Here is a 72,089-nt window from a genome sequence, read left to right on the forward strand (position 1 = left end):
CTTTCTTAAAATACAGCTCTGAGGGGTGGAGACAAGATGGCAGCATGAAGTCAGGAATTGTTGGAAACTCATTCCTCAAAAAAACTCCAAAAGCTGTCAAATTATGACTCTAGTCAAAATTTAGAGGGGGCAGAACCCACAGAAAGACTGAGTGACACAATTTCCCAGTCCAAGACAACATAGAAGTTCCACAGAAAAGGTCTATTTCACCAGGACTGGGAATTTGGAAAGAGCCACAGTGCAACCACAGCTAGGCTCACAGCTGGGCCAGAACAAGCCAGCTCCAGTCTTCCAGGAAGAGCCTATGTGGCACCTGGGGCCTTTGGGGGTGCCTAGGTCCTTGACAGAGGGATTGGTTTCTAGACGTTTTGGCCCAGGGATCACCTGGGACAGCCTAAAGGGGTGGTGAGAGAACTCTGCCACACCAGAGTGAACATGGAGCAGAGCACCAACCTAAGAGCAGCTCTGTGGTGAGAACCTGCAGCAGGAATTGGAGAAGCCACCCATTCTATAGATGGAAGGGGTATGGGAGAGATTTCAGAGGTCTCCTTGCTCTCCCTGGAGCAGGACTCAGCTGTTTGCCCACCTCAGATCCAGTGTACAGTCTGAACCTCCATATTACCATAGAGGAGCAGGGAGCCTCCTCACAGCTCCAGGGCAGGGTGGGTGGGGGGAGATCTGTGGTCATCCACATACCAGAGCACAGGCAAGAGAACAATCACAACTGAAATCCCCCCCAAAACTTTGGAAGTGCAGTAAAACAGTCATAGGCTGAGGAAATGAGCAAATAACAGAAAAAGAAGAATCTGACCATAGAAGATTACTTTGGTCCCATGGAGGACCAAAATACATAATCAGAAGATGACAAAGTCAAAGCTTCTGTATTTGAAACCTCCAAGAGAAATAGAAAATGGGCTCAGGATATGGATGAGCTCAAAAAAGACTTAGAAAAGCAATTAAGGGAGGTAGAGGAAAAATTGGGAGGAGAAATGAGAGTGATGCAGATAAATCATGAAAACCAAGTCAGCAGCTTGGTGAAAGAAATACAAAAAAAATACTGAAGAAAATAAAATGGTAAAAACCAGTTTAGGACAAATGAAAAAAGCAACACAAATGGCAAATGAGGAACAGAATGCCTTAAAAAAACAGAACTGGCTAGCTGGAAAAGGAGATAAGAAAGCTCTCTGAAGACAATAACTCCTATAAATGTAGAATTGAACTAAAGGAAGCTGATGACTTTGCAAGAACCCAGGAAGAAATAAAACTATACCAAAAGAATAAAAAATTAGAAGAAAATATGAAATATCTCATTGGAAAAACAACTGACTTTGAAAACAGATCCAGAAGTTGTAATTTAAAAATTATTGGGCTACCTGAAAGCCATGACCAGGAAAAGAGCCTAGACTTCATTTTTCAAGAAATAATACAATAAAATTGCCCTGAGATCCTAGAAGCAGAGGATAAAATAGAAATTGAGGGAATTCACCAATCACCTCCTGAAAGAGATCCCAAAAGAAAAATTTCCAGGAATATTATAGCCAAATCCCCAAACTCCCAAGTCAAAGAGAAAATACTAAAAGCTGCCAGAAACAAACAATTCAACTACTGTGGTGCTACAGTCAGGATTGCACAGGATCTGGCAGCATCTACAGTAATGGCTCATAGGGATTGGAATATGATATTCCAGAAGGCAAAAGACCTTGGTTTACAATCAAGAATCAACTACTCAGCAAAACTGAACATCCTCTTTCAGGGGAAAAGATGGACTTTCAATGAAACAGGGGGACTTTCAAACTTTCCTATTGAGCCGACCAGAGCTGAACAGAAAGTTTGATCTCCAAGTACAGGACTCAGGTGAGCCATAAGGGGAGTGGAGAAGAAGGACTAATTATGAGGAACTTAAAAATGTTGAACTGCTTGCATTTCTTTATGAGAATAAGATACTGATAACTCATATGAACTTTCTCATTTATAAGAGCAGTTAGAAGGAGCATTTATAGGCAAGGAACAGGAGGGAGCTGAATATAATAGTATAATATAGTAAAAAGATGGAGTCAATGGTGATAAAGGAAAATATTGGGAGAAAGAGAAAGGAGAGAAGCTAAGATATTTCACATAAGAATCAAGATAACGTTTTTTCAATGGAGTGAGGGGGAATGATTGAGCCTTCATTCTCATCAGAAATATCTCAGAGAGGAAATAACATGTACACTTGATAAGGTATAGAAATCTTTCTTACCCTAGAGAAAAATGAGAGGAAAGGGATGAGATAAGGGGGAATGGGGGAGGGAAGGGGGTGTAGGTGATATAAAAGAGAGAAGATTGTGGGAGAAGATACTTAGATACAACATGCTTCTGAGCAGGGACAGGATGAAAGGAGTGAGAAGGTAGAATAAATGAGAGTGGGGAGGAATAGAGTGGAGATAATTACAGCTAGTAATAGAAAATGTGGGAAAATAGTGAAGCAACTTCCCTGGTGGACTTATGATAAAGAAGGCAACTCATCCCAGAGACAGTCATTGGAATCTGAACACAGACTGAAGTACACTTTTCTTTCTCTCTCTCTATTCTTGAGGTTTCTCTATCTTTTGGGGGGGGTATGTTTACTCTCACAACAAGATTATTATAATAATACAAAAATAAATAAACAAAAAAGAGAAAAAAAATAAAATAGGGCTCTGCTTCAAGGGTGAAAGGCACACTGTCCCAAAGCTTCAGGGGTTTTGTACAGCTTGTTTTCAGAGTCTATTTCTAGAGATCAATAGGTTTTCAGTTCTTCCAAGGTGGTATGATCTTCCAAATGGTTTATGAGCAACCACAAGAACTCTTTTCTGCCCTGGAACTGTTGGGAGGGTCCTTGATCCACTATGCCTGCAGGTTCTGGTGTGCTAGTCCTTCTTATCCTAAGACTGGCACCCAGACTATGACCCAGATTTGACTATGGGCAAAACAGCATAGTCCTGTCTCAGTGCTAGCTAGCAAAGATTACCTCTGTAATCTTCTGACCAGTTGTGTTAACCCCTTACCATTTAGGGGGCTGAGAACTGCAGAAGTAGCAGTTACTGCTGATGATTCCATGACCCCTGAGGCTGGCCCCTGGTTTACCATGGTCTGCTATTGGTTGGTGAAGCCCACACTAGACCCTTCCTTGATCTGGTGAAACAGATTTTCCTGACAACCTTCTGAGTTGTCTTGGACTGGAAAAGTGTTTCCCTCAGTCTTTTTGTGGGTTCTGACACTCTATATTTTGCTTGGAGTCATTATTTAGAGGTATTTTCGAGGGATATGGAACTCAGGTGAATTTCACCTTTACCCTGTCATTCTGGCCCTCCTTTAGTCTATATTTTTTCCTCCTTACAATGCCTCTGTCTTTCTTTGGGAATCATGCTAACTCCTGGTATCCTACTTAGGAAATCAGGTTCATTTCCCTAAACACATTAACTTAGAGAAGCTAGGTGACACAGTGGATGGAGTACTTGGTCAGAAATGAGGAAAACCTGAGTTCAAATATGGTCTTAGACACTGTGTGATCCTAGTTAAGTCACTTAATCTCAATTTACTTCAGTTTCCTCTTATGTAAAATGAGGATAATAATACATCTAATTCTCAATGTTATTATGAGGAACAAATGAGATAATTTGAAAAGTATTTAATGCAGTGATTGGCATATGTAATAAATGCTATATAAATGTTAGCCATTGTTAGCTATAAGTTATTATTATTATTACTTTTTACTTCCTTCTATAAAATTTTATTTTTTAAAGATCAAGTATCTAGAGCTAGATGGAACTTCAGAGTCCATCTGGTCCAATTCTATCATCTTAAAGATGAGAAAACCGTGGCCTAGAAAAGCTAAGTAATTTACAAACAGTCACATAGATAAATAACAATCAAAATGATGATTTGAATGTGATTTCATTTCAGGTTCTCTGAATCCATAGTGAGTGAAAGTTCTTTCCACTGAACTAAGCTTCCTTTTCTGCTTCCAAGTGGAAGTTCATTGTTATTATCATCTGTATCTAATCAACCAATCCGCATCTGTGACTTAATGGTTGTACTGAGTGAAGGTTTAATGTGTTATTCTCTCCAGGGACATTTACATTTTTAAACAGAGGACAAAATCTTAAACCAAAGCAGTTTTGAGGTATCATCAGGTTTAAAAAGGAGATAGTTGAGAAAAGGAATCTTTTCTGGAGTCTTTTCAAATCATACTATTATACTTTTAAATCATTCTAATATAAATCCATTCCAGCTTTAGAATTTTTTTTTTATGACCACCTATTCTGCCAACCCTGATTCCTTCCAAAAAAATTTAAAAATTTGAGGGTGTCATGGATATTTTCCTGGCAAACTTCATTGTGGGGAGTGACCCTAGGCTAATTGTTGTACTGAGACAGAATTTTTGGAAAAAAATGATTGCAAATATCTTAAAGTATTAAAATGAACCATGATACATGGGACATAAGAACTAAATTTTTCTAGTCAAGGAATTCTTAAATGTTTTTGTGTCATGGGTATCTTAGGCAAAATGGTGAAGTCTATGGACCCCTTCTCAGAAAAATGCATAAATAATGCAAAAAATATAGAAAAATATATGGGATTGCAAAGGAAATAAATTATATTGAAATATAATTATCAAAAAAAATTAGAAACTCCAGGTCTAGAACTCCCATACTAGAGGCAACTAGGTGGATAGAGCACTGGCCCTGGAGTCAGAAGGACCTGAGTTCAAATCTCAGACACTTAATAATTACCTAGCTGTGTGACCTTAGGCAAGTCACTTAACCCCATTGCCTTGCAAAAACTAAAAAAGTCTACCTCCCTAAATGACATTGAGAAAACAGGATCAGAAAGGTCAATTCAATTTAATTTAAATTTGACAAGTATTTCTTTAGTTCCTTCTATGTTCTATAAAAGAGATAACCTTTGAGTTTGGAGAAAACATATGTTTTCCATATAAAGGAACTTCTGAGATCAAGATAATAGAACTGTGGACTTTGTACTTTACTTCCTTGCCTACTGCAACAATGAGATGAATAAGAATAATTTTATTGTAAAAGGGATCTCCATGGTAATCAAGATTTCCTGTCAACACAAAAATTCTGATAATACTAACCTCAGAGAAATGCATTTCCCATTGGAGCAAATTTGACATTTAGCTACATCAGTGTATAGAGCACTGGTTGTGGAGCCAGGAGGGTCTAAGTTCAAATCTGGCTTCCTAGTCTGACTAGCTATGTGTGCCTGCACATGTCACTTAGCACTGTTTGCCTCAGTTTCCTCATTTATAAAAAGAGCTAAAGAGGGAATGGAAAACCATAAGACCACAGTTCCTGTCAAATACTAGTCAATTAATAAATGTTTATTTCCTTCCCCCACCCATAGGGGTATGGTCAAAGCTTTTTTGGTAAGAAAATCCATAACCCAAGACTATTTCAGTTCTTTATAGATTAGACCAATAAATAGACTCAGCCAAGCCACAAAACCCTTAGTTCAAGTCCATCTTTTGAACTCTTTTACTCCTATTCCAAGATGGCCTGAAAAAAAAGCCGTTAAATTAGCAAATTCTTCTTAATCTTGTAATGGGTCTAACTTCATTTAATTATTTGTTCTTTAGTGTCTTTAGTCTTTTCTTCTTCCTTGGTTTCTTCTTTTCAGCCTACAAATACACTCAGGTCACTGTTACATAATAGTTTTGGTTTTGCCTTTTGGTCCACAAAGTTTAAAATATTTGCTATTTGGCCCTTTACAGGAAAAGTTTGCTAAATCTTTGATTAGATAATCTACAAGTTCCTTTATAAACTCTAAATTAAGGATTTAAAAATTCTATAATTAGAAAATTTTATTATGCCCAATGACTTGGACATATTTAAGTTCTTAGAATTTGGAAATTTTACTTATCTTCTGATAAGGAAGAAACTTCTGCTAAATATAGTATAGGACTTAGGATAGGACCAAAAGGAAAACCCATAAAAGAAAAAAGAACATAGGAAAGAAGGGGGTTCTAGCTGTGAGGCTCTTTCCCTAATTGCTCCACGGTAATTAGGTGTTACCTTTTGAAATCTGATACTGACCACACAACCAGTTCTCTTAATGTTCTTTAAAAAATTGTATGAAGCAGATTAATAGCATGGACTCTAAACAATATTCTTTTCTACCTTTAATAATCAGAGGGGTATTGGTTTTTTATGTAGAGCATTATGAATGAGATCTTTGCTTCAAAATTCCTTCTAAAATTTCACTTTATTCTTAGAAAGGAAAGGAATTTGAATGCTATCATTTTGACCACTCAAGGATCCAAATAATTACACCTATCCTTTTGATAGAGTAGATTATAAACTGGCAGCGATTTCTTGTTGGCAAAAGAGATTGAGTCCTAAAACACTTTTTCAAATTTACAAATAAAGAAGAGAAATCAAAAGAGATGAAGTACAACCTGTGAAATGACATACTGTAACTAGCTTTACAGTTTGTTAAATATGCTTAGCCAGCTTTGTGGGACATTGGCAAACTGGGATCATAAAGTGATTACAAAAAAGTACATAAGAAGTGAAGAAAAATTATGGTTTTTGTACATGCTTTCTTTACAGAGGTAGGAGATAAAGTATCATGGGTTCAGATTTGATAATAGCCAATCACAACTTCATGAAACTTGCATAAAAAAAAATTAGGTTTATTATTACCTCTAATACATACTAGTTATATGACCCAGGGGGGGAAAACTGCTTAACTTACTGGTGGTCTAGGCAACTTGCAGAGAAGTTTTGGACTTAAGGAGTAGAGGGAGTCCTCTGATCTAGGATTTCTCTATTCCAATGAAATGATAGGTGAAGTACCTATCTGTACCAGAGGTTTAGAATTCACTTTTCTGTCAAGATCACCACAAATATCTATGTTACCCACCTTCTCAAACATGAGTTCCCCAGAATAGCTAGCCTAGGTTCGAGGAACTCCATTGTTCTATAGCCACTTAAAATATTAACTCAGCAATACCTACTTATTTGCTTACTTTTTCTTGTCAGTGAGAGGATTCAATTTAATTCAAAGCAAAAGTTTTTAATGCTATGTAGCTATAAGAATATTTTCAATGCAGTATCAGTTCCATAAATGTAGGGTCCATTACCCTCCAAATACATGTGCAATCAGTACAAAAGATGAACGGGCATAGGTGTCATTCAAAAAGTGTCAATATTTGGGAAACTGATGAAGAGAGGAAATTCATACCCTTGATACTATTTACATTTATTCTGTTATCTGGTGACATTACTGAACTACTCTCTCTGTAGGCTCCTAACTATTCATGGTGTCTCTGCTTGGCACATTACTCAACTTTGTAAACTATATCAACTCTTTTCCTGGCTATTTGTGGCAGGAAAAAAAATCAGTATTTGAAATCTTCCACAAATCTCCCAATACTGGTAGATATATAGTTTTGACCCATTGTTACCACAAATTGAACCTTTAGGGTAAAAGTGGCCATTTAATATTTTTATTTGGTAGATTAAACTGATTAGTGTAAGGTGGAACTATTGAAACCTTTGGTTGATGACAAGTGAATCTTGGAACTCATTCTTGAACAGATTGACAAACCTTTTGCCAGGAAGAATCACAAATATTTAACTGAATGCCTAGGGTCTTCTCTTCTTTTTTTCAGGTTAGCTTTGGAGCCTAAATTGTTCTTTGAATATTGGTAACAAATGTGCATGCACTGTCAAACAAAACAAATTTTTACATTGACTATGCTCAAAAAAAGATATCCACCTATGTATAGCTTAACCAGTCACTTCTCTGTTAGGAAGTGTGTAGCACTAAAAATTATTAGTCTTCTGGAGTTGTATTTGGTCATTACATTTATGCAAACTCTTAAGTCTTTCAAATTTTTGTATTCTTGCAATGTTGTTGCTATAGTATTAATTTTTCTCCTAGTTCATCTCATTTCACTAATATTTTACCTATTTTCTTATTACAAAGAGGAACAATTTTTGACATTTGCTTTTTTAAAATTTGAGTTCCAAATTCTCCATCCCTCCTTCCCTCATTGAGAAGGCAATCTGATATAGGTTATACATGTATGTTATGCAAATCATATTTTTGCATTAGTTATATTGTGAAAGAAAACAGATTTTACAAAATCTAAGAAAAATAAAGTAAAATTTGTGTGTCCATCTGAAATCAGACTCCAACAGGTTTTTTCCTTGGAGGTGGATGGAATTTTTCATTAAAAGTTCTCTAGAATTGCCTTAGATTAAAATAGCTAAGTTATTTGCTTATGAACAAATATTGTTGTATGTATTCTCCTGCTCCTACTCACTTTGCATCAGTTCATGTAAGCCATCTAAGTTTTTTGAAAACATTTTTCTTGTCATTTTCTTATAGCATAATAGTATTCTATTCTATCATAATTATATACCAATAAATGATATTCCTTCAATTTCTAAATCTCTGCCACCACAAAAATAGTTACTTAAAATTTTTTTGTACCAATAGATCCTTTTTTCTTTCCTTTTTTAAAAATTTCTTTGGGATACAGATCTATTAGTGGCATTGCTGGGTCAAAGGGTATGTACAGTTTCATAATTCTTTGCACATAGTTCTAAATTGTTTTGCAGAATGATAGAATCAGTTTACAACTTTGCCAACTGCATTAGTGTGTCAATTTTCCCATATTCCCTCTAACATTCGTCATTTTCTTTCTTTGTAAGGTGGTACCTCAGAGTTGTTTTATTTGTATTTCTCTAATAAATAGTGATTTAGATATTTTTTCATATGAATGCAGGTAGCCTTGATTACTTTGTCTGAAAACTTCCTGTTTATATCCTTTGATCATTTATCAATTGGGAAATGAAACATCCCACTTCTTTTTCCTGTTTATCATTCTTTCATTCTCCTTTCAACCTATTTCAACAACAAAACTATTTTGTTTCAAAGCAATGTCTCCCCCAATTCTCTCTCTTAGGTCTCCTCCTATTTGCCTATCTCCACCCCCCCCATTTTTCTGAGGGTAAGATGAATTTTTATATCCAACAGAGTATTATTATTATTCCTTCTTTGATTCAGTTCTGATGAGGACAAGGTTCAAGCATTACCTGACAGCCATCCATCTTTTCCTCCATTGTAAAAGTTCTTTTACCCCTTTTTTATATGATGTAATATATACCACTTTCTACTTCTTCCTCCCCCTTTCTCCTAGTGCATTCCTTTTTCATACCTTTATTTTATTTTTTGTAATATCCCATCATAGTCATACCCATGCCTTCCATGTATACCCCTTCTAATTTCCCTAAAAATTCTTAAGTTCTTAGGAGTTACAGGGATCATCTTCCCATGTAGTTCCCTTTGAGTTCCATGTAGGAATGTAGACAATTTAACCTTATTGAATCCCTTATAATTTCTCTTTCCTGTTTACCTTTTGATATTTCTCTTGAGTCTTGTATTGGAAAGGTCATATTTCATCAGGAATGCTTGAAAGTCCTCTGTTTTATTAAATATTCATTCCCCTACCACCAAAAAAAGGATTATACTCAGTTTCACTGGCTACGAGATTTTCGGTAATAAGCTAACCAGAATGTCATATTCAAAGTGCTCTGATAATTTGACTTGGCAACTATTAAATCTTGTGTTGTCCTAACTGTAACTCCAACATAGTTTGTTTTCTGACTACTTGTGATATTTTCTTCTTGACCTGGGAGTTCTGGAATTTGATTATACTATTCTTTGGATTTGTTTGAATTTTTTCAATTTCTGATTTAATAAAGTAAATAGTATACTATTCCTTGGATTGCTGGATTTTTTCAATTTCTAACTTTTGGATCAAGGCAGTTTTCCTAGATAATTTCTTGAAATGAATTTTTTTCTTTTGATCATGGCTATCAGCCAGTCTAATAATTCTTAACTTATTTTCTCCTTGAATCTATTCTCCAGGTTATTTGTTTTTTCAATGACTTATTTCACATTTTTTCTGTTTTTTTTCTTTCTTTTCATTTTGTTTGTTTGTTGATATCTCATGGAGTATTCAATTCTAAGTTTTAAGAAATTATTTTCTTTAGTGAACTTTTGCATCTTTTTTTATTTAGCCAATTCTGTTTTTTTTTTTAGTGTTTTTCTTCTTTGGATTTTTTTAAACCTTTCACCATATGATCTATGGTTTTTGAAGGTGTTATATCCTTCAGTATTTTTTGTGTATTATTTACCAAGATGTTGATACTTTTTTCATTATTTTCTTTCATTACTCTCATTTCTTTACTCATTTTTTTCTTCTACCTCTTTATTTGATTTTTAAAATCTTTTTTGAGAGAAAGGGGAAAGAAAGGGGAGGGGATGGATATAGGAGGCCAAACACACTGAAGGGTGGTATTCAGAAACAAAATACTGGGGAATATGGATAAAAGGGGGGAATGGGAAAAATACAAACAGAGGGAAGATAGCATGGAGGGCAATAAAGAGTTAGTAATTATAACTTTGAATGTGAATGGGATGAACTCTCCCTTAAAATGTAAGTGAATAGCAGAGTGGATTAAAAACCAGAATCCTACAATATGCTGCTTACAAGAAAGTCATTTGAAGCAGAGAGATACATATAGCGTAAAGGTAAAAGGTTGGAGAAAAATATATTTTGCTTCAGCTGAAGTGAAAAAAGCAGGGGTAGCAATACTTATCTCAGACAAAACAGCTGCAAAAATAGATGGCATTAAAAGAGATAAGGAAGGAAACTATATCCCCCTAGAAGGTACCATAGACAATAAAGTGAATTCAATACTGAATAGATATGCACCCAATGGGATAGCATCCAAATACTTAGAGGAGAAGTTGAAAGAGCTACAGGAAGACATAGACAACAAAACTCTACTAGTGGGAGACTTCAACCTCCTACTCTCAGATCTAGATATAAATCGAATCATAAAATAAACAAGAAAGAAGTTAAGGAGGTAAATAGATTGTTAGAAAACCTAGATATGACAGACAGAGGAAATTGAATGGGTATAGAAAGGAATATACTTTTTTTTTCCGCAGTACATGACACATATACAAAAATTGACCATGTACTAGGGCATAAAAACCTAATGATCAACTGCAGAACGGCAGAAATAGTGACTACATCTTCCTCAGATCACAATGCAATAAAAATCATATGCAATAATGTTTTATCCTAGATAATGACAATAATGAAACAACACACCAAAACCTATGGGATTCACTCAAAGCAGCTGTCAGGGAATATATTATATCTTTAAATGCTTACATGAATAAATTAGAGAAAGAGGAAATCAATGCACTCAATATACAACTAAAAAAATCAAAGAACAAATTAAAAATCACCAATTAAATACCAAATGAGAAATTCTAAAAATTAACAGAAAAAGTAATAAATCAAAGGCAAAAAACTATTGAATTAATAAATAAAATCAAAATTTGGTTTTATGAAAAAGCCAATAAAATTGATAAGCCTCTGGTCAATTTGATTAAAAAAAGAAAGAAGAAAACCAAATTGCTAGTATCATAAATGAATCACCACCAGTAAGTAGGAAATTAAAGTAATAATTTGGAATTATTTTGCCCAACTCTATGCCAATAAATTTGACAATCTAAGTGAGATAGACAAATATTTACAAAAATATAAGTTGCCCAGGTTAAATGAAGAGGAGATTAAATACATAAACAACCCTATCTCAGAAAAGTAAATTCAACAAGCCATCATTGAACTCCCTAAGAAAAATGTCTCCAGGGCCTGATGGATTTGCAAGTGAATTCTACCAAACATTTAAGGAACAATTGGTTCCAATTCTATATAAACTCTTTGGAAAAATAGAGGAAGATGGAACTCTGCCTAACTCTTTCTATGAAACCAATATATGATACTTAAACCAAGAAGAATTAAAACAGAGAAAGAAAATTATAGACCTAGCTCCCTGATAGATTACAAGTTATCACTAGGATAATAGATTTTGACCAAGTAGGATTCATTCCAGGAATGCAGGGTTGGTTCAATATTAGGGAAACTGTTAGTATAATCAATTATATCACCAACAAACCTATCAGAAAATTATATGATCATATCAATAGATGCTGAAAAAGCTTTTGACAAAATACAGCACCCATTCCTACTTAAAATACTAGAGATTATAAGAATAAATGGACTGTTTAGAGCTAGTTCTGGGGGTCCATAAGTTTTCAGGAGAAATATGACCACAAGCTCCTGAATGTGCTCTGCTCTTTTGCACCCTGCAATTGTGACCAGTCACTGTCTGGAGTTGGTGCTCCTACTCACTCTTGGACTGAACCAGAGCTCTGTATGAGCAATGTAACAGAGTTGTGCTAACAGTGCCACTAAAAAGTCCCTATAATTTCCTTCTGACAAGTTGTCTGACCCCTTTACTGTCAGTGGGTTGAGAGTTCCAAGAGCCATCATCAATTTAATTCTGTTCAAAGCTTGCATGGGTGTGGCCTGCATTGGACTGTCCTTTATTCTCATACCAGTTAGACAGACCTTTCCTACTGAGCTTCTAAGGTTTGTCGGGCTAGAAAATTGTTTCACCCAGACTTTTTGTTGACTATGTGTTTAAGCAAGTTTCTTCCTTTATTCTGCCTTGTTAGATCTACCCCTCCTCACTTCATTTACAGTAACTCAGAGTGAGGTTCAAGGAATACCTACTCCCTACACATCTTCATTTATATACACTTTTACTGGGGCATTCTAAGTGACAAGTTCCATTCTCCCATTGCTTCTTTGTTAAACCCTAGTAAATCTTATTTTTTGGTATTCCTTTCTTTTTTAAGTTCATCAAAACATAACAAAAATAGGGGCTGCTAGGTGGCACAGGGGATAGAGCACTGGCCCTGGAGTCAGGAGTACCTGAGTACAAATCTGGCCTCAGACACTTAATAATTACCTAGCTATGTGGCCTTGGGCAAGCCACTTAACCCCATTGCCTTGCCAAAAAAAAAAAATCACTCCTAGGTCTTCATTTTATTCAAATGCCTTTTGTGACTATTATTGACATCACAATTATAAGAAAATGCTTGTAAAATCCCAACATTCCAATTAGATTAAGCATTTCATCCTTAAAAAAGAACGTCTCACACCAGTATACTAAGATAAGGTCAAAGTGGGTACCTAATTAACACATAAAGGATGATATTATAAGCAAATCAGAAGAGCATGAAATAATTTATCTGTAAGATTTATGGACAAGGGTAGAATTTAGGATCAAAGAAGACCATTACAAAACATAAAATAGATAATTTGATTATATAAAATTGAAAAATTTTTGCATAAATAAAACCAATACAACCAAAATTATAGGAAAAGCAGAAAGCTGAGGAAAAATTTTGCATTAAATATTTCTGATAAAGTTCTAATTTTTCAAATATATGGGAAACAGAATCAAATTTATAAAATTTCAAGTGTCACTTCCCAATTGATAAATGATCAAAGGTTATGAACAGCCAATTTTCAAACAAAGAATTTAAATTTATCTATACTCATATGAAAAAATGCTCTACATCACTATTGATTAGAGAAATGCAAATTAAAACAACTCTAAGGCACCACTTTACTCCTCTCAATTTGTCTAATATGATAAAAATGGAAAGTGTTGGATTTTGGAGGGTATGTGCAAAAACTGGGACACTAATGCATTACTGATGAAGTTGTGAAATGATCCAGCCATTCCTAAGAGTAATTTGGAACTACGCCCAAAGGGCTATAAAACTGTGCATACCTTTCCATTCAATAATGTCACTGCTAGGCCTATATTCCAAAGAATCCAAAAAAAAGGGAAAAGAACCTATTTATCTAAAAATATTTATTGCAGCTCTTCTTGTGGTAGCTAAGAATTGAAAACCAAAAGGATACCTATTAATTTGGGAATAGCTAAATTAGTAATGGTATATGAGTATAATGGAATATTATTGTGTTAAGAGAAATGGCAAGCAGGATGATTTCAGAAAAATCTAGAAAGACTTATATGAACAGAACATTACATACAGTAATAACAATATTTTATGATGATCAACTGTGAATCACTTAGCTATTCTTAACTACCTACTTACAGAGAAAGAATTGATATTACTAGAATACAGACTGCCACATGCTATTTTTCATTTTCTTTGAATTTTTTCTTTTATTTGAATCTTCTTGTATAAATTGGCTAATATGGAAATGCTCTACATAATTACAATTGTATATCCTATATCTGATTACTTACTAACTCAGGAAGGGAGAAGAATAAAATTTGGAACTCAAAACTTTAAATAAAAATGTAAAAAATAATCTTTCCTAATTATGTTATGTTTGTTTTTACCTCCCCCCACCCTTTTTTTTTTAGGTTTTTTTGCAAGGCAAATGGGGTTAAGTGGCTTGCCCAAGGCCACACAGCCAGGTAATTATTGTCTGAGATCAGATTTGAACCCAGGTACTCCTGACTCCAAGGCCGATGCTTTATCCACTATGCCACCTAGTTGCCCCTACCCCCACCTTTTGTATTGAAAAGTTTCTACTCAACTACAATCTTTTCACCAGGGATTCTTTGAAGTCTTCTATTTCATTCAGGATCTGTCCCCATTCTTTTCTCCTTCCACCTTCCTCCCCAACCCCATGCTTATACTCATTTTTTGTTGGATGAATATTATCTGTATATCTATAGATTTTTGCCTTTTTGAATATAGAATTCCATACTCTCTACTTCTTCAAAGTGGTGGTAGCTAAATCTTCTGGTCTGGAAGCACTGGATTTTGACTGTAATATTCCTGGGAATATTAATTTTGGCATTTAAGAGATGACTATTGTGTTCTCAACTGATTTCAATGATGTGGGAGTTTCTTTTGTGATTTCATGAAATGCAATGATCTAGCATTTTTCTTTTGGTCATGGTACAGTAATTCTTGAATTATCCCTCCTTTATCCATTTTCTAGATTGCTTGTCTTTAACATGAGATACTTTACATTATATATTATATATATATATATATTAAAAATCTTTTGACTTTGTTTTAATATTTCTTATTGGCACATGGAGTCACTACGATATAGTACATTCTAATTTTCAAGGTGTCAGGTATTTGGTATGATTTTGTACTGCCTGTGCTAAACTGGATAGATGACTTAGTTTCTCTTTCAATTTCTGAATTGATCACTACTCAATCTTTCAGTCTTCTTAGACCTTTGTTGAAGTTGTGGGAGAAACTGAACTGTACCACTTTTTTCTACTCTGTCTTGATTTGCCTTGTTTCATTTTCAAGGGATAAATTTTCTTTTAAAGTTTTTAGTTTCTAGTTATGACAAAGGGTGATAATCTGCATTTTGTCACAGTAATAATATTTTTTGATTCTGAGTTGTTTTAAGATAGTTAGATATAGGATCATAAAAAGAATAAAAGTTAGCAAATAGTTTACAATTTAAAAACATATTACTTAAATTCAATTTCCACTACTTGTAAGGTGCCCTGCCCTTCCTTCATCCCTTGTTTTCCTCCTGTTTACTGATATAGATGATTTCTTGCAACCACTTTTGATGTGAAAAATTAATTTTATTTTTCTTTTTGTAATTTTTAAAAATTTAAACTTAAAAACCAAAAACAAAATGTGAAAAGAAAAAGAAGCCATATATATATGTATATAGCAGACCATAAGAGAGAATTAAATGTAAAATGTAAAATTGCCATTTCAATAAACATATAGTAAATCTTACACATTATTATCAAGACTGCCTAGCTTTCCTTTGTTTCCTTGTGGATTTTTCTTTTGTTCTCTGTTGTGTACTTTTTATTTTATTTTTTCCCTTCCTCCTTCCATCACCCTAAAGAAAACTAGGGCATAGATACCTATAAACACACACATACATACACATATACACTCACATTTATATAAAAATACATATTGTAAGACCATACTATACTTGTTTCCTCCTATTATCTTCCTTCATAAGTCCAAGTTTTTCAAAGGTTTTCTAAATCAGTCATCTCATTATTTCCTATACCACAGCAATATTTCTTTTTTTTTGACAAAAGAATTGCTGACTTTAATTTCTTATTTAAATATAGTGATTTTTTAACAAGAGTAAACTATAAAACTTTACACTGAAGAAATTTTACAGAAATGTAAACATGCATATTTCTCTACCCTATAGTAAAGCAGCAATGAAAATAAACTCTAGGCACAAGGTTTTAAAAATTGTAATAATCACAGAACCAGACAACTTTAAGTTAACTTGTTAAAATGAACTCAAGACAAAAGTGATGATGGGGAAATGGCAATGGCAAGTGATGATCCTTCATTCTACTGGTCTTTTACTTCAACCTACATACACCTGAGTTTCCAAAATTCCACCTACTGTACTACATTGGAATAATTCCATTTTTACTATAATCTAATATACATCCAAATGAGAATATTTCTTTCAAAACAACACATAAATACATTACACACACACACACACACACACACACACACCCTCTAATGAATCTGTTATCTTAATCAAGGAAACAGGGATTGTGGAGTCTTAAGTTTTCCCACCACCAAAGACAAGCAAATATAAAGACCACACACACAGACAAACATGAGATTGTTATAGACAAAAGACAAATAAAGAATAAGTAGTCTTGATTTCAGCTAAAAATCTCAAGTTTACTAGTATCCAAACTCATGATTTTAGATGTCAAGTTTAAGTACTGTATAACAACTATTTCCAAGAGACAGGGATTTGAGATTCTGACTCTCCACTATGACCACCAGAGGATGGGAGAAAAATAACAAATAGAAGAAAATTTGAAAAATTCCCTAAGATGCTTCAAAACATTGAAAAATATTCATGGCTCCCATGTCCAAGGTGTCATTCAGAGTGTGTATATTCTTGGGATGTCTTCCCCGCCATATTTTCCTACCAGTCAATCATATTTGAATAACTAACCATAGCGTTACGTGCAAATAATGCATTTTACACAATCCTTTTTGATAATTAGCAAATGAAAATCTTGACTTGGAGATGTTAGAATCAAGGTTTTGCCTACTTCCTTTAGCATTTGTTTAAATTTTATTTAAAATTTCAAAGCTTACACAGGAAACCTTAGTTCAAATGATGGAAATCTGGCTCAAAGAATTGGGCAAGTTAATAATAGCAGTGAAATATTTAAATATTCCTTATTTACAGCAACAATATAAGCTTATAATGGAACTCTAATGTCAACACTACCAGCAGCTTATAAATAAATTATTAATTCATTATAAATAAATTCTTATACTCCATTAAATTTAATCTAAAAGCCTGAGACTTGGGTAAGAACCAAAAAGTACTTAAAGGTCACAAGGCAATGAGGTCTATTAATCCCCCTTACTTGAATTCCCAGCTTTCTTTGGACAATTGTAAATGAAAAGTAATTCCCCTCCCACTGCCCTACTCCTATGGAACTATGGCTCCATTTAATTGTATACTTTTGAACTTTTCCCATGCCTTATATCCCCATCTCTAGATTCAAATTCTCCCTCTACTTTACAGCTGGTGTTGAAGGGAGTGGTAGAGGTGAAAAGTGGGGCATAAATCAGGGAGGCAATAGGTCAGAAATTAATTTAAAATCTAAATGCTTGGCAAACATAAGCAAAAAATTTTTCTTGGGTTGAGAAATAGCATTCTAATTATAGGCAAGGGGAAATTATTCCTTTAAACTGTATGGAAACCTATTGCATGTACACTTAATTATAACTTAGGATTGCTGTCCTAGAACAATTAGTTATCTTTTCATTTTGTAAATTTTAAGTATTTTGCAGAAAACAAGACATATTTTGTCTTGCTTCCAGCTACATAAATTTACACCCTGTAATTTAGACAATTGTATAAAAGTATTGGGGAGGGGGGTGAGCTCCAAACCAAGGAGAGCTATGATACCCCCATTTGATACTTTCAAACTCCTCCTAGGATATGTATTTAAAATTCACTTCTAATTCATGTTACATTCAGTAGTTTTTTCCTCTAACCTCTACTACTTATATCCATTCCTGTTATTTCTTTTTTTAAAACCTGTTCCTTTTAAAATTCACTGAATCAATTAAGTTCAACAAAAGAACATGGGCTCATGGTTTTTCCCTTATCAACTCAGTCTTCCAATCTCCAATTTCATCTAGTCACTGCATCTGCACGTAGGGCTCTTCTGTCCTGAACTGAGCCAACTTTGACTGGCCCAAATTCAAATGAGGAAATGGATAGTTGTTAACTTTCAGTCTAGGTACAAAGCTTCACTGTTTCTGATTGCTCCATGAACACCGATCATTGGTTTTGTTACATACCTAAACTCTGCACACAGTAGGTGTTCAATAAATATTTGATAAATTAAACACAGGGAGGCATCATGGTACAAGAGAGTAAGTGCTGGAGCCTTGGGCTTTCCACCCACTTCTGTTATTAACTAGCTGGGTGCTTCTGTCTTTCTAAACCTCCCCACTTGGACTGGATCATATATAATGTTCTCATCTTTGAAAATCTATGCACAATTGTCTCTACTGGTCTATCAGGTCAGGTCTAGTCTAATTACTCAAGAAAGGCTATAACCTTCAACTCCATGTGAGTCAATAATTAGAAAAGGCTTTAACACAGTTTGGGAGTGGTGCTACCCCCCCCCCCCAAGTCAAATAATTTGCTTTGGCAATAAAGATGACCCATCCAAATGAGTGACTGCCAAGGAAGTCTATCACTCAAACTTCGAATAATCAAGACCCCCTTCCCAAACTGTTCCGGTTTTCCATCTCCAACATCAACCAAGAAAACAACAATATTCTCCTAGTTATTTAATCTACAGACCTAGGTAAAACTTTTAAAACTATATTCACATAATATATACACGAGCACTCCTGCTTGGGCTCAGTGACAGACCTAAACCCCTAGTGCTCTCCTCAGTGGTGGGCTCTCAGCTCGTGTTCTGCTGCCTCCACATGTTCTCCTACCAAAGAGACCAAGTAGGAAGTTCCAATGCTGGTCATCACTGTCATGGCCAGACTCACTCAATTGGAGGTCATTTCGTAAGGTGTTCATGATCGGGTTATTTCCTGGGGGCCGGCTGGTGCCATTGGCCACCGGGGTTTCTGTGACTGAACTGCTGCTGAGGAGGTTGGGAGGAGGAGGCCCCATTCACTGCAGGAGCTGTCAGAGGAGCTCTCAGAGTCTGAAGAGCTGCTCCCGCTGCTGCTGCTCATCTGTTCAATCATCTCAACTTCTCTTCTCTCTTAATGTCATCCAACTGAGGTTCTGGTGAAGGATTCTCTTTCACAGGAGAGGTCCAACTGGTGGTTTCATTGGAGCTCTACATGGTACAGGAGGTGGAGGTGCCGGAGCTGGGGGCTGTTCCATCTGTGCCTGGATTTTGCTGAGTCCCTCAGCTCTTGTCTTCTTGACCTGAATGCTGCTACTGAGTTTTTCCAGCACATATTCACCTGTGTCATGATTAATGATGAGAACGCAGTCTTTCTGACAGGGTCTTTTGCTTCCTTTGAACATAATCATTGGAGGTGTTGATCCGGGGATGTGACCTCATCTCCGCGGGAGCCCCCGGCAATATTCAACCCTATCTGAGAGTTTGCTTATGAAAGTTCCTGACTTCCCCAATTTTCTGCATTCCTCTCATTCTTGGCTACATAGGTTTTATTTATGCAATAAAAGTTTAATTTAAATAATAAAAATTAATCTTTTTACATTTCAACAATGCTCTCACCTCATAATATAGTTTTAGGTTTGCTACTTTATAGCAGCTAGGTGGCACAGTGGATAGGCCCTGGAGTCAGGAGGGCCTGAGTTCAAATTTGACCTCAGACAAGTAATAATTACCTAGCTGTGTGACCTTGGGCAAGTCATTTAAACCCATTGCCTTGCCAAAAAAAAAAATTATTTGTTCCTGTCTAACATTTTCTGAATTGCCTCCTATTGTTCAATGTAACTTCATCTTTAAATGTAAATTGACTAAGATAATGTGAAGGGAGATTGTCATTTTACATTACAAAGACCATGGTCTGATTTTATTTGTGCCTACCAACAAGTGTGTGAGTGTAAAACAGAGGATTTAGCCTCAACCTGATCAAAACCTGAGATTAGATCAGGTCTGCCCCACCTAGGTCTGAGGATCTGTGTGGGCATACTCAAGGAGATTACTATTTCCTCCTCTGTGCTCATTAGTATAAAATAGGGATAAATGTATCAATTAGATTGTGTCCTCAGCCTGTGACTGGCATAAGGTGGGGGGGAGGAATAAGTCTTTCAAAGTGCATATAAAACCTAGCATTTCTGGGATTTAGGGGCCCCCCTCCCCTTGAGAGAGTTGGCTCTTTTACTAAAACATCTTAATTAAAGCCATTTTAATCCCTTTGGACTAAGTATTTATGATCTATTTATAACAATTACTATCTCTGCTTTTTTAACATGCTAAATTCTGCTTCTTTATTTTATTTTTGTGTGTATCTCTCATTTATGTTTCCTGAAAGCAACATGTAATTTTAATCTGCTCTCCGTATCTGTTTTATGAGTAATTCATCTCATTCACTTTCTGAGCTACAATTGTACATTTTCCTCCTTCCTGTTTTTTCCCCACTAACCTTTTCACCCCGTTGGCCCTATCCCTCTTCATTCTGCTGCTTTATTTCTACCCTCTACTTTGTCCTCCTATTCCTTAATTTTTCAAACTTGCTAAATTGTCCTTTATCTTCCCCCCCATCCCCTTCTCTCTTATTTCTTTCTGAACATAGAAAACTTTTAAACACTTCTAGATACATATGGTGTTCTCTCTTTAACCTATTCCCAATGACAGTAGACTTCCATCACTACCCTACCATCCCCCTTATTAGCTTCTCCTGAATCTGTTTTTCCTTTTATCCCTCCTTGAATAAGATAATCACTCCTTTTTATCTTTCCCCAGTTTTCATTATTTTAGAAATCTCCATCATACTCAGCTCAAAACACACCTTTCTTTCAAACTACCCAAATAATGATGATAATTATAAGAGTACTGTGTGGGACAATTGCCACTCAAATACATTTCCAGATCTCTCAATGTATGAAGAGAAAGCTTTATTGTTTCTTGAAGAATGGGCCACAATCAATTACAGACATTGAGGCAAAAGCAAAAGGCCCAAGAATCACATTTATCTCAATTCCTGCCCCCCCCCCCCCATTAATGAGGAATGTGGTTTTTACAATCTAGACTGACAAACTAATCTAGGGAAAAGAGAATAAAATTCAAATCAAAACAAGATTATCTCTTCAACCCCAGGGATTGAATGGTCATCTGGATTTCCAACAGATACGGTGGGGTCACAGATGACTCTTCACCATTATCCCAGAAGGTGCTTTGTGAAGGGAGGAGGGACACATAGTTAACTATTCTCCAATCTATAATATCCTACTGAAGAAATCTCAGACTTTATTCCACTCAGTACTGATAATATTTTCACATTAAATGAAGTAAAATCAGACATTATTGAGTCCTTTGTAAATTTTCTCTTGAATGTTATATGTTGAATTTTCTTTTAAGTTCTGGCATTTTTGTCACAAAAACCAGAAAGCCTTAAATGACTATTTTTTTTTATTTGGGATTATATTTGCTGAGTTACTTTTGGTCACTGAAAGGTCAAAATCCATGGTTAAAAAGGAAGATAGCACTATAAATGGAAGTTTATTGAAGGAAGGAATGGTGGAGGGTCTGAGCAGACTCCAGCTGCAGGTAGTGAGAGCAAGTCTTTTTATAGGGTACTGGATTTAGGGGGCAGGGTGGTATGGTTTCTATAGGGATTGGTAGTAGTTAGAAGATCTCCATGTTTTGTTTGGGAGGGTCAACAAGATAAAATTGGTGATTCTATGGAGGTTAGGACTTGGGTCCTCAGGAAAGGATAATATGGACAAGAATTAAACTCAGGCCTGGATCCAACAGTCATAACCCCAGCTTTTTTGTTCTACAGAATATAATATTCCACCTCTGATCCTTCAACATAGTAGCTGCTAGGTCCTATATAATCCTTTTTGTGGCTCTATGTTATCTTATTTTTCTAGTTCCAGTATTTTCCCCTTCCTTGTAAGTTTTCCTCCTGGAATCTCTTTCAGGTGGGATTGGTGATATTTTTCCCATTTCAGCTTTGCCTTTTTGTTCTAGAACTTTCTCAATTTTCCTTGATAATTTCTCTTGATATTATATGAAGATTCTTTTTTTTATCATAACTTTCAAATATTTTGACTATTCTTTATTATTTCTTCTTGATTTGTTCTTAAAATTAGTTGTTCTGATGAGATGCATCACTTTCTCTATTTTTTTCATTCTTTTGATTTTCTTTTTGCATTTCTTGGTGTCATAGAATATCATTAGATTTCCCCCTTGCCTAATTCTAGTTTTAAAGGAATTATTTTCTCCCTTAAGCTTTTGATTTTCTGCTTCTAGCTGGTTGAATTTCTTTTCATAATTTTCTTGGATTGCTCTTATTTTCTTAATTTTTTACTTGTTCTCTTATTTGATTTTTAAAGTCCTTTTAAAGTTCTTCCAGGAACTCTTTTTGTGCTTGGGATCATTTGATCTTTCTTGTACAAAAAGTGATGACTTTTTAAAAATTCCATTATTGAATCCAAATATTCTCTATCCCCTTAATCACTATCTATTCTTAGGGGTGGCTAGATAGCTAGGTGGCACAGTGCATAGAGCACTGGTCCTGGAGTCAGGAGTATCTGAGTTCAAATCCAGCCTCAGATACTTGATAATTGCTTAGCTATGTGACCTTGGGCAAGTCACTTGATCCATTGCCTTGCAGGAAAAAAAAATCTATCTATTCTTTTTCCTTTGATAACTCAGATTTATTTATTTACTTTTGTTTTATTTTGTTTTTCAAGTCGCAATCCCAAAGTATGGAAAGAAATACCCCAAAATTCAGTTCCTTCTTCTCTGTTATTTTCTGAAGTCTGTTGTAGTGCCCAATCTAGTACCCTTTTCTTAACTTCTGTTATTGTTCTTGTCTGCCCTTAGTTCTTGAAGAAAAGGAAAGTGATGTCTTAACTTGCAAGCAAATTGGATTTAAGTGAGGGAGGGCCATATAAAGTCACCGGCCTCACTTTATCCTCTGTAGCTGAGTTCAGTGGGAAGATATATTATTAGGATGACTGGAGGTGGCCCCAGGTGCAATGGGAAACCTTGGTCTTTTTAAGCCAAAGTCTTTCTCAGATATCAGATGACTGAGGCAACACCAATTCAGTAATTAAACTAGGTAATAAATGTGGTAAAGAATGGTTTCTTTTACCTGATCAAAAAAAAAATCAATGTTGGAAGGCAAGACTCTCAGGATTTCTGGTCAAAAAAACAGAAACAATTGCTATTTACGTTCATTCTTAGCCATCAGGGACCAAGTGAGTCCCTGACCAATAATGACCAAGTGGGAATGGGATGGGGTGGGTTGGAACTTATCTGTCAATGAGAGCCAAAGTGAATTGAGTTTAAAGCTTGGTCTTTAAGAAAGAAATCTGGTCCAGGAAACCTCCAGATATCTAGCAAGTTTTCAGAGATCAAAATTTACATTCCTTTGGGTCGAGCACCTATAGGTAAGAGTGCAAAACCCTGTATCTAGAGCCCCCAGTCACACTGTTCTGGACATCATCTTGCTCCAAGAATTCCCTCCAGTGACTGAAAACTACAGTTGTCTTCTCTGCCCTGGAATTGAAATAAGGGTCTTTGCTCTTCTGTAAGTACCCACAGCCAACAGGGTCCTTGTCCCTTGTTACTGTACTCATCAGGTGTATACTAAATTCTTCCTTCAGTCATAGCCCAGGATGTGTCTGGTCAACATAGTTTGCTAGATTTTTCTCAATAATGGCAGGTCCTTCAATCTGCTCAACTCACAGAATCCTAATACTATCTTTGGAGATGAAAGTGATGACAGTGAAATTCGTGGTAAGAGCATAATGATGAGAGTTCTTGAAAGTGAAAAACTCATCACTACCTCTGAAGTTGGAAAACTCAGGATTTTTATTTCAGAAACCTGCAAAGTTCACAGATCAAACTTTTTCCTAGAGAGATAATAAGCTGCTTGAGGATTGGTTAGATAACAAAGGTCTAGGTGAGAGTGCCTGAGGAAAAGCAAGAAAGGAAAACCACCATTAGAGCTGGTTGGGCCTAGACTCCAGGGAGTTTTATAATCTTGCCCACTTTCTTGTGCAAGGGAGACCCAGGAAAAGACAGACAAAGGGGGATCCTATCCCTGCTATGTGGTTGAGGTCAGGTACCCATGCTGAAAGGTTGGAAGTTGGAGAAGGGATAGAAGAATGAGCTGAGGTTGTTCTTATTTGGCAAATTTACATTTAACAATGGAGTTACATTGAACAATAGGAGGAAATTTACATTTGATCACAGTCCATGTAGCAGATGGAGCCCTCAGACAGGCACAAATAACATTTCCTTAATATTAAAAACTAGACAGATATTTTTCTCCTTCTGCATATTATCCCCAAAAAGACAATTCGGGGCTCTGAATTCTTTCAGAGATTAGGACATAATTTTCTTTTTCTGGAACTAAGGTGGGGGGGGGGGCAATTGCTCTTGCCCTGCCTATCATTTCAACTGAGACAGCATCTTCTAAAATTTGTTGACAGTGAAGCTATCATTTGAAATGCACAGAGGCTGGGAGAGACAAATATCAGAAATGTAATGAGCAAATTAAGAGGACAAAAATCATAATCTATGATCCTAAGCCAGTGTAAGAGTATAGATTCCAAAACAACATGCATTCATTAATGATTACCACATAAAGTTGAGTTGTAACCAAAACTCTAGAATAACCTAAACAAATACATTGGATAATCATTCTAGAACACCGCAAGCTGATTTGCAATAATTTTTTTTTTCAATTTTAGCCATGTTTAGAATGAACAAAAATCTCTAGATGAAGAGTGAAACTCTCTCTCTCTCTCTCTCTCTCTGTCTCTCTCTCTCTCTCTCTGGTTTTTGCAAAGTAAATGGGGTTAAGTGGCTTGCCCAAGGCCACACAACTAGGTAATTATTAAGTGTTTGAGACCTGACTTGAACTCAAGTAGTCCTGACTCCAGGGCCTGTGCTCTATTCACTGCTCCACCTAGCTGCCCCTTCTCTTTCTTTTAAAAACAGTTTTACAAAAATCTTCATAACAGCCTTGTTTTTGGGTCCATCAATTGGGGAATGACTGAACAAATTGTGGTACATATATGTGATGGAACACTATTGTTCTATTAGAAACCAGGAAGGATAGGAATTCAGGGAAGTCTGAAAGGATTTGCATGAATTGATGCTGAGCTAGATGAGCAGAACCAGAAAAACATTGTACACCATAAGAAGATGGAGTTGATGATCAACTTTAATGGACTTGCTCATTCCATTAGAGCAACAATCAGGAAAAATTCTGGAGTATCTGGGATGAAGAATAGCATCTGTATCCAGCAAAGTACACAGAGAAAGCATCCAGAGAAAGAATTGTAGAGTTTGAACAAAGACCAAAAACTATTACCTCTTATTAAAAAAAAAACCACATAATCTTATTATGTAATTTTGCTATTCCTTTTATTTTATTTTTTTTCCCTTACGGATATGATTTTTCTCTCAACACATTCAACTCAGATAAATGTATACCATAGAAACAATGTAAATAAAGACTAACAGCCTGCCCTCTGTGGAGGGAGGGGGAGGGAAGGGAAATTAAGGGAAAAATTGTAAAATTCAAAAATAAATAAATAAAAAAAGTTTTAAAATAGACCAAAGGCCAATGTTCTAAATAACTACTCATGCTGATATTCCTTTTCCCTAAAGAAACTTTATGTAATGAAGAATCATATCCTGATGTCATAGTTCTTAAGGAAAAAATCAAGCCTAAATATTTGCTGGCTGTTAAGGATTTAGAGAATGGGAGATCCAATGGCTCATTCTTATACTAGGTTAATGACCACCTGGCATGATTACAGTAATTTGCAATGAAGAGCATGCAAGGACATAAAAGGATGTGTTCTCTTATACATTTAGATGTCTATTCCAGGCAGAGGTCATATAGATAATCCAATGCAAAGAGCCAGGCTACAAATGTGGCCAGGTGAGGCATTCTTTTAAGGGAATCCTGTCTCAGCTGATGCTAATGGCTGTTCCCTCAAAGACCACTCCACTTGCAGTATTAAGCTTTGAACCCTGTAGGGCTAGTGGCTTCATTGGCATATTGTTGTCTTTTTGTTTAAAATACTGGATGACACACAGACCAATTAGCAATATATATTGTAATATAGCAATTTTCTATAATCAGAGCTTCAGGGGCCTTGAGTTCTAAAGGAATCAGAGTCTACCATGCTGTGGTTATGATCAATAAAAGCAAATAGAGCCAGAGAAAAATTATAACTGTCAATTGTTGTACATACACCTAAGTACTGTGCTGTAAAGGAAATATAGATAAAACTTGGAATGTAAAAATACAATGGTCCTAAATCACATTTAGGACTGGAGTTTTATAAAAACAACCCTTTACAATAAACCAGTTTAGTCATTAACCTTGTTTAAAATAGATAAATACAAATCATTGCATTCAGAATTCTTTCAAACCATTAGAACATCTTAGGTGACTTTCAATTTCCAGTGCGTGTTATGAGTTCCAAATGTAACAAAACAGCAGTTGGACAACCAGATTTCCAAGTAGAGTAACATATGAATTATTAGATTTTGCTAAACGCAATCTTTTCATTATTACTTTATACATAAAGCTAGATATAATAGCAAGTTCAGAAAATTGTTTAGAAAATTCAGGGATGCCAGAGAGGGGCCATGATCTTTGATACTTCTTGTTGTTATCTCTGTTAAGTAATCAATTATGAATTCCAGGCTTCAACATTTTTATAGTAATGCTAAATAACTTATATTTTCACAAACAATAACCAATTAACTGTAGGTTCAATACCTCTAAACCTTAAATAAAGGTGAAGGGAAATTAAGGCAGTTAAAAAAGTTAATGACATAACTGATAAAGACTATTAACCTTCTGCCTTATCTAATTCCCCTCCTGAGGGTTACACAATATTAAGTTGTCCAATTATTCTTCAGAATCATCACACTTTTACAATACTATCTGATTGATTTTTATCTCTATCAGGACTCTTAAAATAAGAGCAATAACAACTAAGTGACTTATGCCAGGCACTTTACAATCATGTAGAGATGAAACAATAAGCCACCCACCCAGTTCAGTTAACAAAAATTTTAAAAGGCTACATTTTCCCCACTTCCTCTTATTTTCAAATAACAGATGTTTGGTAAGTTAGTCTAGTCATGTTTATATATACATATATTCCCTTTTAAAAATACTAGGTGGATGAAAAAAGTTTCACAAACTTTCAATTCAAAAGGACCTTGAGAAATTGTTGACAATGTATATTCTTTAGCCTTCTAAAACTCACATAGCAAACCTTTACAATCTGAGAGTAAAGGACTAAATCATTAAATGATTTCATTCATCAATTCATTAATTTTGTTAGCTACCAAGAACACAATTTTAAATTCCCAAAACGTTAGCTTGAATCAATTCTTAGACAAAAGATTTAGATTATCTTGAACAGAGTATACAGACATTATAACATACCACTCACATCTCCAAAACTTCACCCATGAGAATACTCAAAATCCTAGAGTCTCATTAAGTAAAAAATAGGTTGGGCACAATTATTATAAATATTAGTTTAGCATTGCAATTAATTAGCTTAAAGATGAAAATATTTCACAAAAGTATTTATCACAAAGTTTCCAAATACCACTTTCTCTTGGTTAAAGTAAGATTTTTCACACCAACACCTATACTTTCAAGTGTAATTTTTTTCCTTTCTCTCTTTCCATATTCTCTCTTAGATCTTTGTTATTTAACCTGTCCTCACTCAGCTTACTGTCTCTGTAAGAAAAAACTTAATCTGTGAACTTTGTAGGCATATGAAATAAAAATCCTGAGTTTGCCCAACTTCAGGGCTAGTGGTGAGTTTTTCACTTTCAAGAATTCTCATCTTTATGATGACTCTACCAATTTACCTGTAATCAAAAGTTTCTCAGGCTGAGGCTATTGCCCCCAGCTTGTTTATTGATTCTGCAGAATTGGCCTAGAGGTGTTTGTAGTTCACATAGGTCAAACCTCTGTCCCTGGCGGTTGGGTCTTTCCTAGAGAATTCTCAAATTGTTTTAGGAGGACTGCTGCCATCTTTTCAGAATTCTCTCATAAAATCAATTTTCAAAGGACAAAATTTTATTCTACATTTTTTAAAATTCCAGGGTTGATAGGTGTTATTAATGGTTCATCATTATAAACACTTAGTCCAGAGTGCTTAAAATGACTTGTATTAATACATCTTTGCAAAGAAGGACCTCCTCTTAAGGAAAGGGAGCCCCCAAATTAAGACAGTGCTGAGTCTTATACGTAGTTTGGAAGGCTTGTTTCTCTCCCTTCATGCCTATCATTGGCCAGGGTCACAATCTAATTGATACATACGCCCCCCCCCCCATATGCTTTCCCCATCCTGCTCATTATACTAATGATGAGTGAACAGTAACTACCTTGAGCAGGTGCAAAGGACAAGGACACAGAACCCAGGTCAGCTTGGAACTAAATGGGGCAGATCTGATCTAATTTTAGGTTTTGATCAGGTTGAGGCCAAGTCTTTTGTCTTCATTAATATACCTGCCCATAGGCACCAATACAGGCAGATCACAGTCTTTGAAATGTTAACTAACAATCTTCTCTCACATTATTGTGGAAGCCAAACATCTCACATCCCTCACAATAGGAAATGACAATATATGGCATACCTTTAGTCTGATGATTTTAATTAACACACCAGATGGAATCTAGAAAAGGAACATTCTTTTTGATGAATGGAATTCTGGATTCTTTGTGAAACACTATTATTCATTTTATCATTTTTGAGTCAGATGTACTGATGTTTTTTTGACCTTTTCATTCATGGTAATAAGCTCCTTGTCACCAGGATTTTTAACTTGGGCTATAGTTTTTTTGAGTGGGAACTGGGAAAGGATAATAGTGATTTATATGCATATATGTAAATCATTAATGTTTCTTACATTGAAATTGTCAGTGGGATTCTTTGAAACATAAGAATGTGTTCAAAGAGTGATTATTTATCAAGAAATAAATATGAATTCATATTCTAATCAGAGTCAGTGAAGCAATTATCATCACCTCAATGGAACATTCTATTGAATTAAAGTTCTACTTAATGAAACACTTTAAGTATATATCTCAATACAAGTGGCTGCCCTGTTCTGATAAAGAAGAAAGAAGCTGAAAGCTTAAGCAGGTGTTTCTAAAGAAGAGGCTAGAGGAGAGTGTGAAAGTGGTGACTAAAGGTGAACAATACAGATTAGGATAACAGCTGAACAATAGATGAAATCAGGACCTCCTGTTACCCAGTATTGCCCATAGTAACTAATTTCATTATGAACTTGGTTTCATTTAATTCAATTCAATTTGTCAAAGACAGTACCTTGTTCCTTTCTGGGTTTCATTTGCCTTAGCTGTAAATGAAAGACAATCTTTGAGACATCCTTCAGCTCTGAATTTATGATTCTGTGTCCCTCATAGAGATTATGCATAGACATAAATATATTGTAAAAAATGCAACAGAAAAGAGTTATAAAATGCTAGGAGAATTCTGATAAAAAGAAATTGCTTCAAATACAGGATTTTGCATTTAAACTGGATCTTATAGACTGGGAAGCAATTGAACATGTGGTGGTACAGTAGCTTGGGTGTTAGGCCTGGAGTCAGGAAGACTCATCTTTGTGAATTCTAATTTGGGCTCAGATATTTATTAGCTGTGTGATCCTGGGCAAGTCCCTTAACTCAATTTGCTGTTTCTTCATCTGTAAAATGAGTTGGATAATGAAATGGCAAAACCACACCAGTATCTTTGACAAGAAAACACAAAATAGGGTCATGAAGTATCAGATATGACTAAAATGACTGAACAAGAAAATAACTTGCTTAGGGTTTGGGTGGCTTCCAAGAAGCAGCTTTGACTTGGAACTTGGTTTGTAGCTAGATTCCTCCCTTGCCTCCAGAACTGAGTCTGTATTTCCAAGAAACAGCACTAAGAGGGGAATCTGGTAACCTAAATTCTTTTAAAATAAGGTGACATGATTTTTAGAAAGACCAAAGTTAATTTATAATTTCTCATAAATGCAGCTCGTGGGACAGAGCCAAGATGGTGGCATGAAGCAGGAATTCCTGGAAATTCATGCCCCAAAAAACTCTAAGAGCCATCATATTATGACTCTAGCCAAAAAACTAGAGGGAGCAAAACTCACAGAAAGACTGAATCCACCAGTCCAAGACAACTTAGAAGATCTCTGGGACAGGTCTGTTCCACTGAAACTGGGGGTTAGAAAAAGCTGCAGCACAACTGCAGCTGCATTGCAGCACAGCTGGGCTGGACACCTGGGTCTGTGGCAGAGGGGTGGTTTAATCATTAGGAATAACTGGAATGCATGGTGAGAGAACTCTGCTGCTCCAGAGTGAGTGTGGAGCAGAGCTCTGGCCTCAGAGTAGCCCTGCAGTGAAAACCTGCAGTGGGAATCGGCAGAGCCACCCAGTATGTCCAGAGCTCTCAGCCCATAGACAGTAAGGGGGTCTGGGGAGAATGCAGAAATCTCTCTGCTTGGGGTGGCTAGGTAGCAGGGCTGCTAGGTAGCACAGTGGATAGAGTACTGGCCCTGGAGTCAGGAGTAGATGAGTTCAAATCCGGCCTCAGACACTTAATAATTACCTTTTCGTGTGGCCTTAGGCAAGCCACTTGACCCCATTGCCTTGCAAAAAAAATCTAAAAAAAAAAAAAGAAAAAATAAGAAATCTCTCTGCTCTCCCTGAGATAGAACTCACCTGTTTGCCCACACTCAGACCCAGGTTGCAGTTTGGGTTTCCACACTACCATAACCCAGCAGTGACCATCCCCACAGCTCCAGGGCATAGGGAGGGTCTGAAGCCTCTCATAAGACCTTAGAGGAATTAAGATCCCTTTGAATTTCCCCCAAACCCCCATAAGCCTTAGACATTCAGTCAATTAGTCATAGACTGAGGAAATGAGCAAACAATAGAAGAAGAAGAATCTGACCATAGAAAATTATTTTGGTCCCATGGAGGACCAAAAGACATACTCAGATGATGACAAAATTCAAGCTTCTTTATCTAAAACTTCCAAGAGAAATAGAAAATGAGTCAGGTTATGAATGAGCTCAAAAAAGACTTTGAAAAGCAATAGGAGGGGAAATGAGAGCAATGCGGATAAATCATGAAAACCACATCAGCAGCTTGGTGAAAGAAATACAAAAAAATATACTAAAGAAAATAAAATGTTAAAAATCAGTTTAGCCCAAATGGAAAAAGAAACACACAAGGCAAATGAGGAGAAGAATGCCCTAAAAGCAGACTTGGCCAGGTGGAAAAAGAGATAAAAAAGCTCTCTGAAGAGAATAACTCGTTCAAATTCAGAATGGAAGCCAATGACTTTGCAAGAACCCAGGAAGAAATAAAACAGTATCCAAAAATCCCCAAATTAGAAGAAAATATGAAATGTCTCATTGGAAAAATTACCGACCTTGAAAACAGATCCAGAAGGAATAATTTAAAAAAATTATTGGACTATCTGAAAGCCATGATAAGGAAAAGAGTCTAGACTCCATTTTTCAAGAAATAATACAACAAAATTTCCCTGAGACGCTAGAAGAGGTTATGATCAATATCAGCAAATAGAGCCAGAGGAAAAATTATAACAATCAATTGTTGCACATACACCTAAGTACTGTGCTGTAAAGGAAATATAAATAAAACTTGGAATGTAAAAATTCAATAGTCCTAAATCACATTTAGAACTGGAGTTTTATAAAAACAACACTTTACAATAAATCAGTTATTCATTAACCTTGTTTAAAATAGATAAATACAAATCATTGCATTCAGAATTCTTTCAAACCATTAGAACATCTTAGGTGACTTTCAATTTCCAGTGTGTGTTATGAATTCCAAATGTAACAAAACAGCAGTTGCACGACCAGATTTCCAAGTAGAGTAACATATTAATTATTAGATTTTGCTAAACACAATCTTTTCATTATCATTTTATGCACAAACCTAAAGATCTAATATCAAGTTCAGAACATTGTTTAGAAAATTTGGGGAGGCCAGAGAGGGGCCATGAACTTTGATACTTCTTGTTGTTATCTCTATTAAGTAATCAATTACTAATTCCAGCCTTCAACATTTTTATAGTAACACTAAATAGCTTAAATTTTCACAAAAGATAACCAATTAACTGTAGATGCAATACCTCTAAAACTTAAATAAAGGTGAAGGGAAATTAAGGCAGTTAAAAAAGTTAATGACATAACTGATAAAGACTATTAACCTTCTACCTTATTGTAATTCACCTCCTGAGGGTTACACAATATTAAGTTGCCCAATTATTCTTCAGAATCATCACACTTTTACAATACTATCTGATTAATTGTTATCTCTATCAGGACTCTTAAAACAAGAGCAATAACAACTAATTGATTTATGCCAGGCACTTTACAATCATGTGAGATGAAACAATAAGCCACCCACCCAGTTCAGTTAACAAAAATTTCAAAAGGCTACATTTTCCCCACTTTATTTTATTTCCAAATAACAAATGTTTGGTAAGGTAGTCTAATCATGTACATATACATATATTCCCTTTTAAAAATATGAGGTGGATGACAAAAATTCACAAACTTTCAGTTCAAAAAGACCTTGAGAAATTGTTGATAATGTATTCTTTAGCCTTCTACAACTCACATAGCAAACCTTTACAATCTGAGAGTAAAGGACTAAATCATTAGATGATTTCATTCATCAATTCATTAATTCTGTTAGTTACCAAGAACACAATTTTAAATTCCCAAAAAGTTAGCTTGAATCAGTTCTTAGACAGAAGATTTAAATTATCTTGAACAGAGTATACAGACATTATAACATACCACTCACATTTCCAAAACTTCACCCATGAGAATACTGAAAAATCCTAGAGTCTCATTAAGTTAAATAGGTTGGACACAATTGTTATAAATATTAGATTAACATTACAATTCATTAGCTTGAAGATGAAAATATTTCACAAAAGTTTTTATCACAAAGTTTCCGAATATCACTTTCTCTTGGTTAAAGTAAGATTTTTCACACCAACACCTATACTTTCAAGTGTAATTTTTTCGTTTCTCTCTTTCCTTCAGATATTCTCTCTTAGATCTTTCTTATTTAACTTGTCCTCACTCAGTTTACTGTCTCTCTAAAAAAAACCGTAATCTGTGAACTTTGTAGGTTTGTGAAATAAAAATTCTGAGTTTGCCCAACTTCAGGGCTAGTGGTGAGTTTTTCACTTTCAGGAACTCTCATCTTTATGGATGACTCTACCAATTTTCCTGTAATCAAAAGTTTCTCAGGCTGAGGCTATTGCCCCCAGCTTGTTTATTGATTCTGCAGAATTGGCCTAGAGGTGTTTGTAGTTCACATAGGTCAAACCTCTGTCCCTGGAGGTTGGGTCTTTCCTAGAGAATTCTCAAATTGTTTTAGGAGGACTACTGCTATCTGTTCAGAATCCTTTCATAAAATCAATTTTCAAAGAACAAAATTTTATTCTACATTTTTTAAAATTGCAGGGTTTATAGGTATTGTTTATGGTTCATCATTATAAATACTTAGTCCAGAGTGCTTAAAATGACTTGTATTAATACATCTTTGCAAAGAAGGACCTCCTTTTAAGGAAAGGGAGCCCCCCAAATTAAGACAGTGCTGAGTCTTATATGCAGTTTGAAAGGCTTATTCCTCTCCCTTCATGCCAATTGTTGGCCAGGGTTAAATCTAATTGATATGTTCACCCCCATATATTTTCCCCATCCTGCTCATTATACTAATGATGAGTGAACAGTAACTACCTTGAGCAGGTGCAAAGGACAAGGACACAGAACCTAGGTCAGTTTGGAACTAAATGGGGCAGATCTGATCTAATTTTAGGTTTTGTTCAGATTGAGCCTAAGGGTTTTGTCTTCACTCATATAACTTGCCCATGGGCACCAATACAGGCAGATCACAGTCTTTGAAATGTTAACTAAGAATCTTCTTTCACATTCTTGTAGAAACCAAACACCTTACATTCCTCAGAATAGGAAATGACAATATATGGTATATCTTTAGTCTGATGATTTTAAAAATAATACACCAGATGGAATCTAGAAAAGGAACAATCTTTGTGATGAATGGGATTCTAGATTCTTTGGGAAACACTATTATTTAATTTATCAGTTTTTGAGTCAGATGTACTGATGGTTTTTTGACCTCTTAATTCATTGTAATAAGCTTTTTGTCACCAGGATTTTTAACTCGGGCTATAGTTTTTTTGAATGGGAACTGGGAGAGGATACAGTGATCTATATGCATATATGTAAATCATCACTGTTTCTTACATTGAAATTATCAGTGGAATTCTTTGAAACATAAGAATGTGTTCAAAGAGTGATTATTTATCAAGAAATAAATATGAATTCATATTCTAATCAGAGTCAGTGAAGCAATTATCATTACCTCAATGGACCAGTCTATTGAATTAAAGTCCTACTTAATGAAACACTTTAAGTATATGTCTCAATACAAGTGGCTGCCCTGTTCTGATAAAGAAGAAAGCTGAAAGCTTAAGCAGATGTTTCTAAAGAAGAGGCTAGAGGAGAGTGTGAAAGTGGTGACTAAAGGTGAGCAATACAGATTAGGATAACAGCTGAACAATAGATGAAATCAGGACCTCCTGTTACCCATAATTACCCATAGTAACTACTTTCATTATGAACTTGGTTTCATTTAATTCAATTCAATTTGTCAAAGACAATATATTGTTCCTTTCTGAGTTTTACTTGCCTTAGCTGTAAATGAAGGACAATCTTTGAGACATCCTTCAGCTCTGAATTTATGATCCTTTGTCCTTCATAGAGATTATGCGTGGACATAAATATATTGTATAAAATATAACAGAAAGAGTTATAAAATGCTAGGAGAATTCTGATAAAAGAGAAATCACTTCAAATACAGGATTTTGCATTTAAACTGGATCTTATAGATTGGGAAGCAATTGAACATGTGGTGGTACAGTAGCTTGGGTGTTAGGCCTGGAGTCAGGAAGACTCATCTTTGTGAATTCTAATTTGGGCTCAGATATTTATTAGCTGTGTGATCCTGGGCAAGTCCCTTAACTCAATTTGCTCAGTTTCTTCATCTGTAAAATGAGTTGGATAATGAAATGACAAAACCACCCCAGTATCTTTGACAAGGAAACACAAAATAGGGTCATGAAGTATCAGATATGACTAAAATGACTGAACAAGAACATAACTTGCTTAGGGTTTGGGTGGCTTCCAAGAAGCAGCTTTGACTTGGAACTTGGTTTGTAGCTAGTTTCTCTCTTCCCTCAAGAAATGAGTCTGTATTTCCAAGGAACAGCAATAAGAAGGGGATATGGTGAGCTAAATTCTTTTAAAATAAGGTGACATGATTTTTAAAAAGACCAAAGTTAATTTATGATTTGTCATATATGCAGCTCATGGGACAGAGCCAGGATGGTAGTGTGAAGACAAGGACTTGGGGAAATCATAGAGGGGGTGGATGAGAAGGAGTAATTATGAGGAACTTAATGATGTTGAACTGTTTGTATTCCTGCATGGGAAGAAGATACTGATAACTCATAGGAACTTCAATTTTTCAATTTTTGTCCTCTGTTTCTCTTCCATGACTGACTTCTCATCAACCCAGGGTAACCTCAAATATCCTTTCAGTCTTTCCCCAAAATCTTAGTTCACCTAAAACAAAAACAAGATTTTCTCAAGATAATTTTAGTAGATGCCAAAAGAAAGAAGTCAAAATAATACAATTTGAGAATTCAGAATTGATGAATTATAGAACCAAACTTTGAAATCTTACTCTAAAATAATCTTAAGACAGTTCCTTGAGGTGTTACAGATTCCTGGGCTAACCTTTGTCCCTATCAACTAGTTCTCTGATCACAAGTTGACCAGCTGCTATGCTTCCTCAGGAGATAAACTGTACTTCACAATTCCCTTTCAAATCTCCAGTTCAATTTGAAGATTCTTTCCATTTAAAAGGAAAGCAAGCACAGCTAGGTGGAACAGTGGATAGAGTACTGGTCCTGAAGTCAGGAGCACCTTAATTGAAATCCAGCCTCAGACCATTTAATAATTATCTAGCTATGTGACAATGGGCAAGCCACTTAACCCCACTGCCTTACAAAAAAACAAACAACAAACCCTTCCACCCCCAAAAGAAAGGCAGATAAAGGGAAATCCCCAGGTAAGACTGGATTTTCAAGTGCTAGTCCCCCTTTTTCTTAATAGTTTGTGTAATCAAATTCATCAGATTGTGGCAAAGTGGATTTCTACCAAAAATATCCTGGATCACCTTAGGTATAGTATGGGAATATAGGATATGTCCTATGATAATAGTCTAAATGAATGGGTAGGTGGCAGAGCTATGAGAAACCACTAGTGGGTAGTCCCAGATAAAAGCCCCAGAAATAATCAGAGGAAAATTTGGATTGCTTTCTATTCAGTGGTTTTGTAACACTTCCCCCATCACATGCTTCCCTCTAGTAAATAAGACACCATGGATTCCCAAGTTCCAATATCAGTTCCTTTATTACATTTACCCAACACAGATCTTATCCTAGTTAGGATCAGATGGGATAGTAAATAGTGATCATTTCAAAGGGAGAAGAGATGACATGAGAGGGGCATGGTACAGAGAAAAGGAGACTATATCTCAAATGGAGAAGCAGAAATACTTTGAGCTAAGGAGAGCTTGGGGTTATGTGGTCAGGAATGGTGCTAATGTCAGGGATGAATTGGGAGTCCTGAATTTATTCAAGGTCAAAACATCAAGGCCAAGTTTGATGTTCCCACCTTCCCCTCATTAGAGATTGTTGCAGCATCGAGCACTGGTCCAATCCATGCCAGCGCACTGACAATGGCATGTGTTGCTTCCTTGAATATCCCAAGAGCCACAGCCATAGCCACAGGAACAGCTGGTAGCAACAAATCCTACAAGAAAGCAGATGAGACCCTAGATGCCAGGGAAAAGGAAAACTCTTGCCACCTCACATAGCTCTCCCCTTTTCCTTTATTAATGTCCAAACTGAAACAGTGAGTGAAGAAATGGGAGAGGGGACAGAGTAGAAAAAGGAGACCAGAAGAGGCTAGGAGAGAGGATCTGAGAAAAGAGAATTATGAAGAGATATAAGAGAGAGGAAAAAAAGAAAAAGGGTGAGAAGAGCAAATGGAAAATAAGTATCCCCAAGCATCAATCCCCCAAATAAAATGGAAAAAGGAAACAAAGACATATGGGGGAGTGGGTTTAATAAGTCTACAAGCTGAATGTAGTAAAACAATTAGACTAGAGGAAGAATAGGAGTGATGATATCTTGGGAAATGAGGTAAGGTAATATCTTTAATCATTTACCTTCAGGGCAAGTGGCAAGTGTTCCATGACTTTTCACATTTGTGCAAGACAAGGGTCTCCAACTTTTAGAGTCTGAAAGGCAAGCAATGAGAGGATGGGATGTTTCCTACTGAACCCCACTTTATATATCTCACTCATTTTTTTTTACACCCCTCTTTTTTCTTCTAATAGGAAGATTGTCCTAAACTGAAGGAGCAAGATTTGGGTTTGAGATTTGTGGATGAAGTTGGTGTATAGGACAAAGAATTTAGGCTTCCATACTCCAATTCATTCAAGTTATATTACCTGTTTTGGAAAGAGCATCCTGTATTTTCTTCTCTACAATTGAGTCTAAGGAGCAATCAGGGCACATCAGTACTGGAAGGGGGATGAGAATGAGCAGGAAAAAGAGGGCAGATTTCATCTTGTTAGAAGGCTGATCCTGTAGGAAGAAAAAACAGCTGGTTAAAAGTAGAGATGGTGTTTCATCATTTCCTAGTGAACATAGCAGGATCTGGTAAACTGAGGAATAGATGGTTTTAATTCCAGAATGCCATTCCTCCATGAAGACAAATGAAAAAAAGGTTATAGAATCATTTTACTCACCTGAAGAAAGTTGGGCAGAGTTTGAAGGATCTGAGTTTTATATATATATATATATATATATATATATATATATATATATATATATATATATATATCCTAGGGACTTTGCTGTTGGTTCCACCCTACTAATCTAACAATTGAATGTATTGTTTTAGGGCCAAGGAAATAATACTCCCCAAGCCCCTCCTCTTCACCTCTTCACCTCAGTTCCAAGGAACACCCATTGAGGAAAATCTGGTTCTGGGAAAGGTAGTTGTCGCATTTACTGTACATAGGGCAAGAGAGGGTACAAAAACTCTTATTTTTTGGCTTTATAATCCTTTTCTTATTAACACAGGAACGAGAAATGACTCCATAGATCTTCATACTTTTAACACAAAGAACCCTTGTTCTTTAGGCTCCAGGGCTTGGAGCAGTTTGGGATGCCTTGTGACCAAGCAACTGAAGGGGGATTTGGGGAGCAGAAGAATGGTGGCATGTCAATCAATAACAATGGCTTTATTATTTAATTGTTTTTCAGTCATGTTCAACTCTTTATGACAAATTTTGGTTGTTAAAAGAGATACTAGAATGGTTTGCCATTTCCTTCTCTAACTCATTGTACAAATGAGGGAAACTGAAGCAAATAGGGTTAAGTGACTTGCCCAGGGTAACACCACTAGTGAGTGTCTGGGACTAAGTTTGAACACGAAGATGAGTTTCTTGATTCCAGACCTAGCACTCTGTCCACTGTGCCACCTGGCTGCCTATCAAGCATTTAGTGGTTCTTATGTGCTAGGCAGTGTTAAGTCCATAGATGATGTATTATGTTAATATGTGTATATATATATATATATATATATATATATATATATATATATATATATATACATATATATAAAATGTATGGATGTCCATAGATGTATGTGTAATCACCTATATACACACACACATATATATTTCTGTGTGTACACACACACAGACATACATACATTTTCTTGCTCTGGTTACCTGTCAAACTAGTAGGATTGTTTCCCATTTTCAGCTATACTCTTACCAAACTATTTTCATGGTAACAGATGCTTCTATTTATGGTACCCATCTATCACTCCTACGTGTCTTTCCCAAAATTTCTCACAGAATTTATTTGAGGGATTTTTATGAAATTGTCTGTGAAGACTCTTTCTTGGGTGGGTGTTGAGACTGATGTTTTGCTTTGCCTTACTTCTTTGGCAGGCAAGGCCAATAATTCATGATTTGGGGGAATATGACCTGTGAGTTTAGTTGTTTCTGGATTATAGATGGGAAGACTAAGTAGATTAACTACTATCTTCCTGGATATGGTCTTGGAGGAAAAAAGAGTGGGTCACTTGTGAATGTATTATTAATTATTGTCAGACTCATTGGCCACCTCTTTTTCTACTCCCTGATAAATCTGTGTTGGGAGAGGGAGAGAACCTTTTCAGATTCCTCTCAGGAGCAGCATGATGGTTTCCTTTACCTGCTTAAAGGTTTGCTGTTGGGCAGATCCCTAGGAGAAAGTAGTTCTTATCTCTTGATAGGAGAGGCATGAAAAAAATCCTTAGGTGGGGTCTGTTGTCACCCATAACTAAAGAAGCCAGTGAATTACAGGGTTTCTTTTTTTTTTTTTCTTTGTGAGGAGTTCCAAACCCAGCAACTTTTCTTAAAGTAGTCATGGTATGTCTCTCTCTGTGGGCACCAGCCCTTGGACTTGCAGGAATTTCACTGGCATTGATGGACCTTGGATTTATCCAGTTAAGGCCTCTTTGAACCTTCATTTTAGTGGGTTTGATCAGCACAATATTCAGTAGGATAGTCACTTTGGGAGGATAACAGATGTCTTGGCTATCCATTCTACCTATAGTTGGCAGATAATAGGACTATCCTTGTGGTAGGCCTATTTTGATTAAATTTAATTACTGCGTGGAGTTTTTTTTAATGATTTTTTACTGTTTTTTGAATTTTACAATTTTTCCCCAGTCTCACTTCCCTTTCCCTACCCCCCCACAGAAGGCAGTCTGATAGTCTTTACATTGTTTCCATGCTATACATTGATCAAAATTGAATGTGTTGAGAGAGAAATCATATTCTTAAGGAAAAAAATAAAATATAAGAGATAGCAAAATTACATAATAAGATACCTTTTTTTAAAAAAATTAAATGTAATAGTCTTTGGTCTTTGTTTAAACTGCACAATTTTTTGGATACATATGGTATTCTCTATCACAGATATCCTAAAATTGTCCCTAATTGTTGCACTGATGGAATGAACAAGTCCATCAAAGTTGGTCATCACCTCCATGATGCTGTTAGGGAGTACAATGTTCTTCTAGTTTTGCTCATCTCGCTCAGCATCAGTTCATGCAAATCCTTCCAGACTTCCCTGAATTCCCATCTCTACTGGTTTCTAATAGAATAATAGTGTTCTATAACATACATATATTTGTTTAGCCATTCCCCAATTTTTTTTTTGCAAGGCAAATGGGGTTAAGTGGCTTGCCCAAGGCCACACAGCTAGGTAATTATTAAGTGTCTGAGACTGGATTTGAACCCAGGTACTCCTGATTCCAGGGCCAGTGCTTTATCCACTGTGCCACCTAGCCACCCCTACCACCTAGCCACCCCACCATTCCCCAATTGATGGACATTCACTCAATTTCCAGTTCTTTGCCACTACAAACAGGGCTGCTATGAATATTTTTGTACAAGTGATGTTTTTACTTTTTTTCATGATCTCTTCAGGGTATAGACCCAATAGTGGTATTGCTGGATCAAAGAGTATGCACATTTTTGTTGCCTTTTGGGCATAATTCCAAATTGCTCTCCAGAAAGGTTGGATGAGTTCACAGTTCCACCAACAAAGTATTAGTGTCCCAGATTTCCCACATCCCTTCCAACATTTGATCCAACCATTCTGGAGAGAAATTTGGAACCATGCCCAAAGGGGTATAAAATTGTGCTTAGCCTTCAATCCAACAATATGGGGTCTGTATCTCAAAGAGATCACAAAAAGAAGGAAAATACCAAGAAGTACAAAAATATTCTTAGAAACTCTTTTTATTGGGGGGGGAGGCAAAGAATTGGAAATTGAGAGAAAGTCTTCAACTAGGGAATGGCTGAACAAGTTGTGTTATATAAATTTAAAGGAATATTATTATTTTATAAGAAATGATGGGTGGATATATTTCAGAAAAACTTGGAAACTCTTCCATGAACTGATGCTGAGTGAAGTGAGCAGAGCCAGGAGAACATCGTACATAGTAGCAGCAACATTGGGTGATAATCAACTATGAGAAGAAGGCATTGGCTAGGTCAACTACCACATGCCAATCTTTCTGGGTAGTTGTCATTCTTTCCTTAATAACAATCACATCATGTAGTGAGAAATGATAGGTTGTAAGATTCCCATTTACTCTTGTTCTTAGATTAGAGCTATGACATTACCTTCTTGGGATGCCATATTTGAAGATTTGTATCACCTGGGATGGAATGAAGAACAAAGAAGGAAGAATGAAATGGAGAAAAATAGAAAAAGAACAAAGGAGAAACATAAGCAGTAAACATGCCCACAGTACATTGATGTCCAGACACTGAAGCACAGAATATGAGATAGGCTATTCTTCTCAAGGAAATAAAATGGTCAAGTGTGTTAATAGTTCTATTCAAATGATATTTTGACCTTGAGAGAAGTCAATTATCTGCTGCAGGGAGGTGAAGATATTGATTTATACCTAATATCTAATAGCCTGTTTTCCAGTTTTCCCAATTTTTTTTTTACTAAATAGTTAATTCTTTACCTTAAAACTTAAATCTTTACATTCATCAAATATAAGGCTACTATAATTTATTACAGGGTATTGTATGTCTGCTATGTTTCATTTCTCTCTCTATTTATTAGACAGTATTAGATAGTTTTGATAATTACTACCTTTAATTAGTACTGTTGGATCTCCTTTTATTTTTTCAGTTTATTCCTTTTATATTCTTGATCTTTTGTTTTTCCAAATGAATTTTGTTATTATTTTTCGATTAAAATAAAATTTTTCACACCATAAATTTCTGTCCATTTGGAAATCTCTTTGATCATATACCATTAATCAAAATTCTTCCTAGTTTTCTGACAGCTGTTTCTATTAGCTATTGTTCTTCTATATTGTCTTTCACTTCTATGAATTCATATTTATAATCATTTATTTTGTTTCTTTGGAAACTCACCATGATGCAATTTAATGTTTCTATTCTACCAGTCATTTTTTTTCTACCAATAATTTTTTTGCTGGACTGTCCAGAATTCTGCTTTCCTGATTCTTATTTATCTTTTGAATCATTTATGTATATCTTGATGTGGTTTTATGTAATACTGGAAAACCAAAAGGATCTCTGTATCATCAGATGCTGATTCATTTTATTTTGACTTGAAATAATTATTCAGAGAAATTTGGACTCATTTAGAGGTCCTGGAGACCATCATTCCATGTTTTACTAAAATCTTCCTTTTTGATTTATTTGCTTATTCTCAAATTTTTAAAGTGAATTTTCTTCCTCTGGGATCTTTGATAATTTCCATTTCTCTTTTCTTCTTACTTTTATTGCTTACCTTCTGATACCTTCCTTTTTGATGCAGATCCCTAAAAGCTGGGTTTCAAAATTATCTCACTTTCTGAACTGAGAAATTAAATTTTCACTGTCTCAGTCTCTTCCTCAAGTGCCTTTTGGGTGAAATAGAATTGTCCCTAGCTGGATGAAAATCCCCCTTCCTTCAGGTTTACTCAACCCTCCCACATATGCTGGCACCCTGCCCTTTCCCTCTAGCAGAGAATTGCTACAGTGCAGGATGCTCAAGGCTACCACTTTAGATAAAACAAGCTTCTATTCCATTTTACTTCTTCCTCCTCTACAAATCAGGAGGCATGGTGCCAGGACTGAGTTCTATTTATTGTGACCACAAAATAATTATGTGAGGGCAGGGAAAGGGAAAACAATGCTGACAGAGAAAAGGAAGAAAATTTCTTAGTGGTTGCTAGGGTACCATCAACAAATATTTATTCAACATATTCTGAACATTAGGCCCTAAATGCTAACTATGGGGAACACAAAGAAAAGTATAGTCCCTGTCCTCAAGGAACTTACAACAACTATGAACAAATAATCTATGTATAGGATAAATAGAAAATAATTAACCCAGAAAATGCATTAAGAGGTACAACCAGACTTGAGGACACATTTTTTTTTTCTCCAATTTGTTAGACAAAAGGGCAATTTAGGCAAGAAAGTGGAATCTTAAGACTATTAACTTTTGAGTTTAACTTCAACTTGGTGGGGGATGGGGGAAAGCATGGTGAGGTGGATAGAGTTTTGAACTAAAATTTGAATCTTGCCTCAATCTTTATAAACTCTGTGATTATAGGCAGACATAGTGTCATTGGACATTGTGAATATTGAAAAAGAATTTCTAAACTCTAGCTTAGCTTCATCAAAAACAGCTTTTGCTCAAATCTAATTATTCCTTTTGATGTGGTTACAAATCTGTTGGAATATCATAAAGTCACAAAAAAGAGTTTACTTTTAATTTCAAGAAAACATCTGTCCAAACCTTGCATAAAATTCTTGGACCTAAATAAGATCTGGGATCTGTTTTTCCTTCATCATATTTTATGTATGTATGAAGTGTTTCAGGTTGATTGGCATACTTTTTTTTTTTTTTGCAAGGCAAACAGGATTAAGTGGCTTGCCCAAGGCCACACAGCTAGGTAATTATTAAGTGTCTGAGACCGGATTTGAACCCAGGTACTTCTGACTCCAGGGTTGGTGCTTTATCCACTGCGCTACCTAGCCACCCCAATTGGCATACTTTCTAATGGAGGAAGACAGTACATAAAAGATAGCTAAAAAGGTGGCCACAAAAATACCTGATATGGTGGTGTGCCTTATAGAGCAAAGTTTGGAGGGGGTGAAATGTGTCTGGCCTTCGTGTAATCTTTAAATGGAGGTTCTGGGAGGCCAATCAGAAGGAGTTGCTTTGGGTCAGAGGGTACTTGTAATGTGTGAACTCCAGGACTGGAGGGAGGCTTCAGGGTGAAGAATGGGGGCATGATAGGTGAAGTCTGGATTTCACCATAGAGAGGAATGGCAATTCTTGCCCAAGTATTGCAATCAATCCTCAAAAGAAGATCTAATACATTGGAGACATTTCAGTTGGCACTGACAGGATGGTTAGGGTCCTCATTGGGGATGATTTGAAGGAACTTAAGAATATATAGTCTGGAGAAGCAAAAAAAAATTTTTTTTGATATGGCAGCTATATAGAAATATTTGAGGAATTTTCACATTGAGGAAACATCTGCCTTATTCTTTCAAGTACTGGGACCCAAGAATTAATACTATGCAAGGGCCACAAAAAAAGCATTGGTTTTCTTCAAGAATCTGCTGCTTCAGTCAACCCTCCTGTTTCATAACCTTAACTCATCTCTGTTGTGCTTTAAAGTTTGTAAATTGTATATTCATGTGTGTGTGTGTGTATATATATATATATATATATATATATATATATTATATATAATCTCATACACAGGCACATGAATATTTATACCTAAATAGGCTTGTTACACATCTTTAAGTCAGAAACTCTTATTTAACATGAACCTAATATTCAAGCATTTCTAGCTCAGAGGGAGAGGTATTTAAACTGATATAGCTTCCCCATGCCCTCTGACATGATTCTGGCCCAAGATAATTTTAGGTAACATTTATAGGAATCTTGAATGAGAAAAATATCATAATACATACTATGCAGTTTTGGTTAATGTTCCAAGATGGTTGACCAATAATCCCATTCCTTCCTTAACCTCTATTTGTTAGATATTAGTGCTCTTTGTCAAGGGGAAGCTTGAGCCTTAGGGATCAAAGGAAAATGTATTGCAAACCCATTATATAAAATCCAATGATATAAACAAGACAAAGGTTATTCTTTTTTGAAAAGGGTAGTTACCACTCTTAATCCCTTTACCAAAGAAAAAGCCTTGTTTTTACTCAATCGATAAATTACATGAATTAGCAGTTTTCAGGAGAAGAAATTTAATTCACTGATAATTATAGAAATAAACATTATATATCTTTGAGGTATCTCCTCATACTCATCAGTTGGTTAATAGGACAAATGCTAGAAGAGTTCTAGGAAAACGGATAGTTTCTAATCCTGTACAGAGTTAAGAACTAGTCCAAAAAGTCTAGAAAGCAATTTTGAACTCTGTTCTCAAAGTTGTTAATGTGTTCATCTTTGGCCTTTGGTTCAATAATATCACCACTGGGCTAGGCCCCAAAAAGAAAGAGGAAAAGGAGCCATATGCATAAAAAAATATTTATAGCAGATCTTTTTGTGATGACAAAGAATTGGAGATTGAAGGGATGTCCATCAGTTAAAGAAGCTTCTTCTCCTGCTTGTACCCTCTCTTTCATTTTTTCTCAGAGAAATTGTTTTTCATGACTATATATATTGTAATTTTTTGTTGTTGTTGCCTATCCAGTGGGAGGGAAAATGAGGAGAAAGAAAATTTGGAGCTGAAAATAATATAAAGTTGAATTTTTAAAAAACTTCATTTTTTTTGTGTATGTGTTCAATCTATCACTCATCTTTTCAAGGACTTTTCCAAGATTTTTGGAAAGGATTTAGAGAAAAATTTTATTTGTTCAATGTTTCAGTTTAACTAAAAAGAGGCATTTAAAAATATGATCTCACAGATCTTTACAAAACATTTTCCTCATTATACTCTTGTAATAAAAGTCAGAAAAAGTATCACCCCCATTTACAGGTGAGGAAACCAAGGTTTGTAAAAGTTAAGTGATGTGTCCTGTGTCACAAAGTTATTGAGCCAGGAGATAAACCCATGCCTTCTTACTCTTAAAAAGTAATGATTACTTCTACAGTGTCCTTTCCTTAATGAGAGTTTTTTCCCATACTATTTATTACAATGAAGCTTTTATAACATATTTAAAATGTCACATTTTAACTGTAGAATATTTAATGGAGGGACTTCTGGCCAAGATGGTGGAGAGAAGACAGGCACAGTTCTAAAGTCTCCTGATCATTCCCCATCTATCATATGAAACAAACCTCTTAAAAGAAATCTGACCCACAAAACCCAGAAAGAAAAGCCAGGAGAAAGAACATCTGCCTCAGGATTTGTCTCCCTCAGCTGCACTGGAGGAATTTGGGTGGGTGAGTCTGGGTGTGGAGGGCAGATCAGCCCTGGATCAGCTAGATTAGCAGCTGAATTGGAGCTGGGGGCCCGACAGCCAGACTTGCTGGATTAGTGGTGGGGCTGGACGGAGGGGGCTTGAGGTGCACTGACCCTCTGGAGCTGCAAACAGGGCTGGGGGGAGAGTTTTGGTGCAGGATATCTGTGGATACCATCCCTGGGCTCCTCTGGTCTGAGGAACTTTGAGTCCATGCCTCCATTGCTATTGAGGCCCCTTCCCAGAACAAATATTTGCAGACTAATTCTGCCTCAGGCCCAGGTGTGTTAGTAGAAGAACCAGCCCAGCTGACAATAGGGAGAGGAATGACCTCAGGCCAGGGTAAAGCCCACTATTGATTGAAGGCAAAAGGATTCATTAGTTCCAACCCCTCCCTTCAAGCTAAGGGAGAAGGCCTCGATCAAGGTCACAGACATTCCAGAGAAAGCAACCAGCACCTCCTACTGGCCCACCAGAGAAATTTCATTCAGTGAGTAAAGCCTCTAGTGATCCCAAGCCCCTGTGAACCAGCCCCTCCCCAACTCAAGGTCTTAGCAAAATGAAGAAGGTCAGTGGAAAGGTGGGTCCATAGAAAAATTCTTGGAAGGGAAAGACCCTAACTCAGAGAGACCTAGAACCTCTGAGGAGAATATGATCTGGTCTCCAGCACAGAAAGACTTCCTTGAAGAAATAAGGAAGGAGTTTAAAAATCAACTGGAAAATTTGGAAAAGACAATTAATACCTTGCAACAAGAAAACAAATCCTTAGAAAATACAATTGGACAAATACAAAAAGAAAATAATTCTCTCAAAACCTTAATTGATCAAATGGAAAACTCTTTCAAAAGTAGAATTGACCAATTGGAAAAGGAGTTGCAAAAGGTTAATGAAGAAAACTCCTCTCTAAAAAAAAGAACGGAGTCTGCAGAAACTAATGACTTCATGAGACAGCAAGAGCCAGTTAAACAAAATCAAAAAATAGAAAAAATAGAAGAAAATGTAAAATACCTCATCAGCAAAACCACTGACCTTGAGAATAGGTTGAGGAGGAGCAACCTGAAAATTATTGGACTTTCTGAAAACATTGAAGAGAAAAAAAAAGCCTGGACTTAATATTACAGGATCTAGTGATGGAAAACTGCCCTGATATCATGGAACCAGAGGGAAAAGTTGTTATTGAAAGAATACATGGATCTCCTCCAGAAAATGATCCTAAAATGAAAACACCAAGGAATGTTGTGGCCAAATTCCAGAACTATCAGATAAAAGAGAAAATCCTGCAAGCAGCTAGAAAGAAACAATTTAAATATCAAGGAGCCACAGTAAGGATTATGCAGGACCTGGCTGCATCAACATTAAGGGATCAAGGGGCCTGGAATGAGATAATTCAAAGAGCAAGGGAGCTTGGAATGCATCCAAGAATCCACTATCCCACAAAACTGAGCCTTCTTTTCCAGGAAAAAAGATGGACATTTAATGAAATGGAAGAATTTCAAAAATTCCTGATGAAAAGACCAGAACTAAATAGAAAATTTGGACATCAAACAGGAGGTTCAAGAGATACATGAAAAGGTTAAAAAAAAAGGAGTGGTAAAAGAAAAAAACTGCTATTCAATAAGTTGAAACTGGCTATATTCCAGCATGGGGAAAAAGATTCTCATAAATCTTGAGAATTGTAACTCTAACAGAGAGAATATACCTAGCCAGAAGTGATGGACATTCATGACCTATCCATGAGACTATGATCCAATGAGATGTAACTGGCTTTAACCCCACTTGGGAGAAAGACTAATAATTCTCAAGAATTTTAATTCTATTAGATAGAATGTACTTAGCCAGAAGAGACAGATACTCAGAATTTTCTATGATTCAGATAGAATGATCTAAAAAACACTATCTCCTTTAAAAAAGGGGACAGGAAGGAGACAGGGAGAGGGAGGGGATTGAATGGGATAGATCTCATTACACTGAGAGGTACAAAATACCTATGGTAATAGAGGGGAAGAAGGGAGGAGATGAGAAACACCTGAATCTTCTTCTCATCAGACTTGGCTTAAAGTCAATTTACACATACTTAATTAACTTAAAAAAACATCTAACCTTTCAAGTATTAAAAGGGGAAAAGGGGAGGGGGGACAGAGAAAGGGAGGGGGAGTGGGGAAAAAATAATGTTTAATAGAACCATCATCATGTGGAAGTGCTTACAGGCAAAAATGTCAGAATAATAGAATTAAAACTAAGCAATATGTATACCAAGATCCACATGTAGATGAGTACCCAGGAACAGCCAAGTTTTCAAATTATTGGTGTCCTAAATAATATGATTACATTTTTATCCAATTATATTGAATGCAGCTCACCTCATAAAGGTCTTTGGCTGACAGTCACTGTAGCATCCAAGAAAATGAGGCAAGACTCTTACTGGTTTATTTTAAATGAATGAATGAATGAAAAAGCAATTTTTAAGAACTTATGTGTCAAGACCTATTGTAAGCACTGAGAATGCAGATATAAAAATTTAGTCTCTGTTCTCAAGGAGCTCAAATTATAAGGAGGGGAAGAAGTAAATTAAAAAAAAAGCTTTAGTTGCTTATGTCCTTAGTGCTTGCTGGAGCATATGCCAGAGCCCAGAGGTCCTTAGGTTGCTGAAATAATTAATATGGTAGTGCTGGGCATATCAGTAGAATGCCTGGTAAGGCTTAGAAGACAGTGAGGGGGGGCAGCTAGGTGGCACAATGGATAGAGCACTGTCCCTGGAGGTCCTGAGTTCAAATTTGACCTCAGATACTTAATAATTACCTAGCTGTGTGACCTTGGGCAAATCACTTAATTCCATTGCCTTGCACCCCCTCTTACCCCACAAAAAGACAGTGGTGGGGCTCATGGTAAGACTGGCACTGCTACATTGTGCTATAAAGAAATGAGTAATTGACTGTTTTATCTTTCAAACTCTGAGAAGTGAGGTAACCAAAGAAAAGAAAGGAGTAGTGTGGCCCCTGAGGTGGGTCCTTTTTACCTGGAGATGGTGGGGCTCAGAGGTTCTGGAACTGATCAGGTTCACTGAGATGAAGGTTCTGCTCAGCTATAAGGAAGTAACTTTTATTTGGCAAGGCATTTATAGTAGACTTTTTTCCAACTGTGTCATTAAATTCTAACTTGAAATTATTTTTCCTTTTTTGTCTTAATCAATTTGTAAGCCTTTATCAAGCCTTGCTGTGTTTCAGGTATCAGGGATACAAATACAAACAATGCAATAGTCCCTGCTCTTAAGGAGCTTACATTCTAATGGAGAACATAACAAGATTCCATTTTTCTTGGTCAACTTTCAAAGAATTATAAGTGCATTCTGCATTATTTTCAAGGTTTCAAATCTCTTCTATAAGTAAATCCAAAGTTTCAAATTTGGAATTCAGTTCTCCTTATATTTGATGTCTTCTTTGTATCATCATCATCATCATCAATATTTATATAGCTTTTTAAAGTTTTCAAAACACTTTACACATATTATTTTATCCTTACATCAACCCTGCAAAGTAGATGTGCTTATTATCCCCATTTTACAAATGAAGAAACTGAGGCTGAAGGGGGTTAAATGATTTGCCCAGGGTCTTATAGCTAGTAAGGATTTGAGGTCACATTTGAATTCAGGTATTCCGTATTATAGCATTTGCCGATGCAGCTGGCAAGAGTTTTCAGGGAGCCAACTAGATGATCTTCTGATGCAGAGAATATAGTGTAGATTAAACCCTATTCCTTCTTTTCCTCAAATATTTTTCTTGTGTAATTTGAAAAACTTTGAAATCTTCTTTAAATGTTAAAGGTGGGTAATCAAGAATCTGATTTAAGAATTTATGCAGGAACTTTGATTTATTATCAAGGAAGCAGTTATTTTCTTTCTGTATCCCTTGCTGAAAGGTAACATAGTATTGAGGATAGAAAGTTAGCCTTTGATCCAGGAAGGCCTGCATTCAGGTCCTGCCTCTGACCCATACAAGCTGTGAGACCCTGATCAAGTCACTTAACCTCTAAATACTGTGAGCAAATCTCTGACTTCAAGCTGTAGAGAAGATGCTGATTTGCATTGGTGGAAGGGTTTCTTCTTCTGGGAGTTCTGTGTACTACCAAAGAGCAAGTGCATCTCTTTCCCTAGCCTGCCATTCATTTCATTATGAACTTTTCTGGTGAAGGAAGAATAATGAGGATAGCAAATGTTACTTTAAATTTTCCCCTTAGTCAAAAAAAATCTCAAAAATTTATACTTCAAATTTGTTCAGTTGCTTTTAGTCATGTCTGACTCTTTGTGACCCTATTTTGGGTTTTTCTTGGCAAAAATACTGAAATGGTTGCCATTTCCTACTCCAGCTCAATTTCTAGATGAGGAAACTGAGGCAAGTGAAATTAAATGACTTGACCAGGATCAGTCAGATTTGACTTCATGATAATCCACTATCCTTTGGCTACTTTGCTAGCCTATAAGGAATTAATAAGAACTTCAAACTAGCTAGAATCAAATTTACCCTATTAAGTTTTAGCAGCAACTCTGTAGGTGATGAATGTTTTGATTGCAGTAATTTGGCTTTCAGGATCATTGACCATAATGAAAAAGTCCTTCAAGTCTGTCTCATCTTCAAACTGCCAGTGGTTATCATGGATAGGGGGGATGTTGGTATCAAAAGACTAATGTAATTCATTTACATCAGGGAGGCATCCTTACTGAAGGTCTCCAGGTTATCTCCATCTTCTTTCAGGTTCAGGTCCATTGGGTAGCAGCATTAAGGAATTGAACTGCCACTGAAGAGAAACACCCCTTTCTTGCCTCCTTCCTTCTTTGATGCTGCCACTCTTATGAAAAATTAAAAAAAATAAACTAATACTTCCTGTTTCTTGTATTTTGAGTGAAATGGTGGAAAATGTATTTTGAATTTAGAAAACAAATCTTCACCAATGTCATGGATTTGCTTCCTTCATCTAAAGGCAAATATTTAATGTTGACTACCCCAAAGGACAAATGGAAAAGCTCAGGAAACTTAATGTATAGCAATAGAGTAAACAGCAAGATGCTAATGAAACAGTGAGAAGGCTGCCCCAAAGGGAAGGAAACAAGTCAAGTGACCAATACTGTTGGAAAGTGGAAAGTAGGGCTAAGGGTTGGAATAGAGTGAGATTCTGGGTTCCCTCTGATATGAGTAAGGATGGAGAATCTGGCCTGGATGGAAGAGTAAAAAGGAATATTGTCAAGAAGACAAGGGCGGGGGAGGATTTTGGGCAACCTGGGGCTTGGTCAACTCTGGCTGGATCCTGTGGTTCAACAGGAACCCCCATGTGATTTGGTGTAGCCAGACTTGAATGAAGGGTAAGACATTTCTAACTTGGCACCAAGTTAGAACCTGAACCTGAAAGAAGATGGAGTCCTTCAAACACCCTGAGAAGGAACCTGTTGCACAACAGTTAGGCCACAATAAACTTCCTTTTCTGCATAGTGGCAAAGAAATTGTAATGCAAATTACAAAGCATTATCTAAGTATGAGTTAATATAAGTGCTGTCCCATAAAAGAGTTGTTGGGTTTGATATTAGAAAAACCTCCATTCAAGTCCTGTTTCTGGCACATATTAGTGGTTTAAAGTTAGATAAGTCACCTGACTTCTTCCATTTGACTCTAACAACTACATAGGACTTCCCTACGAGTAGATGGGTTTTAGACTATGATAGTAGAAGAAATTTTCATATCAGAAAGTTCCCTAAGAATTGCCAGATCTTTTGTGTCTTCACATATTATCTTATATGTAAGAAAAGAATTAGAAGACTAAGCCTAGCTCAGAGGCAACAGATTCAAATAGTGTTTTTTTCTTGAAATAAATAGAATTGGCATTTTGTTTGATCTATTCATGTTCATAGAATGTCAAAGGACCTAGAGGAAGGCCTTTGCATATTTGGTGAATCTCTCTCTTGGAGAATTAATGAGAATAGATGGTCAAAAATTGCACAAGTCAGGCAGTTTGTATGGGTTGTATTTTGAATTAATAAAGGTTGTATCCTTGATGAGACTGCAAAACTATTGAAGTGTCAGTGTATTGATTGAATTAAACAGAAGGAGAAGAAACAGGATCTGGTTAGATCTTCTGAGGCTACTTAGATAGCAAGATATAACTATACTGAGGGGTGGAAAAAAACCCTTTTCTTCCTCAGTAGAGAATCCTACCTACATGGTAGTTGTTATGAGTGGAGGGAAGGAGAGCAAAGACCAAAACACTCAACATTCTCCCTGTTATTCCAAAACACTAAATCCTTTCAAAACTGAAACACTATATGAACAGAAACACACAAAAAATTCATCATACTCAAAGTCCTAAGAAGTAAGTTAATATATCCTTGGAGTCTTAATAAATTTCAGTGGGGATGAGTGGTGGGTCAGATGGTAGCTCTGGGAACATATTCCCTGGGATGACCCCTATATCCTCATTCAACCTTGTTGCATGTAGACTATAGGTATACTTTTTTTAAAAAAAGAAACATATACTAGGGGCAGCTAGGTGGCGCAGTGGATAGTTGAGTTCAAATCTGACCTCAGATACTTAATAATTACCTAGCTGTGTGGCCTTGGGCAAGCCACTTAACCCCATTGCCTTGCAAAAACTAAAAAAAAAACAAAACCCCCCCAAAAAAAACCCAAACCAGATATACTCTTTCAAGTATGCATCATTTGTGGCAGAAGTTTTTAACCTGGGAACCACAGACCTGGGGTGGGGGGGTGGGGAAGGGTGTCAATTGATAGAATTTAAGGGACCTTTGAACTCATCAGAAAAAATTACAGCTTTAATTTTATACAACTTTAACTAAAATTTAATATTTCTTTCAATTATTTAACAACATTATTATTTTGAGAAGAGTTCCATAGCCTTTAACAGACTGCCAAAGGGGTCCATGACAAAACATAATGAATGTGAATCCCAGATCTGTGGCATCATGTAATATACCTCCCACTTGGGCAACAGTAAAACTTTATAAGATATGCTTGAAGGTTTTAGAACCCTTTCAAAACTTTTAGTGGAAGTAGCCATGGAAAAGACCAGTTTTTATCTATGACCATAGAAAAGACCTTACTTTGTGAGTTTAGTGTATCTTAGAAGTTTGCCATAAAAAAATCAAGACCAACTCAGATTTATCCACACTACATGACAAAAAAGACCTATAATTGGTTCACTAATGAAGCAGACTATGGATTGTGTGGTGTCCGAAGCAAAGGAAGATTACCTTTCCTCCTGTGAATTTCAAAGGAAATCAGCTTGAAATCTAAAAGGAAACCTCATGGTGTCATCTCATTTTATGATGCCAGTACTTTTAAGTCTTGGTCTTCTGGGCCTCTGGTTCCTTTAATGCACTACATCCTGAATAACAGGTATATCTTTCTATTGAATCCAAGAAATCTAATGTACACTTACATCCTTTCAAAGGGGAATTGATTGAAATTGTGATTTATACCCAGCTTCCTACTTTCCTATTTTCCAGTGAGTTTTTTTTTTTTTTTTAGGTTTTTGCAAGGTAAATAGGGTTAAGTGGCTTGCCCAAGGACACACAGCTAGGTAATTATTAAGTGTCTGAGGCCGGATTTGAACCCAGGTACTCCTGACTCCAGGGCCGGTGCTTTATCCACTATGCCACCTAGCTGTCCCTCCAGTGAGGTTTTGAAAGACTTCTTAGCTTTCTTGACTGCATTTCAGAACCCTCCTCCTTGTGTCCCCTTTCCCCTTCTATTACCCTTAGACAAATAGATAGTTCTCCTTACTTCAAACCTTTTGGTTAGATTACTAGAAAAAGACTATCCATGTAGACTCCCATTTATCTCTTTTGCAAATAGCAATCTCCTGCTTCAAAACAATTTTTCTAGTACATGGTTAGGTCACTTCTTGGCCAGGACTTTGCTGCCCTCTGCAGACTGCTGAATTATCCAGACCTGAAGCATCTGTGTAATCCAGATGTAACATTTGTTCCATAGTTACGGTTTACAGGCTGGATAACAACTATGCTTTAGTATTGTTTGCTGGCAGGAAATGTGTCCGATTGTCCTTAAAATAAACATCCTTTTGTGAAGGATAAAGATATAACTAGTTTGAGGAGAAAGTTCGCAGAAGCAACTAAAAATTATATAAGCACTGATAATAGAGACAGTCTAAGATAGAGGAAAAATAGAAAAGCAAAGTTTTAAAAAAGCCCAAGTAAGAAAATACAATCCACTATTTTTATCAGTTTGATATTCAAATGCTTAATTAAGGGGAAGGACCATTATGTGAGCTTTGCACATATACTTTAACTTAGAAAAAACCAAAACCGAATAAACTGAAATGACAATTTAAAACCACACTGGTAAGTCAAGGTAATTTTTCCAGAGAAAATTAGGTAATTTTGATAGGCAAAACCAAACTGTTTCAAAACCTTGTCTGTAACATTAAAATAATTTTTTACATTATGAAAGACTCTCTACAGATAATGGTATGATCAGAACAGTGCTTAGGAAATTATATGCAAAATAGCACTCTGAACTTGCAGATACTTTGATGAGAAGTATGTATTTGAGTTGTAAGAAGAAAATACAATTTTTAAAAAAGATAATGATAAAGAAAAGCAAATTCATTTCAAAAACAATTTCCTCCTGAAACAAGTATTTGGTGAATATTTTAAATAACCTGAGTACTCTAAATAAATAAATGTAAGATATATAGTCATATCCTGATACATAAAATGTCTTCATGTATGAAAAGTTAGAGTTATGGGTAAATAAATTGTTTAAAACTAATATTTTATGTGTTTCCCAATATAAAGATACATTGCTATGAGAGAAATAGAAGAAAATAAAAATCCATTACTAATTAGACTTATCAAGGACCAGTCTATGAAAGCAATTTTCATTTTTGACTTAGATATTTTTAAATGTGAATATACAGGGAACTCATTTGGCATGGAAAAATATGGAAACTAACTGCATCTGAATAAGAACAGTTTATAGACTTGTCTTATGTTAATACATGTTAAGACTTGAAAATATTAGTATGTTTTGACTATAGGTGAATATAATGTTTATTAAAAATATGTTACAACTTATTTTTATGAAATTGGGCTTTCTGCTATAGTTATAAATACAAAATGTTTTTCTTTTTTGGTAGTTGAAAAATTATGAAGGATAATATCATCAATACTACCTCATTTTGAAGTGAGTAGGTGAATTTAGTCTTGATGTAAGAGTAGTATCCCCTTGCGATATTCTCCTTGACTTACTATACTTGCAGGTTGAGTTTCTTAGGGGCACAATTAAAAATGGTTCAAAATATTCTATGGGTCCAAACTACTAATACTATAGATTATAAGCCTCCATTGTCGTGCTTTCAATAATCAGAGGATATAATTAACTCAAAACAAAGGCATCTATTGAAATGGCACAGTAAAAAAGGATCAAAAAATATTTCTCCCATAAAACTGAAGTATACTTTTCCATAAATGATGTCCTTTGTTTTCAAAGAAGACCATGGCAACTTGGGGGGGGTGATGTCATCAAATGAACTTGAATTGGATTTGAGTGAGAGGGTGCTATGCTAATTCACCAGACTCATTTTCTCCTCCAGAGCCATTTGGGTCCAGTGGCCTGCTATGTATCACTGGATGTTGAGGCAATAGGATTAAGTGACTTGCTCAAGGTCATATAACTAGTAAATGTCTGAGGACAGATATGAACTCAGGTTGTCCTGACTTCAGGGTCAGTGTTCTTCCCACTGTGCCAGCTGGCAGCCACTATAAATGTATACATAAATAGCATTAGTGGAAAGATTTCACTATTATAGAATTCACAAGTAGAGGGAAATATACATAAGGAGCACATGTGGCTAATGCAATATATATATATATATATATATATATATATATATATATATATATATATATATATATATATATATAAAATGTGTGTATGCCCAAATACAACATGCATAAATATACACACATGTGCATATGCATGTATGCATAAACACACACATAAACACATATTTTTTAGTTCCAGAGGATACAATCAGGTCAGTGGAAGATATAAAGTGGTTAATTTATACTTTGTGTCAGGAATAAGTTCCTCAACAATTAAAGCCATGTGAAAGTGGAACATTTTCTTAAGAAGCAATGGGCTCAACCTCATTAGAGGTCTTCAAAAAGAGGCTAGATTTCTACTTCCTTGGTATTTGTAAACAGGAATTGAATTAGATGTGTATCAATTCCTACTCTAAATGTGATTCTTTTTTTCCTATGCAAATCACATACTGACAGCATTGAAATTCCTAGCCTGTCATCATAAAGATTATTGTTTGTTTTAGATCCTCAAGAAGTTTTAGAGGTTTACTGATTCTGAAAGTGATTAAAGGCTCTTAGATATAGAGCAATATCCCCTTAGTCTTTGCCAAGAGGACAAGAAAAGCTTTACCTTTTGTATAAAGTAATTTCTAGAGACTGAAAACAAAACAGGAGAAATGGTATATAATGTACTGCACTGTGTCAGTAATAAAGACTTAGACGCAAAGAGAAGATCTGTTTCTCACATATGCTGAATCTATAACTCCTCCTTTCTAATTCTTCCTTAATTCTTCTATTATTTTATCAAGAGATTTTTGGGGTGGCTAGGTGGCGTAGTGGATAAAGCACTGGCCTTGGAGTCAGGAGTACCTGGGTTCAAATCCGGCCTCAGACACTTAATAATTACCTAGCCGTGTGGCCTTGGGCAAGCCACTTAACCCCATTTGCCTTGCAAAAAACCTAAAGAAAAAGAGTTTTAAAGATAATTATCTTCCATTTAATCATTTATAGCTCTTGTATGTCTTCAACTGCTAGTGTAGTGATACTTTAAGGTTGGGGGCTGCACTGACCTCTCTTCCTTTAGTTTAGATTGAAATTAATTCACACCTAAGTCAAAGACAGTGTTGGCAGAGTCCAGTGAAGCAATGTAGCCCATTAGTGGGCAGACTAAGTGACCCCAGTAGAACCACATACCCAGAAAACCCAGTAAAGCACCACATACAGGAGATACATAATATATAGCAAAGAGCTTGGCTAGTGAGAACATTACAGAAGACATCAAGGGATCTGTAGCAGGAAAGATATGAATTGCCTTTTGTGGGTTTTCTCTACAAATGACCCTCTCATGAATGATTCATATGCATCCTTAGTATCCCAAGATAGCATGCATATTTCAAGGAGGTTGTGCTCTGTGTTTATAAGGAGAAATACCTTGTTGCAAATCATCTAACTATGATGTTTCATTAAATGTCTCTACTTTAAATTGTGTCTTCTGAATGATGAGGGAAAAAAGTAAATGCATCAGTATTAGTTTGTGAGGTATCATTTTGACTGGATATACACCTTCAGAGTATGGCTTAGTTATGCTAGGGATCCCACATCTGAGAAGGTGTAGGGGTCACAAGATATATCCTTGGCAGGCTTAGGTTCCCAGACTCCTCCTGGTCCTAGGGTATAAGCTCATGTTCCTTCTAAAAGATTAGAGTGGTATCCTTGTCCAGGAAGTCAGCTGAGTCCAAAGCCGAAGACAACAGAGATCATAGACAAATATCAGTCACAAATCCTACCTAGGAGGAGACCAGCTTTAAATGGCAGACAACCTTTTCTGGACAATAAATATAAATTAACCTCTTTACATCTTTCATGGCCTTGGTTCTGTCCTCTGGAACCAAAGAGAATAATTTCCCACATGACAGACTTTCAAATACGAAATAAACTTGAATCAAGATCCTCCACCATCCTGGTTGCTCTCCTTTAAGCACTATCTAGCTTATCAACATTCTTTTGAAGTTGTGGCGAATAGAATTGAACACCACTGTAGAAGTAGTCAGACCAGGGCAAATTACAAGAAGACAATCTTGCCCTTGTTTTCTGGACTTTATGACTTTCTTAATGTGTCTTAAGATCACATTAGTTTCTTCTGGATGGCACAGCATAGTGTTGACACATTGAGATTGGAATCCACTGAAAGTTCCAGCCTATTTTTAGGATATAATGAATCACTACCTATCTTGAACTTGTGAAACTGATTATTTGAACATAAATGTAAGACTTTATAATTATCCCTGTATAGATTTAACTCATATTATAATCTGGTAAGATCTTGTTGGTTCCTGTTACCCCATCTCTTCTAGTCTGTTGGCTCCTATTTTTGCACATCCGTAAATTTGATAAGCATGCCTTCTATGACTTTATCCAAGTTATTAGTAAAAATGTGAAATAACGTAAGACCTTGAAGCACAGATCCATGGGTCACTCTATGGAAGAGCCCTTGCCAAATGACCTGGAGACATTAGTGACTTCTCTCTCAGTTGAGACATTCATTCCCTCTATGATAGGGAGAAGGTAGGAGGAAAAACAAAAGGTTGAAAAATTTATAGGAAACATTAAAAATGAAATTAATTTTAACTTTCATGGTATTATCTCTACCACTTTCTACTTCCTGACTGTAGATGCATATGGTTTCCAGGAGATGGTTTGTTTCATAAAGCAAAGATGTCCATTGTCACCATTATTACTTGATATAGTGCTACAAATGCTATTTATAGCAATAAGACAAGAAAAAATAGAGAATAAGTAGGTAAAGAGGATGCAAGGTTATTGTTATTATTATTATTACTATTATTATTTTATAGATAACAGTTTACATTAAAAAAAGCTTTTTTAGTCAACTAAAAAAAGTAATTGAAATAATTAAGAATTTAAAATTTATTTTAAAAACAGCAACAATGCAATTCCCTATCATGCTTTTTTAGGTTACATGATTGATGAGGATTGATACTCTGTGACATTTCTTTTGTCTGATGGCTTTGTTAACACATAACCTGAGAAACTAGCCAAGAAACATATTTTTTTTTTGATGAATGAGTTCTGGATTCTACTCGAAACACTATCATATAATATGTAAACTTTGTGTCAGATGCTTTTATGTCCCTTCCCAATCTAATAGACCCTTTTCATAAGAACTTTTAAAAAAGGACTAGGAGCATTTTGCCATTTGGGAGAGAAGGAAGAGAACAAAAATGCACAAAACTTCACATACCACAGGCATATAAATCATTGTTGGCAAAACTGTTCTTTTTACTTTGAAAACTGTCAGTGAAATTCTGTGATAAATAGGGACATGTATGAGGAGTGGTCATTCATCAAGAAATAAACTGAAATTGATATTCCAATCATATTCAGTGCAACAATTATCATCACCATAATGAACTTTTCTGTTGAAGCAGAGTTCTACTTAATTAAGCTCTTGGAGTACGTTGAATACAAGTCTTATTTTGTTTAGAATGTTTGCTCTGTAGCTTCTTCTGACAGCAAGGAAACCAAAGTCTTAGGGGAGTTAGAAAAATAAATATGGGAATTCTACAAATATTTATGTTTCTATATATGAGGTAGCAAGTTAAGAGTTAGGAAAACAAAGCTAGTTATGAGACAGAACCTTTTCCCTCTTTGAGACGTCATCTAAAAATATGGGAGTTTTATTATGTGTTCTCTGAGTTTCCTTCTGCACTAAATCTGTAATCTTCAGAGGGCACCTAGGTATCTCAGCAGATAAAGTGCTCTGGGGTCTCAGGAAAACCTGAGTTCAAATCTGACCTCAGACACTTACTAACTATGTAATCCTGGACAAGTCACTTCTTCCTACTTGCCTTAGTTTCCTCAACTGTAAAATTAGATGAAGAAGGAAATGGAAAACCACTCTAGTATCTTTGTGAAGAAAACCCCAAATGGGGTCACAAAGAGTTGAATACAATTAAAAAACAATAATAACCTTCAGACACACTATTTTATTGTGGGGATATATTATGCACATTCCAAACCTCACGATCCTTATCTCTGAAGTTATGAATTAGGTTTTCTTCTACTCTCTGCATCACAGATTTCCTACTCCAGAATATAACTATGATGAAAAATCTCTAAAACAAAACTTAGGAATAGCTTTTGTCTAGGGGTCTCCCTAAGGGAATTAACATGATCATTCTAGAAAGTTGCTCAGAGTACAAAGTAGATAAGGTATAAAACAGTTATTTATTTGTTCTGTCATGAAAGCAATGCTTAAAACATGAAAAAAGGACTACCTCACATAACATGCATTGGCAAATACTAAAACATGATAAAGTAACCTATAACCCAAGAGACTTGTGAAATTGCTAAATAGATATTTCATTTTCACTGCTCACCTATATTGTCTTTATATTTCCTAAGCTCTGATCTCCTTAGCAAGTCACAAACATAACTTTATTTTTCATAGTAAATTTTATCTGTAGTATATGATTATCATTTCCTTTGAGAAATTGTTGGAAATATCACTTCCTGCTGAAAATCAGCACTGGATCCAGCATCTTGGTCTCTTGAGCTTACAAGGTTTTTGGCAAGTCTAGTAACATCCATTTCAGGGTCATTGTTCATCACAATGCTAAGGAAAACAAACATAATTGTAAGTCTATACTCAGGTTTATCTAATCAAACATATGATGGGAAGGAATGTATGTCCTTCAGGAATTTTTATGGACATTGAAGGAATAGGATGGAGATGTGAGTCAGCCAATCCATCCCTCTCATTCTATTTGCCTTTGGAAGAGACATTGATGGTAGGCAAAACTATTTTCTTTTTTCCCCAGAAACCCAACAGTTTTAGATTACTGTATACACCTGTTCTCTACTAGGCAGAAATCTTGATGGGAATGCTGTAGATGTGAAACCTATAGAATCAATGAAATTAAAATAAATTCTGGTATATTCATAACTTACTATATTTGGTCTTAAGGAAGGACACAAACTGCCTTATGGATTCCTGTATTCATTAGTGTAGTCCTAGCTATCTCATAGTTTCTGAATGAAAAATCCTTTACTCAGTACCTGACTGTCCCCTAAACTGAGAATTAATTTCTGGATTTCATTATTTCTGTCACTTGGGGGTTAAGTAACAAAACTTAGCTTGGGGCTAAATATGGAGGGGTGGTCTGAGATGTATTCAGGGCATTGGGATTTGATATTGACAAGCTCATATATACTCTGTCACTTTGATGAAATATTTTTCTAAAGTAAAAACATACTGTTGATTGTTCTTTGTTTATGAAAAGGACCATTGATATCATGGGATGATGTCTTGACTTGAGCATGAATTAGATTTAAGTGAGGCAGAGTGTGCAAAGTTGTCAGTCTTATTCTCTCTCTTCCAGAGTCATAAAATTCCTGTGGTGAAACCAGTCAAGACAACTGGTGATGGCCTGGAATGCCATTGATGACTTTTGGTGACTTTGATGTCTAACCAAGCTCTTAAATTCTCCACAGTGGCAACTTTCATTTCCTTCATACTTTTTGGAACAAATTGTTCTCATCTACCTACTTCACCAGGGGAAATCTTCAAATGCTTTGAGTAGACATCCCCTAACTCATCAAAGTGTTTGTGAACTGTTGGTTACCCTCAACTTGGTTTAGTTCATCTGCTGGGGTGGTTTTATGGGGAGTGGTTGATGCGCAACATAGGAAGAGACAACTTCCAACTTCTTGGAACTATAACTTCTTTGAGTCACAGCTATGAGTTGGGTGTCAGATGGACCAAAGGTGCCTTAAAAACCAGAGGTGCAGTCTTCCCTGAACTCTCCATAAACTTCAAAGACATGCTAAGGAAAGAATGCAGGGAGCTAGTTTTGTGATTTGATTAGAGGCTAAATTATGAACTTAAAGATTACAATTGGAAAACTATTATAGTGATATGATAAATCACTTACTCTTTGTGGGAGATACTTTGTCATACCCTACATTGCTTTTTTTGTTGCTATTTATTGAATTTATTTATTTATACTTTTCCTACCTTTTACCCACTAAACTGGCAAAAATAGTTTAAAATAACAAAATTTCATTACTGGAAGGTCTAGAGAAAAAATGTATGCAGTTGCTCTACCACATCTATGAACTGGTTCAATTATTATTTTTTTTGAAAATTACATGGAGTTATATGTAAGACCTATACAACTATACCTACCCTTTGGTCCAGAGATCATACTGTTATGACTAACCTAATTAAGTTGTTGATAGATTAAAAAATAAAGACATTACAGAACAAAAATATTCTTAACAACATTACATGTAATAGGAAAAGGAAAAACAAAACCATTGAAAAATTGCTAGCATCTAGACAGCATTCATTTAATTATTGAGGGATAGATGAAAAAATTATATAAAAGAATATTGTTTCCTCCCTCCATAAGCATGATAAATGTGACGAATGAAAATAAGTATGGGAATATTTACATAGAGTGAAACACAGTGAAAAGGACCGAAATCAAACCTCAGTATACAGTACCAACAAATATGTCACTGACAAAAACAGCAGCAGTTGAAGAAGCAGACCAAATTCAGGGAATACATAGAAAATATTGAATTTTGAATTGAATATTGAAGAAAAAAGTTCAGAAAAATTTTGAAATTAATCATTTGTTTAAATTTGTTTAAATTTATATACATTTGCTTTAAGCAGACTAAACATAAGAAAAGTTTATAGGCTTATATCAATTTTAAATGAACAATAAAGTAGACTGGAATACATATTCCCAGTGTCTCTTTTCATATATATATATATATATGTATATATATACATATATATATATATATGCAAATACATGCATGCACAGAGTGCCTCAAAAGTTTTATTAGATTTTTAAGCTACTAAATTTAGAGAGGCATTATTTGGGAAATAAGCTTAATAGCCTTAAATTCAAAGAGTTTTTAAAAATCTTTAAATAAAGCTTCTAAAACAAGTTTTTCTTAGAGTTCCATGATTCATAGCCACAAAGCATCAATGGGAAAATATTGAGCATAAAGAGATATTTTATTTTTTTGTGAAGGGTGAGTAGCTGAGGATCATTGAAAGCATTATACTATTTACCAAATATAAGTCCATCTACATTGGGACAACCTAATCCTTTCCTCCTACAAATTACATACCTACACAGATGCATACATAGATATAAATGTAACACTGGCACACTGGTGGTACCCTACTATGGAAAGATTAGGTAGTTCAAATTTTAATCTATCCTCAGGGGTTTATTACTACCTTTATGGGGATTAGGAGAGGTCTAGTCTCCTACTAAATGGCTACAAGTAAGTTGAGAAAGCACCATATTTAAAAGGGGATTTCAGAGTCAGGAAGATCTGAGTTCATATTTCTCCTCTAACACGTATTGGCAATGTCCCTGGAAAGTCACCTAACCTCTCAGTGCCCCAGGTCACTCTGCGATGTTAAATTATTGAGGTGCCAGTCTACATTGGTATATGAAGTTCCTTACCCAGAGCTTTCAGTGAAAGATACACACACACACACACACACACACACACACACACACACACACACACACACATCTTGGTCCACAGCTGGACGATAACCTAGGTTCATCACAATCCATGAATTAGCAGATGTGGATTAAGCCTCTATCATGTACTTGTACTTGTTTCTTCTTTCATGCTGCTGTCCTCTTTATTGTTTTGTTTCTCTAAGTTCCTGCAGTTTCTTTTCTACCAACAACACAAAAGTCAAGCATATGCTAGTCTCAAAGTCATGTAAAAGTCCCTGATGGGGAGAGAATGGGGAAATCAAAGAGTGATCTGTGAGATCTCTGCTAACCATCAGAAGTTGTCTTCAGCATTCTCATCTTTTTGGGAATACCTATAGTAGACATGTAAAAAGGCAGCTAAGTGGTGCAGTAGATGGAAAAATAGATCAGGAATCAGGAAGAACCACCTTCCTAAGTTCAAATCCAGCATTTCATAGCTGAACAAGTCATTCAATCCTGTTTGCTTCAGTTTTCTAATCTGTTAAATGAGCTGGAGAAGGAAATGACAAACCACTCCTGTATCTTTGCCAAGAAAACCCCAAATGGGTCACAAAATGTTGGACATGACTATCAACAACCACAACAAAAATAGTAGATAGACATGACTACCCAGCAATACATTTTTACTTAGAGCAAGGAATTTTTCAGATTTACAAAATCAGCCACAGTATGCATATGCATCACAAGAAGCAAAATAAGTATCAGTTTTGAACAAAAGGAGGATTATTAACCTATTATCCCAGATAATAATCTCAGGGTGCCATTCACAATAAATACTATCAATAATCCATGCAATAGACATAACATAATATAAAACTTCACTTTTCAGGCTACTTCAGTCACTACAAAAATCCTATGCACAAAAAATCCTGCTATTTACTTATATCCCAGAAGTACAAATGGACTTGTAGACTATAAGCAAAAAACTTGACAGCAAAAGGAATACCATTGGCAGGTTTATGTAATGAAACATGCATAAACAGTGTATATGCAAATGAACAATTAGAAAAATTATGCATAGTTAGTAGACAAATGTATCTCTAATTATATATATATATATATATATGTATGTATATCCCTTATGTAACATTTTAAGGTTTACAAAGTGTTTTACAAGTATCTTATTATATTCTCCCAACACTCCCTTTAGGTAAATGCTATTATTTATAATACATGAGGAAAATGAGCAGACAGCATTGAAGTGACATATCCAGGGTCACACAGCTAATAAGTGTCTGAGGTTAGATCTGAATTCAAGTTTTCTTGACTCCAGGTCCAGTGCTCTATCTACCACTTAGCTGCCTCACTTAAATAATACTAGCAGAGAGACAAATAAAATCAAAAAAGAAAATATAAAAGCAGGTACATATATAAAGCACTAATTAATATATTCATCCATGATCATGTGCATTTACACATAAGCTACATGTTTCATGGGTAAATATTAATATTGTCAAGGCTGCATGGTTATACACATCTCCAGTTTTCCCTGTTATCAATCCGGCTGTCTTTTGACTTATTTCCTCCTATACCTGAGGTAATCCTCATTAGAACTAGCAACCTGTGTTTCTGACTATGAACTAGCTTTCAGTGTTATGATGCTCTGTGGAGTGCAGGTATGGCAATTATTACCTCTTGTGAACCAAGACATCTCTCCTCCAACTGAACTGTCTGTCTGGGCAGCCTCTTTTTGACTAGAGAAATCTCTTTATGATCCATTTTCTCATTCAAAATCTATGTAGAGTTGGTAGATAGTTTGCTTATTGCCTGCTAAGGGTTCTTATTTCTCATCAGGTGGTCCAATTAACTACTTCTTCCACAGGTAATAAGAGATGGTGAATTACCTTTTTAGGGGCTCCATCGGTCTCAGGCATTCTGTAAACAGAGAAACTGCCTAGTCACTTCACAATGAAGTATCAAATGCCTTTTCAATAAACTTCCAAGTTTGCTCAACAAAATTCTCTCTTTGTTGAAAACACAACTATTGTTCCATTTATGTCAGAGCTCCTTTATGCTGATATGCCAGCTAGTGTGGGAAGCTCCTTTCAGTCTTTTGAAGTTGCACTCAAAACCTCCCCACTAACTTTCCATCTCCATTCTAAGTTGTTATCAAAACCTGCTAATTTCATCATTGCAATATTTTTACAATATACCATCTTCTCTTTGACATTGCCACCACCCTGTTGTAAACCTTCATCATATCACACCTAGATTATGCAATGGGCTGTTGGTGGGTCAGCCTGCTTCAAGTCTTTTCCCACGAATTCATTAATTCATTCAGCTACCAACATGATTTTTTTAAAATCATAGGTCAGAACATATCATTTTCTTAATAGATTCTAGGGCTTTCTATTACCTCCAGGATCAAATATCTAGCTCTGTTTGGCATTCAAAACCCTTCATACCATTCCAGTCTGCTTAGACCTTACTCTTCAACACATGCTCTTCAATCCAGTGACTCCAACCTCCTGGCTATTCTAAAAACAAGACACTCCATCTCTTGGCTCTGGGTATTTTCACTGGCTTTTCCCCATGCTTGGAAAGCTCTCCCTTTTCCATTCCAACTACAGAACTTGCTAGTTTCCTTTAAATCCCAACTAAAATTCCTCTTTATTTAGGAGGCTTTCCCTAACTCTTAATTCTAGTACTTTCCCTCTTTTAATTAATTCCTTTTATCCTGAATTGGGATGATTCCCTTGGCTGTGGTATGACTTCTTGGAACCATAGGTGAAATAGGCTAAACAAGACTGAGAGTAGTTGATGGGTCTTAAACCTATTGGTAAGTTAGGAAAAGGCATGTGAAGACATCCCTTGGTGGAATGGGTGGGTGAAAACAATTTGTTCCAATGGCCACAAAGTCAGCTGAAGCAGATACTGTGGAGCACTTAGAACTTGCTTAAGCATCAAAGATGCCAAGGTCATTCACCTCATCCTGGGTCATTGGCAGTTGTTTTGACTTTTGTCTTGCCCCTGGATTGGCTCTGGAAGAGAGAGTGAGTTTGATGACTTTGTGCAACTCTGCCTCTCTTAAATCCACTTCATCCTTGAGTCAAGACATATCTTTATTTCTTTTCAGAAAAGGAAGAACAATCAACAACAGCAACATCTATCCTATATGTAGTTTGCTTTGTGTATATTTGTTTGCATATTGTTTCCTCTTTAAGATTATAAGCTACTTGAGGGCAGGTGGCTCCTTTTGCCTCTTTTTGTGTCCTAAGGACTTAATAGAATATCTGCAGCATAATAGGCACTTAATAAATGTTTATATAGCTGCTTCTATGCTACCTGTGGAAATTACAAATTCTATGTGTACTACCATTTGCTTATAGACCAGCTCACTGTGTGTCACATATATCCTTCACTTTTACTTATGTCCCATTACCATTGGTGCAGTGGGTAGAACACAAGCCCTAAAGTCAGGAGGACCTGAGATCTCAGAAACTAGCCATGTGATCTTGGGAAAGTCATTTAACCCTGACTGCCCAGCATCTAGGGTTCCTTCCATTGGTACTGCTACACATCCCAGATGTCTCTGGAGGAGAAAATGAGGCTGATGACTTAGCACAGTATCCCCCTTACTCAAATCCAATTCATTTGAATATCATGGTATCATTTCCCAGATGTTATGGTCTACTTTGAGAATGACGGACAAAAATCAAACCATTATCATAACTTTGCCATTATGTGACTTTGGGGATAGGGTGGTTTCATCCAAATTATTCTTCCCTGGTCAGTCATGGATGCTGAATTCAAAGTTGACCTGTGCTACTATCTATCCCTGGTAAGCAGCCTCTAACTTAGCAGAGGATTTTGTCAGTTTACATTTGAAACTTTATTTCATACATAATCTTTGAATTTCTTAATCACTGCTAAGAATTCTTGCTAGTACATGGAATAGTTATTGTCACCTAGCACTTTGATGGCAAATGCAGTAGGTTTCTGGCAACCATCACTCTCTTGGAACAGGACTGCTCCCAAGCCCACCCATTGGTATCTGTGCAAAACAAAAGGTTAGCTTAGATCTGCATGGGCCAGAATTGATACTTGTGTGAAATAAAAGACATCTGTCTATCCATTAATTTCCAGATGAATTTGTGCGTTTTAAAACAATTTAGCCTCTTTTGTCTTTCTGCTTGTTGTTCATTTCAGTCATGTGAGGTCATTCTATGGTTTAGTCAGAGAAGCATAGTTCTTTAAAAATATGCAATAATAATCACTAACTCTGATCTTCAAGGTCCTGTGGATGCAACCAACCCAGGAGTATGACTGTCTTCTCTGGGTCAGTACCTCACTTTGTTGAGATATATGACTCTTGTATTTGACAGAGGCTTTGCAAAATTGGCACTTTGCAAAACTGCATCAGACCATTTTTTTCTAGCCAATTAAAACATGTTCATCATTTTCTATTCACATTCTTCCTAGGTACTCCCAAATTCCATGAAGTCGTCAAGGTAGTTCATGTCTCCAAATACTTTTTCTGTCAGTTACTTAAAAGTAACCCTGAGATGCCTTGGGGCATACACTCAAATTTAAAAGACCTGGGAAGTTGAAAGCCATTTTCTTGTAGTTTTTTTTTTTAAGTTATAAGGCTTTGGTAGTAGACATTATGTAAGTTAACAGTGAAAACCACAGGCAGTAAAGATATATTGGTCAACTCTGCTTAATTATTTTTTTCTTTTATCTTTTAAAATAAGTTTCTTTGTTATAAGGGATGGCTAAAAGAGGTAGAGGAGGGAAAATTTAGATGATAGAAAAGCAAAGAGGAATAAGCATTTATATATTAATTTTTATATTCCAGATACTATGCTAAGCAGTTTTTATAAATATTATGTTTTTTGATCCTCACAATAACTCTGTGAGATAGATGCAATTGTTTACTCATTTTACAGTTGATAAAACTGAGGCAGTTAAGTGGCTTGCCCAGAATCATATAGCTACCAAGTATCTGAGCAGGAATTTGAACTTCTGTCTTCCTGATTCCAAATCTAGTGTTCTGTCAAATATGCTACCAAGTATATCAACAAAATCTATTTTTAAAAGAGCCCTATTGCCTAATAGTTGATTTTTTTGTAAGCTAGCTCAATTTTTCTAAGTCTAGTAATTTATACACACTTGCAGTTTTCAATTCTTCCACTATAGATGATGCATTCAGGTTGTTGGACTCCAGAATAACAGATAGATACAGTTCTGAGATGATTTCTGAGGTGTTTCATCACAAGTAATGGGACCATTTTAGATTACTTCAAACATATTTGGGCACTGATGAATTTCACTTCAGAAATTCATGCAATAAATTTCTTAATCCCACTAATGCAGAGAGAATATATTCATTCCCTTGATAAGTCTTTGCCTCAACTGATCCTTCTATTTTTCTGGTTCTAGAAAATCATTAGAGAATAATTTAACAAAATAGATCAATAAACCTTCAGTGGTTTTTAATGTTGAACTCACATAATGGCTATTATCAAATTTTTGAATGTCTTAGAATATACTTCCAAGAATGGGAGACTGATGATAGATGATCACCACTACTACTTACCTCTACCTGCTATTGCTTAGGGTAATGGATAACCAAAGTATACATGTATAAAGTCTCCAACTACTATTTGCAAACCTCTGCCAGTATATTGAGCAGTTTGAAAAGGTTCCAATTATTGCTGACATTTTATTGAGAGGTAGCAGATATGGACATATCAGAATTATGGTATCCATTATTCTGTTGATGGCAATAATTTCCTTGTGACATTTTAAGCTCATTTTGATGTTGGCAGCTAATGGTAGACTTTTTAAAAAATCACTGAATCCTTCCAGTTCAAGCCCTTTGAGACTTGATTGTTCTTTATACCTCATAAAATGATTGAAATACAATGATAAACCTACACATAAAAGTGAAGGTATAAATCAAGGATGTTGGGTGTGCTCTATTATTCCAGGAAATAGTACACTTTTGTATGGTACTGAGAGTAAAAATTTTAAAAGACCCATAAAGAATGGATAATGATGATATTTCTACTATTTGGGAGGTCCAGGGTGATCTCTTTCCCTTGTAGCATCTCTTTTTCATGATATTAGTTTGGTAGATCTCGTTATCTATAGTAGCAAAGGATATATTACCAGTGCTTGTTGATTGACAAACTGAACTGAATTCTATGACAGTCACTTCAACAGTGATACCGTTTCTAAATTTTTTTTATTTTTATATTTTTTAGGTTTTTGCAAGGCAATGGGGTTAAGTGGCTTGCCCAAGGCCACACAGCTAGGTAATTATTAAGTGTCTGAGGTCGGATTTGAATTTAGGTATTCCTGACTCCAGGACTGGTGCTCTATCCACTGCAACACCTAGCTGCCCCCTGTGATACGTTGTAATGAGATTAAAATTCCCTCATATATTTAGTCACTAAGATATAGCATGTAGGATATAGATAGACACCAGCTTTATTAAATAGAAAGTCTTGGATTCAGAACTCCCTCTGATAAGTACCATATCTGTGATAAGTTAGTAAGCATTATAGTCTAATTCACTTGACCCACAACTAGCCAGAAAGAGCCCCAGCTATGGAGTCAGGAGGCTTGGGTTAATACAGTGCCTCTGATATTTAATACTTGTGTAACCTTATGGAAGTCACTTAATTTTGTAGTGCAGGGCTCAGTTTCCTCAGCTGTAAAATGAGGGATTTGGACTATATGGTTTCTGCTGTCTCCTTAAGTTCTAGATCTATGATCTAAACTATCCTCTCCACTCCTCTCCCCTATTTATCCCTATTGTTTTCTAAAATGTGAGGATGTTTTTGTAAAAATTCTCAAACTAACTGGTACAACCCCAGGTCTGTTCCAGAATCTCTGTGCTCTTAGTGACTCAAAGAAAAACGAACTCCCTTCTTATTAAGGAAACATCTGAAAAACTTGAACTTAGTTGTCTCTCTCTATCTCAACTAAAAATTTAAGTTTCTCAGGTGACTCATTGAGCACCAAATCTATGCCCTAAAATTACATTTTCTTCCTTTTTTTTTAAAGAAAATATAGTTTTAGAATTCTATTACTGTCTTTTGTTTTTATGTCCCCTGTATTTCTGAATATATTCACCACCACCCCCTGCCCTGTGCAGAGAGAAAACTCTTGTAATAAATAGTGCCAGCTTCTAACAACTCACAACACGTTTGAAAACTTTGTTGTAACATGAGTGGGACCCCAGACTGGGAGAAATGAACAAGAACCTCAGGAAAGCTGGATCTCAGTAAATACCTACCCATCAGAAAACTAGACAGGCTGATCCTTGCTGTTAAGAAGATATTCTTAAAGTAGGAGAAGCCTGAATTGTTTGGTTGCCACCAAATGTCACCTCTCAGTTCTGCTCCCCCTTAGGGAGGGTCTCCCTGTGCAATTCTTCCTGGGGAAAAGACAAAACCTAGTGCTGCCAGTAAAGAAATGAAAATACAAAATCTTGCAGCTCCATGACTTTTGGTACCTCAAGAATCATCAAAACCACACTCAATAAACATTAGAACTCTTTCACAAACCAATTAATAGTAGGGAAAACAGTTTTTTTTCTTTTCCCTCCCCCTTTCCTATTTCCTCATTCTCTACCAAGTCAAATCAGCCTCTGAAAAAAATAGGGCTATGATGAGATTGGATTAACATTCTCTTCAATCTTGTTCCAGACCCTACCCAATTGGAGGTCTGAATAAAGAGTAAAAAGAATTTAATCTAAGTAAATACTAGACCATTGTGTTTTACTCAGACAGACTTGGGTGGGGGTTGGTGCAAGATCCCTTTGTCAAGACTGTCTGAAGTTGGGGGTGGTCTGGATGGAGAATAGTAAAAGCAATATAATCAGTCATATCCCCTAGCCCCTCATTAGAATAGGTTTACCTCTCATTATAATATTCACTTTTCCTTAATCCTTAACCAATCAGAGTTGATTGTGCCCGTTAAGAACACTCACTCTTCTAAGGGCAATGTGTGTTGAGAGGCCCTCTGAGTTTCACCTGGTTTATGAAAGAAAGCCAAATGATCATTTTACTAATTATCTGCTAGCCACAATTAATAAAATTATTAATTATCCAGAAATTATGTCTCTCAAACTTTTTATATATTGTACTCTATCACTGGTACTCTTGTTTCCTTCCTGAATTAATACTATAGGAATTTTTCACCAAACATGATTCTTGTAAGTGACTGAAGATGTCGCTTAGAGTGTGAGGGGAAGTAGGTGCTACTCCTTTGACACAGTTCTAGATTTGAAATGATCTTTCTAGTCCCAGACTGGACATATGACTGGCCCATGACAAGACAGATTTGACCGTATCATTATGGTCTTCAGACAAGTATGACAATCTTTGAGCATAATTAGCCAGGCCTTC

At 35.9% G+C, this 72,089-nt stretch overlaps 1 protein-coding gene and 1 pseudogene across 1 annotated transcript; both read right to left on the reverse strand.

Moving 5' to 3' along the window:
- Positions 1-18,856: 18,856 nt before the first annotated feature.
- On the reverse strand, positions 18,857-30,928 carry LOC141505389 (ELL-associated factor 1 pseudogene; annotated as a pseudogene).
- A 5,758-nt stretch (positions 30,929-36,686) lies between these two features.
- Positions 36,687-38,141, reverse strand: RETNLB (resistin like beta). Its single transcript, XM_074233825.1, has 4 exons — positions 38,113-38,141; positions 37,813-37,948; positions 37,528-37,599; positions 36,687-37,109 (listed from the first exon to the last, which is right to left on the reverse strand). The coding sequence occupies exons 2-4, from the start codon at positions 37,928-37,930 to the stop codon at positions 36,982-36,984; spliced, it is 318 nt and encodes a 105-aa protein (XP_074089926.1). The 5' UTR covers positions 37,931-37,948; positions 38,113-38,141; the 3' UTR covers positions 36,687-36,981.
- Positions 38,142-72,089: the final 33,948 nt, after the last annotated feature.

This window comes from Macrotis lagotis, chromosome 1, assembly GCF_037893015.1.
Source record: "Macrotis lagotis isolate mMagLag1 chromosome 1, bilby.v1.9.chrom.fasta, whole genome shotgun sequence".
Lineage (NCBI taxonomy): Eukaryota > Metazoa > Chordata > Mammalia > Peramelemorphia > Peramelidae > Macrotis > Macrotis lagotis.

Coding starts and splice junctions, on each gene's coding strand:
- RETNLB (XM_074233825.1), bottom strand. CDS start 37,930: ATGAAATCTGCCCTCTTTTTCCTGCTCATTCTCATCCCCCTTCCAGTA. Junction 37,600..37,812: donor GGATGCTCTTTCCAAAACAG/GTAATATAACTT, acceptor CTTGCCTTTCAG/ACTCTAAAAGTTGGAGACCC. Junction 37,110..37,527: donor ACTTGCCACTTGCCCTGAAG/GTAAATGATTAA, acceptor GCTTTCTTGTAG/GATTTGTTGCTACCAGCTGT.